Source organism: Mesocricetus auratus, unplaced genomic scaffold (genome assembly GCF_017639785.1).
Source record: "Mesocricetus auratus isolate SY011 unplaced genomic scaffold, BCM_Maur_2.0 Super-Scaffold_6723, whole genome shotgun sequence".
NCBI classification, from domain to species: Eukaryota; Metazoa; Chordata; class Mammalia; order Rodentia; family Cricetidae; genus Mesocricetus; species Mesocricetus auratus.
The window spans coordinates 2,294,433-2,365,059 of record NW_024429183.1 but is presented as its reverse complement, the minus strand read 5'-3'; the positions used below and the strand labels follow the sequence as shown (position 1 = coordinate 2,365,059).

Sequence of the window (70,627 nt, the reverse complement as noted above, 5' to 3'; positions counted from 1 at the left end):
CACCTAGGAAAAAAGAAACTGAGGGTCACAATCAGCTTACTCTACAGAAAGGAATGTTCTCATTGCCCCACATCTGCACTGCACATTTAGCCTGGATGGATGTTTGCACCTCTGGGTTTCACCTTGGTAAGGCCCTGAGCAGCTCAGCTGGCAAGTCCACCAGGAAACAATCTGTAGCCCACCCCCTTGACATCCCACTGGAAGCAAGAGCCTTAAGTCTTATGCTCAAATCCTAGGCAGAGGCACTCCCACAGTGCACAAGGAATATTTAAATGCATATCAGATGATGGAGACATCCATTTTTCTGCTTTGCTTGACACTATGTGTCCTGGCTCATAGGAACTTCTGTGTCCAAGAGGACAGTGGGAAGCCAAGGACATGGAGTGCAGCAAGAGGGAGTCAGAGGGTCACTGTATGACCATCATGGCAGAGAGTATGGCAGCAGGCAGGTACACAGCATTGGAGCAGTAGCTGAGAGTTTACATCTGTTCCACGAGCATGACATAGAGAGTTTAATGGGAATGGTATGAATTTAAAGCCAATCCCCAATGACACACATCCTCCAACAAGACCATGCCTCCTAATCCTTTCCAAACAGTTCTACCAACTGTGGGTCAAGCATACAAATATTTGAGCCTTTGGGGACTATTCTCATTCATATCAGATGTATGTATGGAGGATGGATGGATAGATGGATGGATGGATGGATGGATGGATGGATGGATGGATGAATGGTATGGGGGTTTGAATCAGAATTGCCCCCATAGATTCATATATTTGAATGTTTGTTTGCTATATGATGAACTATTTAGGAAGGATTAGAAGGTGTGGCCTTGTGAGTGAAAATGTGTCACTGAGGGATGAGCTTTGAAATTTCAAAAGCTCACACCACACTCAGAACCACACTCTCTGCCTCCTGCTTGTGGATCAGATGTAAGCCTTCAGCTACTGCTCTGGCACCATGCCTGGTCTGCCTCCTGTCATGCTTCCTGCTATGATGGCCATGGACTCATCCTCTGAAGCTGTAAGCAAGCCCTAAATTGAATAAGTTCCCTTGGTAATGATGTCTCTTCACGGCAATAGAACAGTAATAAAGGCAGATGATGGATGGATGGATGGATGGATGGATTAGATATAGGTGCCAGGCGGGCCTTTAATCCCAGCACTCGGGAGGCAGAGGCAGGCAGATCTCTGTGAGTTCGAGGTTGGGCTGGACTGACAGCCTCCAAAACAATACAGAGAAACCCTGTCTCTGTAAATACCAAAAAAAAAAAAAAAGATTAGATATAGGCAAGCCTAAGGGGCATTTTCTTAATTAGCGATTGATGAGGGAGTGTCCAGCCCATTGTGGGTGAGGCCCCTCTTGGGCTGGTGGTCCTGGGTTCTATAAGAAAGCAGGCTGAGCAAGCCATTTTAAGCAAGACAGTAAGCGGCGTTTCTCCATGGTCTCTGTGTCAGTTCCTGCCTCCAAGATCCTGCCCTGTTTAAGTTACTGTCCTGACTTCATTCAATGATTAACAGCAGTGTAGAAGTGTACAGCAATAAACCCTTTCCTCTGCAACTTCCTTTTGGCCATAGTGTTTCATCACAGCAATAGCAACCCTAACAAGAACAAAAATTGGTACCAGGAATGGGGTATTGTTTGACATACCTGACCATGTTGTTTTGGGAATACTGGGGAAAGACTTTGGTACTTAAGGTGAGAAAATCCATTGAATATTCAAATCTTGGTGAGCTGTTCTGTGGAAGCTTGTGAGAAAAGACTGTTGAGAGGAATGAAGATGATGGAGGTCTTGCTCATAAAGCTCCAGAGGGAAGTGTGAGATTTACTTGAAGACTATCAGGACTGTTGCACATTGGCTATTTTGAATTAAGAGTCTGTGGTTCTGGACAGATGGGGCTGAAGAGTCAGCTGTGGCCAATAAGAGACCAGCACCACCGAAATGAAGCCTTTGTGTTACTGGGACGATTGATGCTAGTTAGCTGGAGCTGAGGAATTAGTGGTGACTAAGACTCTTCCAGAAGACCTAGTTCAATTCCCAGTACCCACATAGCATCTCACAACTGTCTCTAACTCCAGTTCACAGAGACATACATGCAGGTAAAAGACCAATGAACATAAAATAAAAATAAATCATTTAAAAAAGAAAACTTTTTAAAAGAAGACCCGAAGCCGGGCGTTGGTGGCGCACACCTTTAATCCCAGCACCTGGGAGGCAGAGGCAGGCGGATCTCTGTGAGTTCGAGGCCAGCCTGGTCTACAGAGCGAGTCCCAGGACAGCCTCCAAAGCAATACAGAGAAACCCTGTCTTAAAAAACCAAAAAGCAAAAACAAAAGAAGACCCGAATCATCGATGTCCCCATACCTCAGAGAGAAGCCAGGGATGGCACCACACACTGCTGTCCCATAGCCTGCAGCCACAGAAGAATGATGGCTGGCACAGGGATTGCTAAGCAAGCAACTCAACAGTGCAACACCCAAGTTACCAATTCACAATCAAAACCCACATGCTAGGAGGTACATTGTGTATGTGTGTGTGTGTTCCTGCAGAGTGTGCAACACTCACCACAATGTGCTCAGTACCTCTCCCTGGAGAAACACTGAAACCATCCCCACACATAGGTAGCACTCTTACATGTGCCTTTAGGAAATTGGGCAGTGGTGGTTCATACCTTTAATCCCAGCACTCAGGAGGCAGAGGCAAGCAGATCCCTGTGAATTCAAGGCCAACTTGGTTTACAGATCAAGTTCCAGGATAGCAAGGGCTATTATATGAAGAAACTATCTCAAAAAAAAGGTGTCTTTAGGGTATATGTTGCCCTCTCTTTTTATTTTTTAAGGCAGGGTCTCACGTATCCCAGGATGACCTCAAACTCACCAGGTAGCTAAGGATGAACTTGGATTCTTGATTCTCCTACCTCCACCTCCTGAGAACTGAGATTGTAGGCATGGCTACCATGCCCAATCTCCAGAATGTGCCTTCCCACAAGTGCAGACAGAAGGTACATGTGTGACCACATGCTATTCCCATAGCCAGGGGTCCGTGGAGCCTATGTAGCAGGAGCTGAGCCCAGAAACCATCAATCAAAAGAGATGCTGAGATGCAGCTGGGAGACAGCAGCAATAGCAGGGAAGAAGCAGAATAGACTGGCCACACTAGCAAGCCCAGAATTTGGGAGACTGAGGCAGGAGGACTGTGAATTTGAGTCCAGCCTGAATTACATAGTGAGACCTGTCTCAAAAAAAAAAAAAAAGGAAAGGAAAGGGAGGGACAGACAAACACAGACAGAGAAAAAATAGAAAGAAGGGAGGGAGGAGAGGGAAGATGGTGAGGGGAAATCAGGTCCTAGGACATTTTCTGGCCTTCTGAGACCCCAGAGGACCCCAGGTGGCTCTACAAATCTAAGTAAGTTCTCAGCTTCTGGTCTGCAGGCACAGGAGTGCAAGGGTTAAGACTTCTATTTTGTAGACCTGGCAAATATTAGATCAAATCCACGATCACAAGAGATACTAACTCATTGGTGGAGGTTTAAATGGTCAGGCTGACCCTCAGAACCTACTAGCTGGACACAGTGTCTGAAGATTCGGACTGCCAGTTTCAGAGACCTTCTAGAATAATACAAGTGTGACACCAGGAAGCCACCTTGCAAAACGCCTTGGCCATGATCTATCAAGTTTCTAGGTCTATGGTGAGTGTCTAGGAAACACAGAATGGAAGTTACCATTTGAAAATATCTTTTGGTCAGAGCTTCAGGCCTGGAGCAGCATCAAGGAAGCCACAAGCCTCAAACCCCAGAGCAGTGTCAGAGGTAGGCCTGAACTTCAGGCCCAGAGCAGCAGCGTCAGAGGAAGGTTCAAGCTTCAGGCCCTGAGCAGCATCCCATGAGTCCCAGACCTGGAAGCAGTGTCAGAGGGAGGCCCCAGCCTCAGGCCTAGGAGCAAGGAGTGATTGCAGGGTGAAATGACAACAGTGGTGTCCAGCAGTAGCTTCCAGAAACTATCGAAAAAAAAGTCCCTCTAGGAAAGAGTGCTTATGTCCCAGCCAGCATCCACTGCCATTTCTCGGTTGGAGAGACCCTGCTACTACATCAACCGCTGGATCCTCAGCCCCACCTGTACCTCCAATGACAGGAGCGTCCAGCGGAGCTGTAGTCCCACCTGCACCTCAAGGTGTGGCCACCTGAGCATTGAGCCCACTTTCACCAGGAGCAGCATTCACCTGAAGCTCTGCTCTACTTGTGCCTGAGGGAGCGGTCAAGGGAATCACATCCCCCAATTATACCAATTGGAGAGACACCCCTGAAGCACAAGCTCCAGCTATACTGATCAGAGGAAGAGATGTGTAGTCAGCAAGGTGAGAACACACTCAACAATATAAAGAGCGATACAGCACCACTAGACACTAGTGCTGCTACAACAGCAAGACCTGAGCATCCCAACAGAAATGCAGTAGAAGAAAACGACCTACAAAATAACTTTATGAGGATAATTAAGGCCATTAAAGAGGAAACGAAAAATCCCCTTAGAGAAATGGAGGAAAAGACAAACAAAAATTGGAAAATATCAACAATTCCTTAAAGAAAACCAAGGAAAAGCGATGAAGCAAGTGAAGGAAATGACTCAAGACATGAAATCTGAAATAGAGACAATAAAAAAAAAGACACAAACCAAGGGAATTCTGGAAGTGGAAAATCTGGATAAACCATCAGGAACCACAAATGCAAGCATAAACAACAGAATACAAGAGGTGGAAGAGAGAATTTTAGGCATTGAAGATACAGCAGAAGAAATAGATTCATCGGTCAAAAAAATTTTAAATACAACAAATCCTTAACACAAAACATGCAGGAAATCTTGGACACCATAAAAAGACTGAACCTAAGAATAATAGGGATAGAAGAAGGAGAAGTCCAACTCAAAGGCACAAAAAATATATTCAACAAAATCATAGAAAACTTTCCCAACCTAAAAAAGAACATGCCTATGAAAATACAAGAGGATTACAGAACATCAAATAGACTGAACCAAAAAAAGTCCCCTTAGCACATAATAATCAAAACAATAAACATACAGAATAAAGAAAAGCTATTAAGAGCTGCAAAGGAGAAAGGCCAGGTAACATATAAAGGCAGACCTATTAGAATTACACCTGACTTCTCAACAGAAACAATGAAAGCCTGAGGGTCCTGGTCAGATGTTATGCAGACACTAAGTGACCATGGATGCCAGCACAGACTACTCTATTCAGCAAAGCTTTCAATAACCATAGATGCAGAAAACAAGATATTCTATGATAAAACCAAATTTTAAAATATCTATCCACAAACCCAGCCCTACAGAAAGTAATAGAAAGAAAACGCCAACCCAAGGAAATCACCTATGTCCACAAGAACACAGGAAATGGATGAACTTACAGCAGCAAATCCCAAAGAAGAGATGCCATCACCAACAACAAAAACAAAAATAACAGGAACTAGCAATCACTAGTAATTAATATCCATTAATATAAATGGTCTCAATTCACCTATAAAAAGACACAGGCTAGCTGGGCATTGGTGGCACACGCCTTTAATCACAGCACTCACTTGGAAGGCAGAGGCAGGCAGATCTCTGTGAGTTCAAGGCCAGCCTGGTCTAGTTTCCAGGAGCGAGTTCCAGGACAGCCTCCAAAACAATACAGATAAACCAAAAAAAAAAAAAAAAAAAAAAAAAGACACAAGCTAACAAAATGGATACAAAAACAGAATTCATCCTTCTACTGCATACAAGAAATACACCTAAACCTCACAGACAGACATTACCTCAGAGTAAAGGGTTGGGAAAAAATTTCCAATCAAATGGACCTGACAAGCAAGCTGGTGTAGCTATCCTAATATCTAACAAAATAGACTTCAAACTAAAATCAATCAAAAAAGATAGAAAGGCATTTCATATTCATCATAGGAAAAAAATCCATCAAGAAGAAATCTCAATTCTGAACATCTATGCCCCAAACACAAGGGTTCCTGCATTTGTAAAAGAGATATTATTGAGCCAGGAGGTGTTGGCAACACACCCTTAGTCCCAGCTCTCAGGAGGCAGAGGCAGGGAAATCTCTGTGAGTTCGAAGTTACACAGAGAAACCCTGTCTCAAGAAACAAAAAACAAAAAAAGGAAGAAAGGGAGGAAGGAAGGAAGGAAGGAAGGAAGGAAGGAAGGGAGGGAGGGAGGGAGGGAGGGAGGGAGGGAGGGAGGGAGGGAGGGAGGGAGGGAGGGAGGGAGGGAGGGAGGAAGGAAGGAAGGAAGGAAGGAAGGAAGGAAGGAAGGAAGGAAGGAAGAAAGAAAGAAGGAAGATCACTAAAGCTTAAATCACAAATCAAGCCCCATACACTAATAGTGGGAGACTTCAACACCCCACTCTCATCACTGGACAAAGCTACCAGACAGAAGCTTAACAGAGAAATAAGGGAACAAACAGATGTTATGACTCAAATGAACTTAACAGACATCTATAGAACATTCCAACCAAACACAAAAGAATATACTTTCTTTTCAGCACCTCATGGAACCATCTCAAAAATCGACCACATACTCAGTAATAAAGCGAACATCAACAGATACAAAAATATTTGGAATACACCCCTTTACCCTATCAGATCACCACAGCTTAAAGTTAGAATTCAACAGCAACATTAATTTCAGAAAGCCCACAACACATGGAAATTGAACAATGATAACTGAACCACCACTGAGACAAGGAAAAAATAAAGAAAGAAATAAAACCTAAAATGTAATGAAAATGACGATACAACACACCCAAACTTATTGGACACAATGAAAGCAGTGCTGAGAGGAAAGTTCATAGCACTCAATGACCATATAAAGAAATTGTAAAAATCCCACACTAGTGAATTATCAGAACAACTGACAGCACTAGAAGAAAAAGAAGCAAACTCACCCAGAAGGAGTAGATGGCAATAAATAGTCAAATTGGGAGCTGAAATAAAAAATAGAAACAAAGAAAACATAGCAGAGAATCAATGAGACAAAGAGTTGGCTCTTTGAGAAATTAAACAAAATAGACAAACCTTTATCCAAACTAACCAAAAGACAGAGAGAGAATATCCAAATTTTTTAAAAATCAGAAACAAAACAGCAGATGCTGAGGAAATCCAGAGAATCAACAAGCCACACTTCAAAACCCTGTATTCAACAAAACTGGAAAACTTTTGAAGATGAACAATTTTCTAGAAAAGTACCACATACCAAAATTAAATCAAGAACAGATAAACAACGTAAATATACTTGTAACTCCTAAGGAAATAGCAACAGTAGTTATCAATAGTCTCTCCCCCCCCTGGAAAAAAAACAAGCCCAGATGAATTAGTGCAGAATTCTACCAGATTTTCAAAGATGATCTAATACCAATACTCCTCAAATTATTTCATACAATAGAAACAGAAGGAACATTGCCAAGCTCTTTTTATGAGGCTACAGTTACCCTGATACCCAAGATACCCAAACCACACAAAGACACAACTAAGAAAGAGAATTACAGACCAGTTTCACTCATGAACATAGAGGCAAAAATACTCAATAAAATACTGGCAAACCAAATCCAAGAACACATCAGAAAAATCATTCACCGTGATCAACTAGGCTTCAGCCCAGAGATGCAAGGATGGCTCAACATATGAAAATTCATCAATGTAATCCACCATAAAAACAAACTGAAAGAAAAAAACCACCTGATCATCTCACTAAATCTGAAAAAGCCTTTGGAAAAAATCCAACACCCCTTCATCTAAAGGTCTTGGAGAGAGCAGGGATACAAGGAACATCCCTAAACATAAAGACAATATACAACAAACCAACAGTCAACATCAAACTAAATGGAGAGAAACTCAAAGCAATCCCACAGAAATCAGGAACAAGACAAGGCTGTCCACTCTCTTCATATCTATTCAACATAGTACTCAAAGTTCTAGCTATAGCAATAAGACAACAAAAAGAGATCAAAAGGATCAAATTAGAAAAGAAGAAGTCTAACTCTTGCTATTTGCTGATGACATGGTAGTTCACATAAGTGACCCCAAAAATTCTACCAGAGAATTCCTACAACTGATAAACACCTTCAGTAATGTAGCAGGATACAAGATTAACTCAAAAAAATCAGTAGCCCTCCTATATACAGATGGCAAGTGTGCTGATAAGGAAATAAGAGAAACATCACCCTACAATAGCCACAAATAACATAAAATATCTTGGGGTAACTCTAACCAAACAAGCAAAAGACCTATATGACAAGAACTTCAAGACTTTAAAGAGACAAATTAAAGAAGATATCAGAAAATGGAAAGACCTCCCATGCCCTTGGATAGGTAGGATCAACATAGTAAAAATAGCAATCCTACCAAAAGTAATCTACAGATTCAATGCAATTCCCATCAAAATCCTAACACGGTTCTTCACAGATCTTGAAAGAACAATACTCAACTTCATATGGAAAAAATCCCAGGATAACCAAAATAATCCTATACAATAAAGGAACCTCTGGGAGCATCACCGACCCTAACTTCAAGCTCTACTATAGAGTTATAGTAATGAAAACAGCTTGGTGTTGACATAAAAACAGACAGGTGGACTGAAGAAATCAAATTGAAGACCCTGATATCAACCCACACACCTATGAACACCTAATTTTTGACAAAGAAGCTAAAATTATAAAATGGAAAAAAGAAAGCATCTTCAACAAACGGTGCTGGTATAACTGAATGTCAACATGTAGAAGAATCCATATCTATCACCATGCACAAAACTCAAGTCCAAATGTATCAAAGACCTCAATATAAATCCATCCACACTGAACCTCACAGAAGAGAAAGTGGGAAATACACTTGAATGCATAGTCACAGGAGACAAATTCCTAAATATAACACCAGTAGCACAGACTCAGAGAGCAACCATTAATAAATGGGACCTCCTGAAACTGAGAAGCTTCTGTAAAGGAAAGAACATGGTCAACAAGACAAAACAGCTCCCTACAGAATAGGAAAAGATCTTCACCAACCCCATATCTGACAGAGGGCTGATCTCCAAAATATACAAAGAACTCAAGAAACTAGACATCAAATTACCAAATAATCCAATTTAAAAATGGAATACAAATATAAACAGAGAATTCTCAACAGAGCAATCTCAAATTGTGGAGAGATGCTTAAGGAAAAGCTCAACATCCTCAGTCATCCAGGAAATGCAAATCAAAACCACTCTGAGATTCATCTTACACTGATCAGAATGGCTAAGATCAAAAACATTAAGGACAGCTTATGCTGGAGAGGATGTGGAGAAGGGGGAACACTCCTCCATTACTGGTGGGAGTGCAAACTTGCATAGCTGCTGTGGCAATCAGTATAGCGATTTCTCAGAAAATTGGAGATCAACCCACTTCAAGACCCTGCAGCAATACTACTGTAGGGCATATACCCAAAGGAGGCACATTCATACCACAAGGACATTTGCTCAACTATGTTCATAGCAACATTATTTGTAGTAGCTTGGAAACAACCTAGATGCCCCTCAACTAAAGAATGGATAAAGAAAATCTGGTATATTTACACAATGGAGTACTACTTAGCAGTAAGAAACAATGACATACTAAAGTTTGCAGGCAAGTGAACAAAACTAGAAAAAAACCATCCTGAGTGAAGTAACCCAGACTCAGAAAGACAAATATAGTGTATACTCACTCATAGGTGGATACCAGACATAAAGCAAAAGATACCCAGCCTGCAATTCATAAACCCAGAGAAGCTAGAACCCTCATCCAGAAATGGAAGCAGGTGCAGAAATCCACAACTAACCATTGGGCTAAGTTCCTGGAGCACTTGAAGTGAGGGAGGAGTGATAATATGAACAAAGGAGTCAAGACTATCTTGGGAAAAACCACAGAATCAACTGTCCTGAGCTAGTGAGAGATCACTGACTCAGGTCTGACAAATAGAGAACCTGAATAAGACTAAACTAGACTCCCTTAATATAGGTGACAATGGTGAGGCTGGAACAATATATGAGGCCACTGGCAGTGGGTCCAAGATCTAACTCTAATGTACAAACTGACTTAGTGGAGCACATTCTAGCCTAAACATGGGTGTGGGGGTGGAGAGATGCCTTGGTCCTGCCTCAATGAGATGATGGGACAGACTTAGTAGACTTCCTTGGGAAGGTCTTACCCTCTCCATGAAGTAGATGGGAGGTGGGGGGTGGGGGAGAGAAGGGATGGGGAACTGAGATTGGAATACAAAAATAAATTAATAAAAAATTGTAAAGAAAATATCTTTTGCCAGGTAGTGGTGGTGCATGCCTTTAATCTCAGCACTCAGGAAGCAGGAGCAGATGGATCTCTGTAAGTTTGAGACCAGCCTGGTCTACAAAGCAAGTTCCAGGATATCTGGGACTGTTAAACAGAGAAATCCAGTCTTGAAAAAAAACAAAAGAGCCGGGCGGTGGTGGCACACACTTTTAATCCCAGCACTCGGGAGGCAGAGGCAGGCGGATTTCTGTGAGTTCGAGGCTGGGCTGGACTGACAGCCTCCAAAACAATACAGAGAAACCCTGTCTCGTAAAAAAAAAAAAAAGAAAGAAAGAAAAGAAAATATTTTGTCCCTTTCCAAATGGCAGATTCACAAACCTGATTCTATGTGTAGAATGGTTTCTTGGTGCAATAATGGCAAGAACATTATGGCAGTAGCCAACCACTTTCTGCCTGGATTTAAAGGCCATCTGACAAAACAGATTTCATTCCTGGTACTGAGCCAAGAACACATTGCTGGCTAGGTTATAAGCCATAGGGGAGCATCTAATGCTGTTATTCTGCTAAATGGACATAATGATAAACTGCCCCATAAATTCTTATCTTTGTCCTCATAAATTAGTGACCTGGAGCAGTAGCTCACTCTTTAGTGGTGGGTTACTGAGAGAAAGGACCAGGAGATGAAAAAAGAAAGAAGACAGGAAAGTTTGGGATCAGAAGTCTTGCATAAGCTGATGGCTCAAGTTTATTAAATACAGCATCTTATATACATTTTGCAGGGGGTGGGGATGGGACAGAATCAGCAGAAAACTATCATACAAGGGGGAAAAACAGAATGTAATGTTTCACGAAGAGAGCACAGGATATCTCAAGTGTATTACACACAGACCAAGGACTCAGTGACCTTGGGACTGTCAACCATAGCCCTTCAAGGAGTGGGGGTAAAGTTAAGTCCTCAGGATCTGAAATGCCAAGGCCCTGGCCTTGGTCTTGCCAAGCACTTGGCTGGTTTTAGAAAAGGAAAAAGGTTTCTTTTCCATATATTAAGGCCTCAGGGAAAGTACTGGACCAGCCTGGCCCTCAACAAATCAGTGCATCATCTCTCAACACTCTTCAGAGAGGCTTCTTTTTTGTAGTACATGGTGATTAATGCAGAGACCCACAGTTGGTCAAGGTGCAGAGAATTAGAACCAAGGAATGCTTGACTACAAATGAGACATCTATATCACACATGCATACATCTCAGGGTTTGAGGATCATAGTGGAAGAGGGGGCAGAAAGACTATAAGAGCCAGAGGGTCCAGACACATGGGGGAGGGCCTAGGCCCTGTCCCAAATGATGAGACAGACTTTGATGATCCCCCATGGAAGACCTCACCCTCCCTGGGGAGCAGAAAGGGGATGGGATGGGGGTTGGTGGGGGGCACGTGAGGATGGGAGGGAGAGAGAACTGGGCTTGATATGTAAAATAAGATTATTTCTAATCTAAATAAAAAATAATTTTTAAAAAGCCAGAGGGAGTGGACACCTGCAGCAAAACTCACATATGAACTTACACTGGCTGTGGCTGTGTGCCCAAGGCCTGTGCCAGATCAGCCGTATCCCAGCATGGATGTGGAAGGGGGTCATGAATTCCCACCCTTATCTAAGGAGCTATTGGCAACTGGTAGCTGCTAAGGGAAGACTAGTTGTTGTTGTTGTTGTTGTTGCTGTTGTTGTTTTCAGGGATGCAGCCCCTGAGAGACTACTCATGATTCAGTAGATAGTCCTATGCCCATGCACACAGGCAGTACTAAGTGTACTCAATAGATCTGGAGTGTAAAAGAGTGCACATTTTAGAGTGGGAAGTGATAGAGAAATGAGGAAATTGAATGGCTAGAAACGAGGTCAGATTTAATAAAAGTATATGTAATTTAAAAATAAAACATTCATAAACAATAAAAATATTTTCTGGACTTCAAAGAAAGGCTAATACCAACACTTCTCAAATTGTTCCATAGGATAGAAACAGAGGAACATTGCCAAACTCTTTTCATGAGGCTACAGTTACCATGATACCCAAACCAGACAAAGACACAACTAAGAAATAGAATTACAGACCAATTTCCCTCATGAACATAGATGCAAAAATACTGGCAAACCGAATCCAAGAACACATCAGAAAAATAATTCACCATGACCAAGTAGGCTTCATCCCAGAGATGCAGGGATGGTTCAACATATGAAAATTCATCAACGTGATCCACCATATAAACAAACTGAAAGAAAAAAACACATGATAATCTCATTAGATGCTGAAACAGCCTTTGACAAAATCCAACACCCCTTCACATAAAGGTCTTGGAGAGAGCAGGGATACAAGGAACATATCTAAACATGATAAAGACAATATACAACAAACCAACAGCCAACATCAAACCAAATGTAGAGAAACTCAAAGCAATCCCACTGAAATCAGGAACAAGACAAGGCTGTCCACTCCCCATATTTATTCAATATAGTACTCAAAGTTCTAGCTAGAGCAATAAGATAACAAAAGGAGATCAAAGGGATACAAACTGAAAAAAGAAGTTAAACTCTCCCTATTTGCTGATGATATATGATATTTTACATAAGTGACCCCAACAATTCTACCAGGCAACTACTACAACTGATAAATACCTTCAGTAATGTAGCAGGATACAAGCTTAACAACAACAAAAGTAGCCCTCCTATATATAGATGATAAATGGGTTGAGAAAGAAATCAGAGAAATAGAGAAACAACACCCTTCACAATAGTCAAAAATAACATAAAATATCTTGAGGTAACTCTAATCAAATAAGTAAAAGACCCATATGACAGAACTTAAAGTCTTTGAAGAAAGAAATTGAAGAAGACATCAGGAAAGGGAAAGACCACCCATGCTCTTGGATAGGTAGGATTAACATATTAAAAATGACAGTCTTACCAAAAACAATCTACAGAATTATTGCAATCCCCAGCAAAATTTTTCACAGTCCTTGAAAGGACAATACTCAACTTCATATGGAAAAACAAAAAACCCAGGATAGCCAAAACAATCTTGTACAATAAAGGAACCTCTGGAGGCATCACCATCCTTGACTTCAAACTCTACTATAGAGCTATAGTAATAAAAACAGCTTGGTGTTGGCATAAAAATAGACAGGTGAACCAATGGAATCAAATAAGAGACCCTGATATTAATATGCACACCTATGAACATATGATTTTTGACAAAGAAGCTAGAATTGGAAAATGGAAAAAAACACATCCAACAAATGGTGTTGGTGAAACTGGATGTCAACATGTAGAGGGATGCAAACAGATCCATATCTATCACCATGCACAAAACTCAAGTCCAAATGGATCAAAGACCTCAATATAAATCCATCCACACTGAATCTCACAGAAGAGAAAGTGGGAAATACACTTGAATGCATAGGCACAGGAGACAAATTCCTGAACATAACACCAGTAGGACAGACACTGAATGAATAAACAGGACCTCCTGAAACTGAGGAGCTTCTGTAAAGCAAAAAACATAGTTAACAAGACAAAACGGCTCCCTACAGAATGGGAAAAGATCTTCACTAACCCCACATCTAACAGAGAGCTGATCTCCAAAATATACAAAGAACTCAAGAAACTAGACATCAAAAGACCAAATAATCCAATAAAAAATAGGGTACAGATCTAAAAAGAGAACTCTCAACAGAGGAATCTCAAGTGGACAAAAGACACTTAAGGAAATGCTCAACATCCTCAGTCATCTGGGAAATGCAAATCAAAACCACTCTGAGATTCCATCTTACACGTGTCAGAATGGCTGAGATCAAAAACTCTGATATCAGTCTATGCTGGAGAACATGTGGAGAAAGGGAAACTCTCCTCCATTGCTGGTGGTAGTGCAAACTTATACAGCCATTTTGGAAATCAGTATGGCGGTTTCTCAGAAAATTGGGAACCAATTTACCTCAAGATTGAGCAATGCCACTCTTGGGCACATACCCAAAGGATGCACATTCACACCGCAAGGACATTTGTTCAGTTATGTTCATAGCAGCATTGTGATAACCAAAACCTGAAATCAACCTAGATACCCTTCAACTGAAGAATGTATAAAGAAAATGTGGTACCTTTACACAATGGAGTACTGCTCAGTGGTTAAAAAAATGACATCTTGAAATTTGCAGGCAAATGGACATAACTAGAAAAAAACATTCTGAGTGAGGTAACAGCAAACCCAGAAAGACAAATATAGTATGTACTCACTCATAAGTGGTGATAGACATAAAGCAAAGGATCAGCCGCCTACAGACCACAACCCCAGAGAACCTAGGTAACAAAGAGGACCCTAAGCAAGACATACATGGATCTGCCTAGGAAGGGGAAAAAGACAAGATCTCCTGAGTAAACTGGGAGTGTGGGGGGCAAGAGGGAGGGTAGAAGAGGAGAAGGGATGAGGGAATGGAGAAAATGTATAGCTCAATAAAAAAATGTCAAAAATTAAAATATTTTCTGGAAGAACTGGGGAGTGGATATATTGGAGGGAACAGAAGGGAAAGACATTGTGGGACAAAAGAGGTTTTAAGGGGCAAGAGGGAGGGTCAGCATTGTGGGACAAAATGGGGGCTGTCAAGAGATTGGTAGAGGCCAGGGCTATAACACAGGCAAGAGGTCTCACTTCACAATCACCTCTCATGGACAATTCGGCCTGGCTCTGGCAAGGTACCCCAAGCTCAGAGAACTCCCCACCCCATGCAAAGCCTGTGCCTTTGTCCAAACACAAGGGCAAACCCACCAGCTGAGCCCACTCACCCGCTCTGTAATAACCTCCTGCTCCTCAACCCTGAGCTGGAGGGCTGTGCTGGCTGTAACGGCTGCCATTTCCTCCTTCCATGCGGATGCCTGGAAAGGACATGCTTACTTGGCAATGCTGAGACACTCAGGAATGCCAGTGTTGGACTTCTCCAGAATTCTAGCACCTTCCACGGCTCCTGGATCAGCCTGGGGTTTGCCGTTTCAACACAAAAATGGTGTCTTCTAACAGGGCTTCCTCTTAGAAACGGCAAAGGAGAAAACAGGAAGCTCCCATTGCTCTGGGGAGGGGGCCTCTCAGATACCCCCCAGCTCAGTGAGACACACTGGACAGCACTGAAAATGCCAGGACACTCCCACCCCCTCAGGTCCTGCCTGGGCTTGAAGCAGACATCATCAATTAATTGAAGAGCTTCCGTTTCCCCACCAAGCCCGGCTCCCTAAAAAAGCTCACCTGCCATTCCTTTGGCAGGGAGTGTGGAAAGTCTCCTCACAGAGGAGGTGCAGGGAGGAGGAGACCCCTGGAAGCAGCCTGGACAGGAAGAAGCCGCCGTCAAGCCTTGCAGCTACCAGCAGCAGTGTGACTGTGAGTGGGACATTACACTCTCTGTACCTAGCATCCTTGTTTGTGAGCAGGGATGTCCCCAGCGAGCCCTTCCAGCTCATAGCGACTGGTTACCCTAGTCAGACATAGGGAACCAGAAAATTCTGGGAACTAGCCAGGGGGAGAGAGGAGCAAAGGCACCCACAGCAATAGAGTTACAACGGAAGTGGACAGACAGACAATATGTCAGGCCTGGCAGAGTCACTGGAGCTGTGATAACACTGCATTGGAGCTGAGGCACACTGGGGGCTGTGTGAGGGAAGCCTATGAGCCACGGGAGGCCAGACAGGAGGCCCCAGCTGGAATAAACGGATAGAGAGAGGAAGGCAAGTTAAAAGGCTCCTACCAGATCATGGTCCGACCCTTCACATGCCAACTGACTCCCCAAGCCCACTCCTGGACATGTGGCCACCTCTATGAGCAGAGTGTGCTGTTTTCTGGCAGGGGTTGGCTCCAGAACTCATTCCTTCTTTGAGGGAAGTTGTCACTGAATGCTATTGTGTGTTCTATGCCGGGGCTTGGGGAAGGACAACTCGGCCTCAGCAGACAAGGTCATCAAGGGCACCATTTCTGTGACTCAGACACCATAGGTCCTAAGCTGGCAGCATGTGGGCACGGAGCCCTGCGGTGTCACCCCAACCACAGATGGGATGTTGTAGTCAGACACTCCCATGAGTCTACTAGCACGTTTTTGGTTTTGATTTGGTTTGGTTTGGGGTTTTTGTTTGTTTTTTACAGAACGTTGGAACCTGGTCCTGGGCAGTCACATTTGGGGAGCTGGAACTGGGAAACCACTTACCAGCTGTCAGACTCCAGCCGTGTGCTCCTTCTTCCTGCAGCTTCCCCAGAGGAGACCAGGAGTAAGCACTCCGGGGCCAGGGTCCTAGGCTGCTCTGTCCTCCCCAGCACCGCACTCTCGCCTCCTCACTAAGGGCAACCAGAGGCTTTTAGAATCCTCTGGAAGATGCTTGCTATGAATGCATTGTTCAGAGCTTTGAATATGGGCATCTAGGAGGGAGTATGCCCAAAAGAATGAGGACTACCACCCCGCAAAGCTGAGGGTGTGGTGACCGCTGAGACCCAGGGAAGACAGACACAGGACAACTCTTGAGAAAAGGAGTGGATGAGTGTCAAGTTCTGGGGGTGTGGGGGGAGATTCCTCCAAGGCGGAGCCTGTGGTTGTACTGCTTGCCTTTGAGCGGCAACTCTGCTGCACTGGGAGCGAGGCACCATTGTGCAGTCTAGCACAGTTGGCTAGCATCTGGAGCCTGCTGGAGCCTAGCAGCCGCAGACTCGGCAGCCCTTGACTGGCCCTCTGCCGGGAGGATGGCCTCACTCACAGGCTCCTTCAGCTCTTGGCCCAGAGCATGCTGTTGCCTTCAAGCACAAAGGCTGCCATTGACCTCTGCTCTGCTGTCTCAGCAAACAAGTGTCACAGCTGCTGTGCACCTTACAGGCTAGGCTTTGGGGAAGGAGCTGCTACTCTTCCCCAGCTGCCGCCTGCCAAGAGGGAAGGCAGGTCCCTGTACACCCATGGGTCGGTTGTGTGAGGCCAAGAGGATGCTGGCAGAGTGTGGACATCTTATCCCACGGAAGCCTGGGCATCAGAGGGCTAAAGCGCTAAAGTCGAAGCAGACTGGTTTCCCAGCTGTGCAGACTGGCTGGAAGGGGGCCTCAGGGTGTGCAGATGCTGACAGTCTCTTGCAGAATCCTTTGGAGCAGCGCCTGAGAGATGGCTCTGTGGGTAAAGTGCTCACATGCAAGCATTAGGACCTGAGTTCACATTCCCAGCACTTCCACAAAAATAAATCGGTGCAGCAGCGCACACCAGTAACCCCAGCCCTGGAATGGAGACAGGTGGATCCCAGGAGCCAAATCCTGAGCTCCAGGCTCAGCGAATGAATGAACTTCAAGGTGGTAACTTTTACATCATGCAAATGATGTCCCCATTCACATATTAGTTTATGCCAGCTGTGGTGTCACACACCTAGAAATCCAGGACTTGGAAGGGGGAGGCAGGAGAATCAGGGATTTGAGGTGAGCCTGGTCTACATGAGAACCCTGTCTCAAAACAAAACAAAAATAAACTCAAGATGCTGGAGAGGCACAATAGAGCACTGCACAGTTCTTACACACATTTTTCAAAATGTAAATAAATGTAAATTTTTCAATTCAAATACAATTTTAAATGCTATTTGGCATAAAAATGAGACACCCTGGATGATGTCTTAAATAAAACCCTTTCAGACCAGGTTCACTGACACACATCTTTAATTCCAGCACTCAGGAGGCAAAGGAAGGTGGGTCTCTGTGAGATTAAGGCCAGCCTGGTCTACAGAGTAGAACCCCAGAACAGACAGGGCTATGTAGAGAAACCCTGTCTCAAAACAACAGCCACAACACAGAGATACACACACACACACACACACACACACACACACACACACTAAATAAAATCCTGCCAATCCTTGACAGGAAAGAGATGTAGAAATGAATCCCCTCCAGAGACAGAGAGGACAAAGGAAAACCAAGGATTACCCCTAAATGTGGCTGGCTTGAGGACAAGAGAGATTGCTCAGTAGTTAAAAGCACTGGCTTTTCTTCCAGCAGACCCAGGTCCAAATTCCCAGTACCCACACGATGGCTTATCATCATCTGTAACTCCAGTTCCAGGGATCTGATGCCCTCTTCTGGCTTCCATGTGTACCCAGGTATACATTCGGTACACAGACATACATGCAGGCAAAGCACAGAGCATAAAAATAATTTTTAAGTGGCTGCTTTAGAGTTTCACAAATAACATTTATTGGCTGCATTCATAACAGACTCGTTCGGACATTCACACCAGCCCCCCTTCAACTAACAGTCACATGGTGGCTTCTACTTCAGATTGGATCATGGATGCAGATCTTGTCATGTATGGAGACTGCAAGTGTCACAGATCCTCCTGATCTGAGGACCTCCCCTGAGGACCGTGATTGTGACTGCCATTCTTGCTGAGGATCTTGACAGTAGCTGAAGTCTCCACCTCAGTCCCAGAACAAATGGCTAGAAAGCCAAGAGAAAGGCAGGGGCTGGGAACTGTCCCCCAGGCTGACTGCTCACTGTCCTGGGCATGGGTTTGCCAGGAACCTTCACAGAGAGGATGGTGCGGGCATCCCCTCAGCCACTGGGTCCCCCACTACACTCAGGAACTGGGGAACTAGGCTGGGGTCAGTGCAGGATCTCTGATTCCCAGCTGGGGGACTCAGTGAGCCACTGACCTTCAGCACCCACTCAGGAAGGAAGGAAACACCTAGTTTTGTAGAGCCGGGGGCTTGGGGGATTCCTAGCACCCTTGCTCCTTTAAGGCTCTGGGCTGGACTCCCTGCTATTGGGTGTCTGCCAAGCCACAGGGGCAGCAGGTATGTGGTGTGAGAGTTTACAGGGCTTCCCACATCCCAGCTGGACAAGGGGAGCTGGGCCAACACCCCTACCCCAGAGCCAGGCCTGTGAAGCCTGGGGCACCTCTTGGAAGAGTCTTACAAGTGCTGTCACCATGTCATCCAAGGGCTCAATGGTTTTTCAGTAAACAGCCTAAAGCAAGTCTGGGGCAGGATGCTGGTGGCAGGGTCTCTAGATTCCAAAGGGAGTGATGAGTCCAGGCCCACCCTTTCTCAACTCCCCAGCAGCTCACCGAATGGCCAGGATGGCCCTCAGGACAGCCTGCAGCAGGGTAAAAAGATTAAAGCTCATGGGGAGGAAGAGGCCTAAGCGGCCAGCATGTGGCTTATCCTCCTGAGAGCCTGGCAGCTCATCTTGATGAAGGGCCTGGAGCTGCTGCCACTTGAGGAGGAGATGCTGGTCCCCGCAGACCCGCCAACAGCCATGCCAGCTGCTTGACTCCAGGGAGCACTCTAGGAGCAAAAGAAGCACTGTTGAAGGCGGCATGACACCTTCTGGGGCCCCCAGGAGTGAGGACTGTGGATCTGTGGGGAACTGGCCCCACCCAGCCAAGGTGCCGGGTGGTGACTCAACAGTTTCTGCTTTTGTTCGTTTGTTTTTGTTGTTTTAAGACAGGGTTTCTCTGTGTAGCCCTGGCTATCCTGGAACTCACTCTGTAGACCAGGCTGGCCTCCACCTTCCTTGGTGTATTGATAGACATCTAAGCCTTAATCGTATCAGTGCAAAAATACTCCTAATATGATAATGCAATATGGCGAATACATTTTCCTTCTGAAAAATCCCACCACAGTACAGAGCAGAATATCATGGAGCCTTCTTTGTCAAAGGGGCTCAAAGATCAAAACTGTGTCTGGGGATGGAGTTCAGCATGCAAAAGGCCCTGACTGTGATTCCAGCACACATACATACACACACACACACACACACACACACACACACACACACACACACACACACACACACACACATCTTCAAATGTAAACCCATTGGATTTGAAACCAAATGATGAAATACACCACGCTGGAAGAGGGGACAGAAGCATGGACACTCTGTCCTGATCCTGCCTCCAAGGTCTCCTGACATGAGCAGGTGAGAGTCTTGACAAGCACACTCTGTAGGGCCCCTGAGCTGAGGGACACAGTGGAGCACTGCAGTCCCCACCATGGGGAGGCTGAGGATGGAGCACAGCTTGAGCCCAGGAGTTCACATACAGGAAGATCTCATCTTGAAAACAAAACAAATAAATCACCTCAACTAAAAAGCATGATTGGAGCTTCTGGAGAGACAGCTCAGAGGCTAGAGCACTGTCCCCTCTTGCAGAGGACCAGGGTTCAATTCCCAGCAGCCACATGATGGCCCACAACAATCCATAACTCCAGGTCTAGGGCTGATACCCTTTTCTGGCCTCCATGGGCACTGCATGTATGAAAGCACTCATACACATAAAATAAAGGTAAGTGGGTCCTAAAAACAAAAAAAGTGAAAACAAGACTGGAGTAAAACTCAACACTGGTTTTGAAAGTCTATCAGCTAATCCTATAATTTGACAACAAATTCACTTTTCCTGATAATGTAAGTACTCTAAGTGAAAGCAATGAAAACAGGCCTCAAGGAGCCACCACTGGGTCTGTGGACAGTACCGTTTCTCTCACACTCCTGGGAGAAGGTTCTGGTATGGGTTTCTTGCTTTGTCAGACCCTGCTCTGCTCTTGGAAGCCTCCCTGGGGTCAAAGTCTAGTCTCTCTTCACTTTACCCTCTGCCCCTCCAGGCACAACTCAGCCCTCCGTCTGAACCCTACAGGGTTTCAACTTTGAACACTTCTAAGGACACCTTCCTAGGGCCGGATTTTCCCAGAGCCTTGTGTCCTGGGGATGTGTCCATTGTGTGGCTACATAGTAAGTGCTGCATTCATGTACAGCCCACTGCTTATCTATTTTACTGAGACAACAAGCTCAAGTCACTCCAAGGTTTTGCTGTGACATTTCCCAACACTGATAAGAGTGCTGAGTGCCCTCAGGCTGTCCCCAACAATGTCTCCATTCAAATCCTTATGCCTTCAAGTTGTGCCTGCAGGGCTGGAAGAAGCTGAACTCTGGGATTGTTGCTTCTGGGGTTGGGAACAGGACGTTTTTACACTTTTAAGAACAGGTTGGCCGGGTTTTGGTGGCACACACCTTTAATCCCAACACACGGGAGGCAGAGGGAAGCGGATCTCTGTGAGTCTGAGGCTAGTCTGGTCTACAGAGCGAGTTCCAGGAAACCCTGTCTCGAGAAATGGTGGCTATCCATTTCCTGAGAGCTTCTTTCTCATCCTTTCCCTCTGAAAGCTCCTCGCACCTGCCTCTTTAGAATGCCATTCCCAACCCAGATCCTGCACGCAGGATTTCCTGTGCAGAGCTGGCATCATGCACCAAGGCACCTGACATCAGACCAAAGCCTGGTAGTGCCTTCCAAATCAAGTCCAGGACACTAAGTTCAAAAACCATGAGTAATATGGAGAAGGGTCTGTCTCTTCCAGGGATCTGAGCCATGGGGGTGTGTTTGAAGGCCATATCACCAATGTGTGAGTGTGCTGCCAAGCATGTATGAACATATGCTGAACACATGAATATGAGCATACATTATTAATCATGAATGCAGGAATGCATGCATGCCAAGTCACATGCATGAGCATATGAATACACTGTGCAGCACACACACACTCTGTTGTGATTGTGTAAGGCATGCACACATGTGAGTGTTTGTATGATAAGAGCTGTCACATCAGAAATGCACACCAGTTCAAAAATGAACATATGCATACACTACATACCACAAGTCACAGAAGTTCTTGTAGCCCAGGCTGGCCTCAAACTCTATCACAAAAGTTTATAGCTTAAATAAAACCATCTTAGACGTCATCAGCCCCAGCTTGTCACTGCTAAGACTGATGGTCTACCTGTGTCATTTGTAAAAAGGCAGCTGCTGACACCTGGCAAGGGTTGGAGATGGTTGAGTCACCTATGTGTCCTTGCCCGCCTGCTTCCCAGAGCAGGATGAGTTGACACATGGTGTGGAGTTACCTGGAGTGTCTTTAACATTCTCCAGCCTCTTCACCACCTGAGAGATGAGAAAATGTGTCAGTTTGTCCATCTAGTGACCCACAGTGTGTTGGGGAGTGATCAGGACTTGAGACCTCAGGGCAGGGGTGTTGTGGCTCCCAGTTTAGGGCCAAGTTCTTTGCTGCTCAGTGATGAAGAACCCAAAAGTGGAAAGGCAAGAGAAGAGGAAAAAAAGACTTCTAAGTAGCCCCAAAAGCTGGGAAGGCCCTCCAGGCTACAGGAAGGCTGATGTGGACAATGTGGGCATCACGGCCTAGAACCGCAGCTGTGGGGGTGCAGGTGGCTGCAGAGGGAGGAAGCCCAGAGCCACGGTCCCTACCGGCCACCCCTGCAGGACTCTGCACAGACACAGAGAGATGGGGCTGGACACAGGGCGTGGTGGGGAGAAAGAGGGAGGAGGAAACAGCAAAAAGGGAAAGGTGTGGTAGCCTGGATACCAGATGGCTCTTCACTGTGTTCAGAGGATGAGGCCTGCACTTCCCAGCAGCGTCCTCAGGATGTGACCTTCTGCCCTCAGCTGCCCTCACCATGGGCTCTTCCCCTTCCCACTCCTCATTCATCCCTGTATCGCAAGCCCCCTTCTTACCTTCTTCTGTGACCTCAGCCCCTGGGGCACCCAATAGGGCATAACAGCCCTATCCTTGGGCATTGGAAGGCAGCCCCCAAAGGAGTGGCAGGGGCAACGACATGACCTTATGGCTCTGGGGATATAACGTCGAATCATCTTTGAGACCTACCAGTGGACAGTAAGAAAGGTTCAAAGGGGTGAGGGAGGCACCAAATACGGTGACACATGCCTTTAATTACAGCATTCAGAAAGCAGGTGGATCTTTGTGAGTTCAAAGCTAGCCTGGTCTACATAGGGGAGGCTGTAGCACAGCTAGCAGAGTACTTGCCTAGCATGCACAGAGACCTGGATTCCATTTCCAGCACCACCAGGCAGAGGCCAGCAAAATGGCTCAGCAGACAAGGGAACCCACTGCCTAACTTGTACACCTGTATCTCTGGGACTCACAGTGGAAGAAGAGAACTAACTCCTATAAATTGTCCTCTGACGTTCTACATAAGCCCCTTGGCACATATGCATACCCCACACACATACATACACAACACACTAAATAAATAAATAAAAATATTTCAAAACAGGCATGGTATTTGTGGTAGCTGGAATGAGAGCAGCCCTTATAGGAGCCCGTGTTTGACTCCTGGGTCTGCACTTGCTGGGACTGTTTGGGAAGAATTAGGGACTGTGTGGTCCCTTTTCTTTCTTTATTTATTTTTCGAGACAGGGTTTCTCTGTGGCTTTGGAGGCTGTCCTGGAACTCGCTCTGTAGACCAGGCTGGCCTCGAACTCACAGAGATCCGCCTGCCTCTGCCTCCCGAGTACTGGGATTAAAGGTGTGTGCCACCAACGCCCGGCTTTTTCTTTATTTTTTTAAATTAACTTACTTATTGGCATTTTTTTTGAGGCAGGGTCTTTCTATGTAGCCCTGACTGGCCTGAAATTCACTATGTAGACTAGGCTGACTTTGACCTCACAGGCCAAAGAACTTCTTGGCACATTGTGGGTGGTACATTAACTGTCTAGAAGCCTGTGGCAGGGACAAGTGGTAACCACCCTTCTACCTCTCTGCACAAGTCCAAGTAGTTATTTCTGAGGTCCTTTGGCCCTGGAGGATGAGGGCATGCGCCAATCCATGGGTGTCAATGCCATGACACTCAGTGAACAGCTATCAGTGGACATGGTACCCACAGGAGAGAAGCAGGTACAAGGGTGACCTAATACACACATCACATGAATGAATCTCAAAAGAGCTATGCAAGCCAAAGAAATGGTTTAGCAGGCAAGGGTGCATGGCCACAAAGCCTGACATGAGTTTGATCCATGGAATCCACATGGTTGAAGGAGAGAATCAACCCACAAATATAGTCTTCTGATCTCCACAGTGTACCATGACACCACACACACACACACACACACACACAAACAAAAGGGGTAGTAGATAGGAAAGAGGAGGAATGTGGGCAGGGACTGTCACTCAGTGGAGAGTACTCACAGCTAAAACCAAAACTGTGTCCCAGAAACTTCAGTCATAGAATACCTGTGATTCTGATGGGCTTTGGACCTGGACATGTGTCCTGGCCCTAAGCGATGACCTGCCAAGTCACTTAGTTACCTGCTTTCGTGGTCTCAGGGACAGGGGGACCCAGTAGGGTAGCAGTGCATCGGCCCGGGGCACAGGCAAGTGACCCCCAAACCTGGAATAGCACTGGCAACACATGTACTCCTGGAGGACAGTGCGGAGGCTGGGAGACACCTGAGCGAGACACACAGAGGTCAGGACTAACCAGGTAGCACCTGAGCAAGGCACAGGGGACGAAACTAAGTGTGACAGGAGTGGAGGACAGCCCCCAGGGAAGGGACAGGGGGCTCAGGATGAGGCTGGTACATGTTTACCAGCTTGGGTCTACAAGCCAGGTTGGGGGGAATCCTGACCACTCAGCACTGCCTCACTGAGCCCAAGTCTGTCTATGGAAGATTTGAGCAACTGGAGCCAGGAGGAGGTGACTACTCCCTGATATACCTGTGGCTTTCTGCATGGTGCTAACCATGTGTTGCGGCCACCACCCCCTCTATGGGGCAGATGAAGAAGCCAGGACAAGACACTAAAAGGACTTCTGGATTTCTTGGGGTGCCTGGGCTCAGGGGGAGACTAGAAGGGAGGAGGTGACACTACACGGAGATATGGGGACACAGAGATGACCCATACAACCACATGCTTCTATGCAGGACCCAGCTCTAGACTCTCATCTGCCCTCCCTGCCCCCCGTCACCCATAGGAGGGACAAGAGGCTGAGGGCATGTCCTCACCGAGTGACCCGTGATGCAAACTTCCTTTCCAAAGGTCTGAAATGAACCCTTCCTAGAAAAGAAGAACACACAGCTGAGTGTTCTGGCTCTGTGCAAACTGTAGACTGGGCACTGGTGACCCTTGGCACTAAGCTCAGTGTGGAGAAGTCTTCCTTCTGAGCCCAGGAGGTGCTTCCTGGTGACAGAAGGGCAGGCTCACTCACGTGGCAACTTCCCCCACTGGTGTGGTACCCTGTGTTCTCAAGCCAACTTGCTTCAGCTAAGGCCGGGATTATTTCTCAGGAGGGTCCCAGGGCTCCATTGAGGCTTTGTTGGGTATACACAGGCTTAGGAGAGCCTGTCAAAACTGCAACAAAACCAGTAGACCTGGTGACTTTGCCTCAAGGAAAACATGACAAGACATAGAGGAACAGAGGACAGAACAGGGGACAGGGCAGAGAGAAGAAGGGGACAGAAAAGGATAGAGGACACAGAAGGACAGAATTCTTGGAGTAACAGTTACTCTTCCCCGATCCCAGCCTCACACTCAGGGTGTTCGCCATGAGAATCTCTGGTGTGTAGACACTGAGTGCCAAGCAAAACTGATCTTCCATAGCAGATGTCAGCTTGCTTCCTGTCAGAAAGCACACACTATCCGAGTGTTTTTGTGTTTCATTATAATCATTACAATCATTATTGTTTGGTTGAGGCAGGATTTTGCTATATAACTCAGGCTTGCCTCGAACCCACAGCAATCCTCTTGCTTCAGTCTCCCAAGTGCTGGGATCGCAAGAGTGTCTGGGTGTGCTTCAGGCCTTTGGACTCCATTTCCTAGCTGATGACGGAAAACAAGACACGGGGAATGACCTGCTCAGCATCCAGCCTACCCACATCGGCCCAGCCTGGAGGCAAGATCCAGCTGGTCTCAGAGACTGGTCACTACAGCGTCATAACCCTTGAAACTAAGTTTGGAACTGCCTGCTGGAACTAGTAGGAGCAGCTAGCTAGCCTCCTTCTTTGATGAAGGAGCTACCCTAATAACAAGGAAATATATGTGTCTGGGTGGTCCCCCGGCCTGGGAAGGAAGCCAGCAGAAGGGAAAGTTGAGGGCTAAGGAGAAACCATGCGGGGCCACAGTCTTTGCACACCTGGATACAGCCATGCTTGAAGGCCTGCTCCTGACATTTCCAGGGATGGAAAGAGTTAAGTCGCCTTTCCGTTTCCTTGGCACTGCGCTACCGCTGGACCAGGCAGCCCCGGGGCTCCAGGCACTCACAGGTGAGCTCCAAGGTCACCTGTGTAGGCTCTGGGCTGACCTGATCTGTCATGATGCACTGTGCTGGGCATGCGCTACACAGTCGTGTCAGACCAGGTCCAGGCGAGGTCCACAGTCCTCGTAAGGGCTGGAGAGTCAGGGTGCTTCGCAACAGCTTCCCGCTGGACCCACTGATTGGCCTTCAATCAGCCAATCAGGAGTTGCCGTATTGGTCGTGCACTGAGCTGACAGCTGATTGGCTACTCGCAGCTGCGGATGATGGGAACCATGGGATAGAGTGGCCTCTGAACACTTGGCTCTCGCTCCCTTGACTCTCGTCGCCCAAGCTGACGTGGAACCCGCCCGAGACCACTCACCATTTCCTGTGGATGGTCCTGTGCACGCGCGAGGCACCCCGGTCCCGATCCCTGCCCCGATTCCCTGAAAAGAGACAGAGGAGGTAGGACCAGAATGGTCCCACTTCTATCCAAAGCCATTTGTTATCAAATGGGGTGGCAGCTTCGTGACCCTGAACTTCACACACCCGTCAGATAGCGCAAATTGTAACTTTAAAAGAAATGTTTCCATCCAGGGCTTTGGTGCTCTTGGCCAGTGAGATAGATAGCTCGGCAGACTAGGGTGCCTGCTGCCTGAGTCCGATCCCAGACTCACATGGCGAAAGGCGAGTACTCCCGCAAGCTGTCCTCCAACAACCATCCGCGTGCCACACACATCTCACTCACCTACCCCGAAACAGCCCACAGAGTGGGAGAAAATCTTATCCAGCCGTACTTCAGGCCGGGGTTAAAATACAAAATTGACAAAGAACTGCAGAAGTTAAGCACCAAGGAAACTAAGCTGCCGATTAGCAAATGGGTAGCTGAAGGGAACAGACTTCTGCTAGGTGGCTCCTTCCAGCCCCATCCCGGGGCTGCCCTTAGCAAAAGAGTAGAATGTGGACACCTGCTGTCACTCTAGAATACGTCCCTACAGTCACCCTGGATCTCTGTCCCTGGGCCTTCCTTCTCATCTGTTTACTGAGTCACCTTCCCATGAGAAGGGTCTGCCACTAGAGGATCCCAGATTGAAGCAAGCTCTTCCCAGCAACCCTCTGACAGCCACATCCACCAAGAAGAGGGCGCTTGTCCCACGGCCCCTAGGCCTCAGACTGCTGCAGCTGTGCCACAGACCAGTGGCAGCCCATAGCTGGCAAACTGCTCAATCAGAGACATGGTGGGCTGGGGTGGCCACACCAGCTTCCCTGCATTCAGGTGTGTTGACTGATGCAGCTGCGTGCTGGACCTCAGCTAATAAACAACGGGAAGCAACTCAACAAAAAGAAAACTCTGAGGATGCGAGAAAGGAGAATAGTTCCACAGCCACACTGGATGGTAGAGCAAGCTCACAGCTAGATGTCCAAGCTGCAGGAGAGATGTCACCCTGACTGCTCAGGAGGTTGAGCACAGAAACTACTTGAGAGTATGAGGATTGCCAAGAATTCCAGGTCTGTCTCAAAAGAATGATGGGGGGAGGAAGGAAGGAAGGAAAGAAGGAAGGAAGGAAGGAAGGAAGGAAGGAAGGAAGGAAGGCAGAAAAATGAAAACAAAATGCTAAGAACACATTCCCCTGCTGGGGAGGGACACTTTCCAGGTCTTTCAAGCTGGACTTTGGAAGGTTCTAGGGCAAGTTCACCCCAGTGTCTCTGACCAGTGTCAGTTTACATTTCTTTTTTTTAATTTAAGGTGGATTTTTTGTTTTTGTTTGGTTTTGGTGGTGGTGTTTTGGTTTTTCAAGACAGGGGTTTTCTGTGTAGCCTTGACTGTCCTAGAACTAGCTATGTAGACCAGGCTGGGCTTGAACTTACAGAGATTCACCTGCCTCTGCCTCCTGAGTGCTGAGTTTACATTTCTTGCCTGGTGCCCTTGCTATGAGGGGGTCTTAGCTTCTTTCTCTGACTGTGGTATTGTGACCATCCCAAGGGCAGACACTTTCAGCTCTGCTGTCTTGGCTCTTACCTTTTCCTCTTGGGGTCACTGGTATCATCACCACCCTTTCCTCCCTGTCTCCAGTGGCGGCACGTTCTTTCAGTGGCTATGGCTGGTCTTCCTTCACTCCATCCTCCCCCAATATGCTGTGGGATATGGTGTCACCATCATCTTCCTCACTGTCATCAGAGCAGGAAAGGGAAGAGGCCCACACAGGCTCTAATAACTTGCTACTTCCCAAATGCCTGTCACCCTGCCCCCCATGGCCCTAGGGCTCCCTGTGAAATATCTGGGAGAAGTGGCCACCTACTTGCCTGTGCACCCTCTGCGTCCCCCACAACCATGATGCTCTGTGGGAGCCAGACTTCCAATGGAACTGTGGAATGCTGGGAACAGAAGCTCCACGGTGATGATAGGCCAGGCCGTCCCTCTCAGGCAGCCCTTGTCCTCTGCTGACTCCAGAAGGGCAGCACAGGCCCAAGGACTGCAGAAATGGACGGGAATGAGGTCTGAGGTGCTAGGCTCGGGGTGCGGAGAGCTCTGTGGAGACTTCTGAGTGGTCGCCTTCAAAAGGTCCACCCATCACAGGGCTCCAGTGGATGCTTGTTGAGCCGGCAGCAGCTGTCCTGACCTGGTGTCAGCTGAGCGACCCAGCAGCTCCATGCAGCAGGCTCCAGAGTTTAGCCACGGACTGGGGGACCCAGGCAGCAGCCTTCATAGCCCACTGATGCACAGGCAAGTGAATCAGCCTAACGGTCAACTCTTCCCTCAGCTCTGCTCCACAGCCAGCCCTCCCTAGCTCCTCACCCATACCTTGACACTTAGGAACCCATACCTCCAGGCCTCACAGCAGCTGCTTCGGTGCCCGTCACACCCGTAGACCATTCTCTGCAGGATGGCAGGGCCATGACCCAGCTCAGGTCAGCTTCTGGCCCACATGGTTTTGTCCCTAGTCTGCAGCCCCAGGGTTCCCTACCCAGCTGGCTCCTGTGTCCTCTCCCTCCCTCCCACCCTTCTCACCTGGTGTTTTCTGCAGGGACAGTGCAGAGGCCTTGAACAAACATCTTATTATGCATGGCCATTATTCAGGTGTGCATACCTTGGCCATTAATGAGTGGGCACCGCTGCAGCCTGTAAAGATAACTGAGGTAAAAATGCCCAGGAGCAATGAGAGGCTGCAAGGCTAGGGGAAAGCACACTCTCTCCTGTGCTGGTGTAAAGCAAGACGGTGCAGCCACTATCAGACCTAGGCGGGATTTGGTTTTTTACATATTTATTGTATGTGTCTGTTTGCTTACATGTATGTATGTGCACCACATGCATACGGTGCCCATGGTGCCAGAAGAGGGCATTAGAACCCCTGAAACTGGAGTTATAGATGGCTGCCAGCTGCCATGTGGGTGCTGGGAACAAAACTTAGGTCCTCTGCAAGAACCACCCGTCCTCGTAACCAGTGAGTCATCTCTTCAGCCCTGGGCAGGTTCTTAAGGCTGTGACCCCACAGTGCCTCTCCCACTCTGAAGACCCTATTCACGTAAAAGATATGCCTGGGAATATATGACTACTCATAAAACATTAAACTGCTCCCTGGGAACTCACCTCCCCACTCGGGGAGGACCCAGCACTCGGGAGGCAGAGGCAGGCGGATCTCTGTGAGTTTGAGGCCAGCCCGGTCTACAGAGCGAGTGCCAGGATAGGCTCCAAAGCCACAGAGAAACCCTGTCTCAAAAAACAAAACAAACAACAACAACAACAAAAAAAATCCAACTGCAAACAACCCAAGGTCCACTAGCAGGAGAAAGACAACCTATGAGTTACACACCAGAGTACTCAGCCATGAACCTGAGTGACAGGTGCATCAGGGTGAGGAAACCCCAACACAGGCAGGTATATAGTCTCAACAGGGAAATGACTTCCATAGAAAGATGGCTGTAAGTGAACAGCCCAGTCTCCCCCTTCTAAATATAAAGCACAGACAGATAACAGCTTGTACTATTATCTGTTATCCCGGAACTGGAGAGACTGAAGAAGCAAGAGCATGCGTTTCAAGCCAGCCTCATCTGTTTAGAGACATGCTATCATATTCATGCTCCCCATGGAAGCACTTGTTAAAACATGTCTAAAATGGCTCCTTAGAAGGGATAATAATGGAAACAAGTTGAGAAATGGCTCTGAGAAGTGGACTGAACTCCCTGTGAGTGCATGCACTGGACACTCCGGAAGAGGGAAAGTGGGGAACTATAGGTCAGTTTAGATCTAGAAGTTGACAACATTCTTTCCCCACTGTAGGCCTTTTGTGGCCCTCAACTCAAAAAATAAGTAAATAAATTCCATGCAGTCCCTGGAGACAGTAGCTCAGTAAGTGGTACAGCATTTGTCCAGCTTATGCAAGGCCTTGGATTTAATCCCCAGTGTTTGGCCTATAAATAAGACATTTTCTAACTGGACAGGAGTAGTTTGCACATGCCTGCACTCGGAAGGCAGAGGCAAGAAAGTAAAGAGTTCAAGGTCACCCTGGGCTACATGAGGGGAACACACAGACAGTCTTACTATCCAGAGGTCTCTGATAAGGCTCGTCTATTTGAAAAGGTTACTAGCTCTGTAGCCTTGAACAAAAGATCCGTCCCTGAGTTTCTGCTTCCTCTCCCACCTATATCCACGCCCCCACACTGTGAGACGGGACTCCTCCACCAGCATTTGGAGCTGCAGGGGAGGTTCTCCCTGGCCAGCACCCCGCCAGGGAACTGCAAGGAGCACACTGCCTGGAGGGATGCAGACAGACAGACACCCTGGGTTACCAGGTAGGAGGTGGCGGAGGCACCTTCCTTTCCAGATAAAGGTGAAGCAGGACAAGGGGTCAGACATCTTCCCTGTTTGGAAGAGGACGGGGAATGTCCTCACCACATAGCAGCTTCCTCTGAGGACATAGGACACTACTTTGTACCGCCTGTGGACTTGAAAGCCACAGTCAGGGCTGTAAAAGCTCTCCAAGTGTCATCTTTGCTCAGGTATGTGGGCTGCAGTGACCCTGAGTCCCCGCTAGAGGTCACACCACAACCTCCTTGAAAGGAATGGTTGAGGCATCATATTGACAAAAATTCTGTGACTTGGAGATTGGAGAGCTACTTAGACACCCAAAACAGGAAGTAGGCTACATCAGTGCGAAGTGACAGATCATGACCCCTCCATGAGCCCCATCTGCAGTCTCAGTTCCCGGAAGAATCCAGCCCTGCACTCATGGCTGACTGCTGTTTCTCATGAGACAAAAGGCCCAAGTTCAGACTCAGGAAAGAGAAGAGGTAGGGCCACCGGATACTCTGCTTTGAGGTATTTCAGACCTGGGGCTGCACCTCAAAGGTAGACAACTTGCCTAGTGTCACCCCACTCCTGTGGGAACTATTTCAGAGAGCTGTGTGGAGACACCAGTCTGCCATCACCAGACACACTTCCCCAGGTGGACACCAGTGTCTTGCTCTGACAGGAGGCCACAGATGGCTTCTGCTTCTCTGGTACACCTGCAACAGCAGCTCCGCCCCTGTGGGGCAGAGACCCCACAGTGCCCACAAAGCAGCAGTAACGTTTTAAATATTGTGTTCCATCTGTGTGTGTACCTGTTGTGTGTGCGTGGCCGCACATGTTTGTGGAGGCCAGAGGCTGACATTATGAGTGTCTTCCTCTAGTGCTCTCCACTATTAATAATAGTTAAAACATTTTAATCATAAAGCCAACTCAGACTTATAACGTGAATAAATGTTTTTAAATTTCATTGATTCTTTGCAGATTACACATCGTGCATCCTGTTCCCACCCGTCTCCCCACCCTCCTGCATCTGCCCTCCATCCTTGCAAACCCCCCCAAAACAAAAGAAAGTTCACAAAACAAAACGGAAGAACCCGGCTGTGGAAGCTGCCGCGGGGCCTGTTAAGACAGGCGGCTTACTCTTTAGTTCTTTCATCTTCACTTGCAAGTGCTTGGTTCCCATGAGCCACTGGCCGGGCTTGAGACCTCTAGCTACTGCTGCGCCGTCGATAATGGGCTCTTACTGGAGCCTCTCTTGGATACCCTGCTGTGCTGTTGTCCTGTGTCAGAGGTCCTGCAGCTTTGGTCCTGCAGGGCTGTCCCCTTCACCTGCTCCGACAGGTCCTAGATGAGGTGGGTGTTGGGGTGGGCCATCCCACAGCCCTGGGCCTGGGCAGTAGCTGGGCTGGTCAGCCTGCCAGCTTTCCCTGGTCTTCACTACCCAGGTGAGCGCTCTGGCACTGCCTTGGCTAGCCCACCCAGAGCAGCCAGCCTGCAGCAGGAAGTGGGTGGAGCCATTCTTTTGCTCTGGGGCCTCAGGTCCAGCTCACCCACAAGCATACCACCAGGGCCAGCTCCACTGTCTTGCCCAGGCGAGGGTGCAGGGCTCTCTCTCTTGATTGCCGGGGCATGTGGGGGGGGTTTGCTCTCATGCCCCCTCAGGGCCAGGTCACCTGAGCCACTAACAACAGGGTGAGCTCCAGTGTGCTGCCCTGTCAGGGTGCAGGGTCTGCGCTCCTGTGTGGGGCAGCTGACAAGGGGCAGGGCCAGTTCTCTCACTCTGTGACCCCAGAGTCAGCTTCTTTCCTTCCTCAGGCGGTGGGGGGGGCATCTTTCCCTCAAACATATGCCACCACATGTCAGGTAAGGGTGGGGGCGGGGTCAGCTCACCTGCATCTCCAACAACAGGGTCAGCTCTACTGAGCTGCCCAGGTGAGGTGCACATGCATGGTTAAAGGTGGGACCATTTTTCCTAATTGCAGGGGGGCGCTATTCCAGGACCAGTGAGGGATGGGACCAGCTCAGCAGGGCCCTTGGATTTCAACACTCTTGGGTTCTGTGACCACCCCCACCCCGCCATGGTAACAGGAGCCATGGTTATCAACACAGACCCCAGGCACAGCAGGACCACAGACCCATACATGGCTCGCAGCAGCAGCACAGGCCGCTCAGATCAGCACAGCCCTGGTGGCAGCATGGGCCCTGGACACCTACATTACCCACAAGACCATAGGTTGCAGCCTAGACCCCGGGCATCCATGTGGCCTTTGGTGGCAATATGAGTCACAGACATCAATGCAGACCCTGGTTGTGGTGGGACCCTGGACTCAGACATGGCCTGAAACCACAGCCCGGGCTCAGATGTCACCATGGCGGCAATGCAGGCCACTCAAATCGGCATGTCCCTGGTGGCAGCACAGCCCTCAGACACCAACATGGTCACAGATTGTAACCTAGACCCTGGGCATCCATGTGGCCTTTGGTGGTAACATGGGCCACCAGACATAACACAGACCCCAGCTGTGGTAGAACCATGGACCCAGACATGGTCCTTGGCAGCAGCCCTGGCCTAGATGTCACCATAGCCCCAGTGCAGGCCTCTCAGATCGGCATGGCCCCTGTGGCAACATGGCTCTTGGACACCAACCTGGCCCCAGGTGGCAGCACAGACTATAGGCCTCTGCACAGCCCTCAGTGATGACAGGAGCCACAGATATCAGCTCATGCCTCTTCAGATGTTTCAGGGCCTCAGACCAACACTGGCCATTAGCAAAAGCCCAGGCCCAGACATCACCTTGGACTCAGGTGGCAAGCAGGCCACTCACATTAGCCTGTTTCTCACCACACTCACCTCTTCAGGCCTGCCTCCCCCAGCCCATGGACCATCCCACGTCTCTCTTCCACCTCCCCACCTTGTACTCGCCCACCATAATGATGTCTGCCTGCCCAGTGCCAAAGGCACCAGGTGGCTCCTAGTTGAGTCCTGTCCCCGCCAGCCGCATGGCATGGCGCTCTGCTCTCTACTTCATGTGGTTGGTCAGAGTAGCTTTGCTGAGTTGGCTCTTCACTTCTGCAGCATACATGAACTTCCAGCCGATTCTCCTGCCTTCACCTGTCCTCCGATGGAATGCTGGCATTAGACCCCAACCATGGCATCTGGGTTTTGTTTATTATGGATCCCAGGGATCAACACTCAAGTCCCTGATAGCTCAAGCACCTTTATTCACTAAGCCGCTTGACTGACCCCTCCACCTTACTTTATAAGTCAGGTTATGTCATTGAGCCCAGAGCTCACTCATTAGTCAGAGACCCCCATGGGGTCCTGTTACTGCCTCCCAAGGACTGGGATTACAGGGTGTTGGAGATCTGAACTCAGATTCTCATGCTTGTGAAGCCGAAGCTTATGTGTCAATCAGTCCAATAAAGCTGTTTTGTTCTTACGTTTTACATAAACATAATACTGTACCTCTTCCAACATCCCATAATGCAACAGTAATCTATGCACATTGGCCCTAGACCCTGCCTGCCATGCCTTCAAGGTGGCATCAGAGTTCTCAAAGCTGCCACCTAGCTGTAGATGCCTAGCACAATACTGACAGTCTGAACATCAAGGGCATAACTGTCCTTCACCCTGATGCAGGGGCGCTGGGCAGAGACAAGGACACAAGTCAATATTTTCTTGAACTCCAAGGAATCACCTTGATTCTTCATCCTCATTTGCAAAAGCTGAAGCTTTGCTTTAGATCAGTGTAGGGGGTTGGAGAGATGGCTCAGCAGCAAAGAGCACTGCTGCTCTTGCAGAGGGCTGGAGCTTGGGTCTTAACACCCACATGGCAGTTCAAAACCATCTGTAAATCCAGTGTTAGGGAATCTGACATCTGAATTCTTCGGACACCAGACGTGTGTGATGCAAAACACATAGATAAAAATTTTAAGTGTGTGTGCGTGTGTGATTATGCACAGTCCCAAACACCCCTCCTGGGGGCCCCCATCTCCATCTTTGTTTGTTTTGTTTTGTTTTTCAAGACAGGGTTTCTCTGTATTGTTTTGGAGGCTGTCCTGGAACTCACTCTGTAGACCAGGCTGGCCTCGAACTCACAGAGATCCACCTGCCTCTGCCTCCCGAGTGCTGGGATTAAAGGCGTGTGCCACCAAGGCCCAGCCCCCATCTCCATCTTAATAACCCCCCAGAGAAACAAATCACAAGGCCCACAACAAGGCTTCAAAAACAGGTTTACTGAAAACTGAAAGGAGAAACAACCGCACGTCCTAGGTGAGCGTGACAGGTGTGTCACAGGTGACATCAGACACCAGGCACACAGCAGCTACTTTTTTAGGGCCCTTCCCTGACTTTAAGCCAAGCTAAGCTGACCTGAGAAGGCTTTTAAGAGCCACCCTCTGCCCGGAGCTTGGAGGCGTTCCAGACAAACCACAGTTTCCAAACAGGCTTGTGAGCACAAGTAATGGGGTCAGTAAAGCACATTATGCCGGTTTTGTTGGTCTCCATGCAAACACAAAGGATCCAGCCAAGGACACTGTCCTGCAGGTGCCTTCAGTGTCACTGCCCACCACCAAGCCCCTCTTTGGAGGTTGGCCATACAGGCCAAGGGGCTGTGAATGATGCCAGGGTCTCATACACAAGTTCTAAACCATGCCCTCCTGTTTACAGCTTCTCCGAGGAGACATCTATCCCACTCTTCCCCAGAACCACAGACTTGGTCTATAACAGCAAATGGCTGATGGATGACCTGAGGATGAGGAGGTGAACTCTTCCCAATCAGGACAGAAAGGTGGGGAGCAGAAGGGGCTCAGCACACCCAGATGGGCTGGCCAGCATCAAATTACAGGTCAGCTGCATGATGGCATCACTAGGAAAGGAGCCCCAAATAGGGACGAAGGGGTCCTGACAGCCGGGGAGGGTGGATCTCTCCACTAGTGCCCATAAGTACTAAAAAGTGAACATACGATGAGTGGTGTGTTGTTCCCAGCAAGCCTGGCAACCAGAGAGAGCCGCTGGAGGGCTGGGATAGACAGCCAGCAGCTGGGGCGGAGCCCTGGCTGCCTAGCCACAGCAGTGCTCAGCTCCCAAGTTGGTGAAGTCTAACAAGCAAGTGCCTCCGAGCTCACTGCATGATGTGAGGAAGGACTGGCCGGCACAGCATCTGGCCAGAAGCCACTGCCAAACACCCACTCTACTGGTAGACATGCAGCGACAGGGAGGACCCAAGAGGAGGTACAGGGATGCTGCAGAGCTGACAGCCCAGAGCAGAGAGGCCCAGGGTCTGAACACATGCCCCAAACAGCCAGGCAGCTGATGCCAGAGGGACACAAGGTGAGTCAGGACCACAGCAAGGAGTCTAGAACTCCCAGACTGCAGATGTTAGACATCTGAGAAATGGCAGCCAATGTCCTGACACTGCATCAGGGCCGAACACATCAGGTCCTAAACAGATACCAGCAACATCCTCATGCAAAAGAGCTGTCCCTACTAGAAAAACTTCCTAAGGTTGTGCCTGGCCTCAACTGCACACAGCAGAGCAGGCCAAGTGTGCAAACCCACAGGAGGCCTTCTCTCTGACTTCCACCAACTACACAGCCTGAGCAGCAAAATGACAAGGCCAGCCAACAGTGCTCATATGGGAGGCCCAGAGACAAAGGTATCTGCTGCCTGTAGAGAACCTGGGCCCGGCTGTTCCCTACACTAGACAGTACCGTCTCACCTACATCCTACAGTAATCTTAGCCCATATCAACACTCGCCTGCAGTAAATGGGGCATGTGTTTAGGAAAGCCAGTGTGTAGCTGGCTAATATGTGTGATTGTCCCTCCTTAACTGGAAGTGGCTGAGGACACAATAAAATTCTGGTACAGCACCCTCACAGCAAGCCTCGGGGCCTGGGTAAAATGTATTCTTGATTTTCTCCAAACACAGTAAACCAGAGGAGCAGCCATTGGCATGCCCAACTGTCCAACTGTCCCCAGTGTGCCTGCAGCTTCGTAGTCACAGTCCTCAGTCCAGAGCCTGCCTCATTTGACACAACGGAAACACTCATGACTAACAAAGGAAGTAACAAAAGGCTGGAACTCAATCCTGCAAAAGCTGCTAAGGGTCAGGACACAGCCCCGGCAGCTCACTGCAGGTTGTTACTGCACTCAACAGAAAGCCAGCATCCCAAAACCAGTTCACAAGGGTCGTTTGCTACACTGCCCCCCAAGTCTTCAGGCCCTTCTGGCAGGAAGGACCTGCCATTGTAGGGGAAGATATGGCCATCCTCGTGTGACTGCACCCTTCTAAGGTCTCTCGCCAGTAGGATGAGTTCTGAACACTGAGTATGAGGGCTTACAGCAACCCTCAGGGATGAGCGGCCAAGGGGGAAGAGGCAGCCTACAAGTCTGCTCAACACTGGAAGTGCTGCTCTGAGCTCCTGGTCTCTGCCCTTTAGGAGACACTAATGTTGGCCTCAAAAAGGGTTCCCAAATACAGATGCCAGCATGTCCCAGCACTCAGGGTCTCTGACCAGGTGAGTCCTCAATTAGCAACGCTCCCCGCAGAAGTATGACTGTCTAAGGAGCTGTCCTCTCCCTTTGGCCGATGAAGGCCGTCACAAGCATCTCTGCTGATGCCATCAGCACTGTGAGAGGCACCTGCACAGTCAAAAAATGAAAACAACAGGGACGTGGCGTCCAGCCAGGGCAGGCCCTACTGGCAGATAGGCAGTGCCAGCTCTCCACTGTATGTGTGGAGGACCAGGGAAGTGTGCGTGGCTGCTGGGGACAAGCGGCTGGCCTGACAGCTTAGTTCACACTGGAGCGGGTGTGACACAAAGGACAGCAAGGGGCCAGGATGGAGACTGCGGTGACACTCCTTGGTGGATCCTATCAACCAGGACAGGAAAACAGGTCATGGGAGAATGCCCTTGTCTAAGCAAGTTAGTGAGGGAATGGAAACCATCTGGGTTCCTGTGCCTGATACTCCAACAATTCCGCTGAGGCTGCCTCTCAGCTGCAACTGTTTAGGTCATTCAAGGGAATGGGTGCAGCACAGCGCCCTCCCATGATCCATGGAGGCTGTGTCATAGCCCTCTCTGGCTGGCATCTCCCGACTCCAGCCTTCCTCATTCACTTTCTCTAAGAGAACCTGTAGGCATCCATTTGATTCTCTGTGCCACAGCCAGTAGCTTGTCAGATTCACGCAGGCTCCACTATCTTTCCCACCATACTTAATGCTCTCCTTCATAGCTACCGACAAATCAAATATACAAGAGTATGTTACACACTATACAAGAAGTGTCTCGGGGCAACCAGGACCCTAGTGAGGAGGTGTGCGTTCATTTCCCAAGTGCATGCTTCCCCCACCCCGGGCCCCAGGGCAGCCTCTCTGCCCACGTGGAGGTCAGGAGGTGAGAGACTGGATGTTCCTGAGCATCTCGTCAAAGGCCTGTGGCGACGGTGCATCGGCATTCTGGAAGGTGGCCTGGACTCGGCTGTACAAGCTGAAGGACTTCAGTTCCAGCCAGAGAAACCCAAAGCGGTCCTCATCAAACAGGACAAAGACACCAGGAGTGCGCTCAGGACTGGTAAAGCCATGGCCAGCAATGAGGCCTGTGCCGTAGAAACTAGAGAGACAAGAAAACAAGCCATCAGCAAGTGCCCCGAGAGCAGGAGCCCACACCACATGGGACACACACAGTGCACACTGTGCTAGGCATTTCCACAGCCCCACAGCCACACCACAACAACCAACAGGTAATGCCCGAGCAAGGAGAGCCATGTCTTACAGGGTCGGGCTCAGGTCCCTGACTGAACTCTGCTAAGAACATGGTGCTCTGAGAGCTCTGAGCCACTTAGGTAGTCTGTGTGCAAGAGACCAAGATCTGCCTATTTGTGGCCCATATTACATTGTAGCAACTGAAGTAGGAGTGCCAGACAGGCCACCAGGAGCCCTCCCATGCCTCTCCCTGCACCCAGGCACATTTACTGACTGAGGCTGCTCAGGAGAGCAGAGAGAACAGCGCTATGCATCAGAGGCTTCTGAGACAAGGAAGAGCAAGTCCTTCTCCAGGGCGGTAAATCAATGGCCATCGTGCCTAGACAGGGCCACAAAGGCTTCCTGCCTCAGAGTGCAGGTGCCTGGCCTTTATTCATCTTTGCAGAATGGCCTGACTGACGAGGGTGGGCCCAACATGAGCTGACGACAGTGGTTAGGGCTAAAGTCTAAGAGCAGAAGTCAATGAGGTGTGAGCTGGCTGAGTTACAGGTCAGTGGCCCACCACCTGCAGGGGTGGGCAGGGAAGACAGGGATGACCCCTCACCAGTTCTGGCACATATGACAAAAACCACCAAGGGACCAAAGGCAGCATAGACAGGCAGTAGTGAGGGGAGAGACAAGAAAGAAATCAAAGAGCCTCATGAACTGCACTCACCAAGCAATGTTAGATGCATATGGCAGCACCACCTATAGGATACCCTGGCACACTGCAGGACAACTCTCCCCTGCTCTCTACCCACTTGCCAAATCTGTGGGGCATTTTCTTTGTTTCTTTTTTACCTGGCTAACCAAGTAAGTCATCCTTTGAGCCTGAAGTGGCCCCATGTCCTGAAGGCTCTTGGAAATCCCACCTTATGCCCTTCTAGAAAGGGTGTTTGTTTGATCTACAGTGTTGGTTTGAATGCTGCTGTTCTGGAAGACTGTGGAGCCCTCGGTGGGTAGGGCCTAGCTGTAGGAAGGAGTTTCCTGGGGACAGCCTGATCCCCATTTCTGGCCTATATTCTGCTCCCTGGTCTACATGTGAGCTGCTTTTGCCATACACGCCCCTCCCCTATCACCACCACAGGAGCTGAATCCAAGAGCCAAAAACAGACCTTGAACCAGCAAAATGGCTCCATGGGTAAAGGCTATGAGGCCTGACAACCCGAGTGCAGTCCCTGGATCCCACATAAAGGTAGCAGAGAACTGACTCCACACTTGTCCTCTGACCATGACATGCACCCCTCCACCCCCACATAACAAGACATCTAAAGACAGACTTCTACACCGTGAGGCAGGGGTCCCCCACCCTCCCAGAAGCTCCGGAAGCTGTGCTGGCTGAGCGCCGGGCCCTTGGGCCTCACCAGAGCCGGCAAGTGCGGGGATAGTCCTCATTCCTCGAGCTGACGCCCACGGGCAACACAAATGGCTGCCCTTGTCCAGATGAGGCCGACTGCTCGGCTGCCTCAGCTCCACTGCCGGGTTCTCTGCTGTCACCAGCATGTGGCCCATCGGGGCCCTTGGCTGAAGGCTCCCGGGGTGGGGCAGGGTCCTCGCCAGCCTCCTGCTGCTCCTGCCGCACCTGCTCTCGGACCTCCAGGACAATCCTGGAGAGCTCGTTGAAGTTACGGAGGTTCTCCACATCCGGCAGCTGGATGCGGCGATGTAGGTCAATCTCCACAGTCTGCTGCCCCGCAGGGATGTTGGGGTCGCCCTGCGGAGAGGACAGGTGGCAGTAAGCAGGGCTGGGAGAGCCACTGGAAGCATGCTCAAGCTCTGCAGGTTTTGCGGCAGCACCTACAAGGTTCGGAGGCTGAGGCTTCCTTAATAAGTCAGTTCCCAAACGGCCATGGCAGGAATGAGTGACGTGGGATGCCCACTGGGGGTGCAGGCCCACACATGTGACCCTGTGCCTAGAGATTCCACTTGTGAGGCATGTGGACCCTCCCAGGGTCTAGCGGGCCAGACGCTCAGCTCGAGCTAGTCTGCCTGCAATAGTTCCTGAGCCTGACTGGGGGAAGCTCCCACCTCCTCCACCCAGCCATTCTGGTGGTGGGATGTTAAAACCCCAGGGGAGGACTCTGATATCAGCAAAGATTCTGGTTCTGGATCCCATCCTGATTTGTGTGGAGTTTCTCCCACAGAAGGGCCTGACGGAGGCTTTGCTGCTCAGGACACAGTAAGACCACCTAAAACCCACCCCCCAGAACTCAGTGACAGGTGGTGGCAAAGAGGCCCTGGCAAGGAGCAGCCGCATGTGCAGACAGCTCTTCAGAGCTCGGGAAGAAGGGCTTATCTGAGGCTCAGAGCCCAGCCCAGAACACAACGTGACCAAACTACATGAGCTGTGAGGCTGCCTGCTTAGGCTGCACAAGGATGTTAGCTAGGCAGCCTGGGGTCCCTTTTCCAGGTAGAACCTAGGAAGTCTGGGTCACCAGTGCTGGAGAGGGTCTGAAAATCAGCATGCCCAGCGCTGGCAGGGTCCTGTTCACTGACTCCTGCGTCTCTAGAGCATGGTGGACCCATGCCTGCCCACCACTGCTCACAGTGGCTGTGAAGCAATAGTACACCCACCGTGATCTTGGTGCCCCTGGCACGTGACCCGTGGAAGCTGAGCATTACAATTTCCAGGCCATGGCTGCCATAGGTGCCCTTAAAGAGGCCTGGCTTGATGAGGTCATCGGGATGGCTGGGTGGGAGGTAGATCCGGCGGTAGGTCAGGCAGTTGCTGCAGAGGCATGGATAGAAGAAACAAGGGATTCAGCTTGACTGGACAGGTGTCCTCCATGCCTAGGCAGCCCCTTGGCTAAGCCATTAGCCGCCGGCCCTTGGGCACAGCACTCCTGGTACCAAGGTGCACCCTCAGGGCCTATGTAGCAGGGCAAGCCCACGAGTACAGCCAGCTCACCATTACCCTCAGGAAAGGAGCCTATGCCCATAACACTATGAGGGGTCCTGGCCAGGCATGGAGCCAGAGGCCAGGGGGAGGCTAAGATTAGGCTTCCTAGGGCCACCTGGATTTGACACACACTGGCCATTTGATGCCTATACTGGGGATCATACCAGTAGGAGTGAAGGACAGGGGTGTGCTCACAGCACCCACAGAGAGAGGGGACCTGCAATACCCATACTTTCAGGAAGGGGGACTAAGTCCACAGTACCCACACAGAAAAGGGAGAACTGAATTCACGGTATCAAAGAAGGGAAACAACTGTGTTCACAGTACCCAGAGAGGGGGGACTGCCTTCATGGTACCCACAGAATGGGAGCAGGCCACACTCATGCAGAGAGAGGGCTGAACTCACACCTACAGTGAGGTGCACCACTTTCACAGTACCAAGAGACTGCACTCACAGCACCACAGAGGCCCTGACTCACTCATACTGACTGGTGTAGATGAACTTCATCAGAATCAGCTCCTGCATGTGCTCATGGAAGATGTCTTCCAGCGTGCGGCCCCACTCCTCCCTCAGCCACGTCCGAAACTCCTTCAGAGAACAAGGGCATTGGAGTCACCAAAATGGAAGGAGATTGCTGTAGGATGCTGACTGAATGACTACTTCCGAGCCGAAGGGGCTTCCTGGTATGAGCAGGAACTGGTGAGCACCTGGGACAGAGGTCTGAGGACAGCCCACCCGTGAAAAGCACAGGGTTCTCACCTTCCCAGGACACATAGCCTCGGATTCCCAAGATGGCAGCCAGGTCACAGGGTTCCCTCAGGCACGGCTGGAGCCAGAGCCCCTGTCCTGGGCAACAGCCCCTTACTGTGCCCATAGTGAGAGACTGATCCAGCTCTACCCTGCACAGCCCAAGAGACCTCAAGCACCTGAAGAGCACAGGTACAGCAGGGCTCCATCCTAAACCCACCAATGAGAAATAGCCCTGCTCTGCTCAGGACAGGTCACCCAAGACAGGTCACCCAGGACAACCCCTGCTCAGGACAAGTCACCCAGGACAGGTCACTCAGGCAGCCCCTGCTCAGCCAGGACAGGTCAGACCCTGCTCAGGACAACCTGCTCAAAGGTTTGATTCTTCCCAATTAACATAGGCTTCCAAAGCTGACCTGGCATTTCCAGTGACTAGCATGAGCTCCACAGATGGAGGCAAAAGTAATTTATAAAATTAAGAAAAGCTACAATCAGCCAGGCAGTGATGGCAAACGCCTTTAATCTCAGCACTCGGGAGGCAGAGGCAGGCGGATCTCTCTTGAGTTCAAGACCAGCCTGGTCTACAGAGCAAGTTCCAGGACAGGCTCCAAAGCTACAGAGAAACCCTGCCTTAAAAAAACAAAACAAAACAAAACAGAGAGAGAGAGAGAGAGAGAGAGAGAGAGACAGAGACAGAGACAGAGAGACAGAGACAGAGAGACAGAGACAGAGAGAGAGACAGAAAGAGAGAGAGAGAGAGAGAGAGAGAGAGAGAGAGAGAGAGAGAGAGAGAGAGAGAGAGAGAGAGAGAGAGAGAGAGAAGCTACAATCTTAGATGGGTTTCTTTAACATGTCACTACAGGAACCCAGGAGCCATTGCAGGGTCCAAAGAAGCCAGAGGTCCTGCACAAAATCTTACAAATCTCTATCTCGCACATCCTCACAAAGGAGGGCTTGTAAACACAGCGTGTATAGGGTTGCTACTGTGTAGGCCACAGAACAAAACTGACCAGAGGCAAGGCCTGAAGGGAAAGTCAGGCATGCTGTCTACAGCCACCTGACACTGCCCTGTCGAGACTGCAAACTGACCTGTAGGTCCGTCACCTCACACCACACCAAGAACCTGGAGAGCTCATGCTGGAACCATACAGAAATGCAAAGAATCCAGACACATGGACAAAATGGGAAAACACCAAGGGCTCTCAACACCACCCAGCCACAGACATGAGTGTTCTATGACAGAAGGACCAGCAGGTGGGTCCCTGGAGTCAAAAGACAAGACAGGAACACCATTTCAACTAGGGTATCCAAGCTCTGACTGGGGAAAGTCTTCAGCCAACAGAGCCGCCCCTTACTGACACAACACACTCAAGAGGCAACAGACATGACCACAAAGCAAAACCTTTCTACCCCAATACTGAGGCGAGGGGTCAAGACACTAACAGGCCTCCATGTCTCTGCTTAAAAAGAAGGGAAGACTTTGGACTCCAATAGAACAATGTGAGGCGCACTCTCACCCTGAACTCTTGGGAAAGGGTCTAGGCCCTGCCCTATATGAAATGACACACTATGGACACCCCCATGGAGGGCCTCACCCTCCCTGGAGAAATGAGGGGATAACGGGGGGGGGGAGGGGGGGGGAGGGCACGGGAGGAAGGGAGGGAATGGGAGAGGGACCTGGAACTGACTTGTGAAGCAACCTTGATTCTTATCTAAATTTAAACTGGAAAATAAAATTTAAAAAAAAAAAAAAGAAGGGAAGATTGTCTGCAAACAGGTCAGGCTTTTTTTTTTTTTTTTTTTTTTTGGTTTTTCAAGACAGGGTTTCTCTGTAGCTTTGGAGGCTGTCCTGGAACTCACTTTGTAGACCAGGCTGGCCTCGAACTCACAGAGATCCGCCTGCCTCTGCCTCCCGAGTGCTGGGATTAAAGGCGTGCGCCACCAACGCCCGGCGGGGTAAGGCTTTTTAAACTCCCCCAAAAAATGTTTTCAAATTAGCCCCTTCATGCTGAAGAGATGCTCAGTGGTTAAGAGCTTTTCCTGCTCTTCCAGAGGACCAGAGTTCAGTTCCCAGCACCCACACCTAGCAGCCCACAATGACCTATATAACTGCAGATCCAGGTGATTTGACACTCTCTCTTGGACTTCACAAAGCACGCATGCACACATGCATCCACACACACACACACACACACACACACACACACACACACACACACACGAATGAATGAATGAATGAATGAATAAATTTGAGAGGCAGAGACAGGCCAATCTCTGTGTGCTCTAGGACAGCCAGGCTGACTTAGCAAAACCTGTCCTAACCTCCAAATTAAACCTTTCATCACAGTGGCCGTTCTTGTTTTTCACAAAAAGCAAATAGGTAACAGACAAAATAAAAGCAACTGAATGGGAGCAACAAAGACTTCATCAGCATGATACTGAGCTGACAGGGCTGACCATCACAGGGCCGACCTAGGAGGGGTCACAAGGAAGCCCCAGCCCAGTGCTCAAAGCAAGGTCTGATGCAGGGTGACCACCAGTCAACCCACCAAGGCAAGCCCCAGCTCCACAAGGACAGCCGGAACACAGCTCAGGAGTGACTTTCATGTCCCTCCAAGGGACACACTGTGCCCGGCACTCAGCAATCACCATCACATGCTCCCGACAGCCCTGGGAGATGGCCAAGGGTGACGACATGGCCATGCCCCCCCCCCCACGCTGCCTTCCCAGTGCTCTCACATTTCCAAAGGCCTCTGTCTTCAGGAAAGGGGGGTTGGCTAGGTAAGAGAGGGAAAGGAAGCTGGCTTAGCTGCTATAAAGAAAAGCTCAGTCAGTGCCTGTGGACATCTGGGATGGGCATGCTGGGATGTGGCATTTGTTACCAGAGCTCAGAGCCAAGGAAACCCAGAACTTACAAACACAGGACGTCTTTGGCCTCAATTCTAAGGAGACACCCCACTCCCAGTAAAGCTCTTGGTCATTTCAGCCAGGAGCGTACTGCATTTGTAATCAGGAAAAATCCTTCTTTCAAAGCCAGGGAGCCTGCAGAATCCCTCACATTCCATCACACATTTCCAGAAACTGAACCAACGACCTCTAAGGACTTAACAGCTGATGGCCACATAAATGAGAACTCTATCAATCTCACAGGGGCAGCAAGTCATGACTGTAGGAAACCAGACTGAAGGCAGTGTTAGGGCAGGGACTCCACCACATTCACTGGAACTCTATGAGTCTCTGGCCACCGGGAACCCTGGAACCTAGAAGCTGGCTACAGATGTATAGCCATTATAAACAGCTCCAACAGACACCCACACTCAAAAATCCCAAGTTATTCTTAATGGGGGTATGACTTAACTGCTCAAAATTCAAAATTCAAACCTCAAAAGCAACGTAAACTCACTTGTGCAAGTGGCAGGAAGCCAAGCACATATGGAGATCCACTGTGCTGCCATGACCTAGAAACCCAGGCCACCAGGTTCCCAGTGGAGGAAACAGCCCTGAAGAGCCCTGGCTGGGGGGAAGGGGGCTGAATTACATATCCAGACATAGCTTCTAGCAGTCTGAGTGGGTGGGTTCCCACCAGAGTGTTCAGGAGAGTGCAGGGGGTGATCCAGACTGCTCGGAGAACATGGCTGCGCTCATGCACATGTCCACGCAGATGTTTCTGTAAGGTGGACCACAGGCGCACTCTGCAGACCGCTGCACTGCAATGGCGCTGGTTATAAGATGGTAATTCCAACTGATGGATCCTCACATGCCTCCACTTTAACCAACAGGAGGTCAGGTCAGTGCCCACCAGAAAAGACAGCCATGCATGCAAACATCTTTCCATAGCCTCCCTCCTAGACTCCAGGACTCACCTCCTGCCTCCCACCGGACATCCTGTGGTGGTCTGTCTGGTTGCACTTGGTGGAGAACTCATCTCTCTTCACGATCTTCAGTGTGACCACAGAAGGAAAAGGACCAGGAGGAACGATGAGTCCCAGTGTCCACCACCCTCCCCACCAAACCCACTGAGACCGAACTATGTCAAGTCTGGTGGCGCAGGCCGTAATTCCATCTACTTGGGAGGCTGAGGTAAGGAATTTCAGGTTCTGTCTGAGGGTGAACTCCAAGCCGGGCTGGCAACTCAGTGCAACTGCCTCAAAAGGAGGGCTGGAGGCCAGGCAGTGGTGGCGCACACCTTTAATCCCAGCACTCGGGAGGCAGAGGCAGGCGAATCTCTGTGAGTTTCCGGGACCAGCCTGGTTTACAGAGCGAGTTTCAGGACAGCCAAGGCTACACAGAGAAACCCTGTCTTGAAAAAACAAACAAGCAATAAAAACATTTCCCAGCATGCACTCTTCCAGAGGCAGGCATAGCCCTTCCCCACCAGGCTCGTGGGAGCCAGCAACAGAGTAGAGCATGTGACTGCACAATGACCACCAGCCGACAGAAGGGAAAAAGCTAGCCTGCAGGGAAAGCAGCAAAGCTCTAAGAAAAAGAAAGTTCTAGTGGGCTCCAGTGACATTCATCTTCAGGGACACACACAGCATGGGGAGACCCTTCCTCAACTCCACTGAGTTGGACAAGCCCCAGCCCAGAGCTAGAGGTCATGGAAACTGACAGGCCATGGCACCCACCAGGGTGGCAGGGGGCTGTGACAACCAAAGAAGCAAGACCCTTCACGGCACATGCCTGTCACGTCCCAAGGGGTCTCGCTCTCCTCTACCTGGATGTGGCCGTTGTGGGGCCCTTTGTGGCCGTACATACACTCCACCGTGGCTGACTTCCTCTCCATCAGGTGAATTCTAAACAGTGGCTTGAATCGCATGGGGTCACCAACGTGGGGGTCATGAGGAGGCAGGTACATCCAGCCGATGATGAACAGGCCATCCACCTGCAACAAGGAGACAGTGGGCACACCAGGCAGGGCTGTTCTCGCCTTCAGTCAACAATGGCACAGCAGAGCCTGTGGCTGCAGACCTGAGCCTGCAACCTCCACATCCAGGAGCTGAGGGCCCTGTGGCTGCCTGAGCGTCTTAAACAGTCCAGGAGCACAGCCAGATGGCTAATGGACCTCTTACAACAAATCTTTGTTCACTTGGAAAGAAACATCTGGTCCTGAAAGGAAACCCTAGGGGTGGTTTTTCCAGTCTCCTCTACTGAGCCAAAAAATGGCACTGCCGCTCTCCAGTGTGGGCACCTCCTACACACAAGAACCACGAGGCTCCCACTCACCACCACGTTCAGGAGTCCTCCATACGGCCCGATGTCTGGCTGCCACAACCCCAAAATGTGTCTGTATCGGTGAAGCACTGTGGGGACAGAAGGGGCACTATTAGTCAGCATGTTCCACTCGCCCAGTATTGCTTCTGGGGTACAGGAAATACCTCCACCATGAGCCACTACAGATGACAGTCCAACCTGTGCCTGTCACCACGACCACTGTTTCTGCGCAACTGCTCCTAGGAGTGACTAATGGATGAATCAGGGTGCCCCTGAAGGTCCTGACCGTCCAGTGTAGGGGTATGGAGTCTCTGAAGGCACAGCTCACACTCAGGCCAACCAGGCAGGACCACAAAGGGATAGGCATCAGAGACCTTGGCCTGGGGTGCAGGGAGAGGGACAGCCCAGCCTTTGGACACTCCTGAAGAATTGCTACCTCCTCCAGGTCCAGCCCAAGACCATTACAGGGGGTTCACAGGTGTGGGTCACCTGCCCAGGATCAGGCTCAGGCTCTCTGACTTTTGGAAACAGTGAAGCAGCCATAACTGATGCTCACTCCTGAGCTACTGACAAACAGCTCAGAGACACATGTAGAACTCGACACGGGGAAGAGCCCAGGGAGGAACCAGGCACAGGGCACACTAACGTAGACATCTTAGACATCACCAGTCACATCCTCAGCAACTCTAACAAGTGTGAGGCTGGCTAGTTAGCCTGGGATACCACAAGCCATTTCCAAAGAGCTACAAGGACACACAGGCTGCAGGCACACTGACCCACAGGGATCACAAGCCCAGCAGACAGCGTTGGAGCCTAGAGTGCAGGGTGATGGGGGCACACTCCAAAGAGTGGCCGCTGTGTCATCCTGATTAAAGGGCAGGCATAAGAAGAAAAAAAGTAACAATTTGTTATCATTTATAGTTGAAAAACAGAAACACTGGGGAAATCATCCATTTTAAAATTATTTTAGAAAACACTGCAACTCACAAACATTACTGGCTGTGTACTGAGGGGACAGGAGGACATGTCATGGATGATTCCATCTGGTGGTGCATTCACAGACACACAAACCCTGAGAAGAAACTAGCCTCCTCCCTTTGCTCATGCCAGCAAGAGAGCTGGACACCCAGAGAAAAAACAAACTGCTTCTCCCGGCAGCCAGTCTACAGGTGCTTACAGAATCAACTGAAGCACTAACCCTGCCTCCGAGGGTGAGTACTGGGCTATCCCAACTGATAGCCTAGGATTGCCCAGAACCAAGTCAGTTCAGCAGCATTCAGAAAAACAGCCTAAACATGGCTTCCATCTACAGGGAAAAGAACTTAGTGTGTTTATGTCTTCAGGTCTGTCTGCAGACAGAGGGTGAGCCTGAGTGGCCCCACACTCCCCTCTTGCCCAAAAGGAAAAATGTAACCAATAGGCCTCTCGTCCTAGTCACTGGGTCAAAGCCAGGAGTGCCATGGTGCACAATACAAATGAGAAGATGAGTCTGCCATGAGCATCTGCTTTTAGACCTTCTTGTGTGCTACCCATTCCTCTGGGAGCATCAGTGTTAGTGGCTCCTTGCAGACGGAAGGTCTGGAGCGCCGTAGGAGGCCTCCCACCATGCTCCAATGTGGGAGCCTTTCACATCCTGTTACCACAGGCAGGGCCATGTCCTCAGTCCTGCACCTGCCTCAGAACTCTGGAGTATCTATCACCCAGAGGCCTGGCAGCCACAGTCACTCCAAATGACTTGTCAGTTCAGAACACGCTGCAGTCACCCTCAACCCACACAAGGAAGGGCAGACAACAGCACCGACCAAGGACACAACTGTCCCTAAATGCTCTACTGAGACCGATTATTGGCACTCCACACATCTGTGGCACAGATGTATGTCTGTCCGGGACAGTCCTACACTGAGGACACTTCTCATCACCTTTCTCGTCCTATCCACCTCAGGAGTCTGGGGTCCAAGGGATTTTACATGTAAGTTCCAATTCAGGCCCTGTGGGTGACGAAAACCCAGGTAGGGCCAGGCGCCAAAGCCTTCGTGTGCAAGGTGTCACAGCAAGCTGGTGAGAAAACACACTTAGGGCCCAGCTGACACTTGCTAAGTGCCTGGAAGCTAGCGGTATGAGGGCTCCAGGTCAGATGGTGAGGCTCAGAGGCCATGGGCTACCCGGGGCTCACCACCAGCGATATTCCTTGTACTGTTCAGACTTTCCAAGCCCCCACCAAGTGTTGTATGACTCAAATACACTCGCAAGACAGCAATCCCCATTCTGCCACTCTGAAGCAGGACCACCAAACAGGAGGCTGAAAATCCCAGGCATTCAAAAGTATCTCCCAGGAGTGAGGGAGAAGGCTCTATGCTCTCAGACCTCCTGGGAGGGCTAGGTTTCCACACTGTTCCAGAAGAATCCCACGGATGTGGCAGGGCAGAGGGTGGAGAAGATCCTTGGCCCTGCACAGGGTCAGCTGTTCCCATGGCTTCCCAGAGTCATCCCCTCCCTGTGGGGCTGGCAGGACCTGCTGCTCTGCTCAGCAGGGAGGGCTGGCTGGCTCAGGACACAGTGTTCTGGAAACACTGTCTCTACTCTGCAACTGCCAGCCCCTCCCAAGCTCAGCCTTGCCCAGGTCCCGTGCCCTCCCATGCCCAGGGCTTCCCATACCCCCAGTCATGACCTTAGCAGTTAGTTCACCTCTGTGCCAGCCAATACAGCAAAGGTGTTTGTTAGCGGCTATTCAAAGGGTCCACACACCACCCAGGAGCACACTAGACAAAGGCAAGCATCTCACAAAGCTGGGACTATCCCCACAGGAAATAAGAACCTTGTACCCAGCTGTAGCTATGGGCCAGCCCTTGACAGCATGTTGGGAAACAGTCACAAGCTTGCTTATTCATTATACTGCTTTTGTTAGAGGGGAAATGGCTATTCAGAACTTTCGTTTGGGGTTTTATTGGAGATAGGACTGACTTCATGCTTACTATATAGCCTAAGCTGGCTTTAAACTCCTAATCCTCCTGCCACCACCAAGAGCTGGGGTAGCAGGCATGGCCACCACTCCCAGCTCTGATCTCTTATGTATAAGTGCTCTGTCTATATGTACACCTGCAGGCCAGAAGAGAGCATCAGATCCCACTACGGATGGTTGTGAGCCACCGTGTGGATGTTGAGAATTGAACCCAGGTCCTCTGGAAGAGCAGCCAGTGCTCTTAACCTCTAAGCCATCTCTCCAGTCCTGCTGATCTCTTTCTAAACAACTGAAATTGGCTTTCACTGTGTTGAAGAAAACTTGCAGCACTCAGTGAGAAAGGAAGTCAGGTGTCCACATGTCACAGTCGGAACCTGAAGCTGAGCTCAGGTAACCAGGCTTACAAGGCAAGCACATTTTGCTAACCCGAGAATCTAGTTCTAAAGAAGCAGCATCAGTGGCTCCCTGCATCTGATTGGGGGGGAAATTACTTTTTCTGTAAGCTCATATAATTAATTGACAACCTTAAGGGTGGTTTACATTCCATTTGTTTTTGTTTTTCTTTATTTTGTTTTTTGAAAGTTGTCCTACTCTGTAGCTCAGGATGTCCCAGAACTCACAGCAATCCTGCTTCAGTTTCATGAGTGCTAGGCTCACAGGTATGTGGCACTGAGCCCAGTTTCATGTTATTTTAGGATGGAGAAGCTTTAAAGGCCTCTCCACTGTCTTCGGCTCTCCTGTTATTTTTCTGTCACTACCTTAAAAAGTATAGGTGAGATATGCCTGCCCAAACCACTATGACTGGTGCTGCCCAGGACCCTAGAGGCTGCTGTGGAAACCCATCCCATGCATACAGAGCCTAGGCTGCCACTCAGCATGACCCACCACAGCAAACCACAGCTGCAGCAGAGCACAGGAGAAAAGGTCAGGGGGTCAGCATCTCCCCAGGGCCAGGAAGTGAGCCTGTGGTCAACCATGCAGCAACAGCAGCAGCCACAGTGCAGGATGAGGAGTACGTACGGCAGGTGTACACATCTCTGTACTCCATGTGCTCGTAATCGGGGAGGATTTTCATGAAGCGTCCTGACTTCACCCGAGGATTTATACCTGAACGGACACAGCAGGAAAGGCTGAGGGCCCCTCTCACGTGCCAGCAGCTGCCATGTGACTCTCACCTACTTCCTCCTGCCTCTCCTACTGCTGGGGTCAAGCTGCTACAGAGCACACTATGTGACAGGTTACCCTGTTTACTACAACTCCCTCAGCCATATACTCAGTGGCCCCTGTGACTCCCTTGTCACAATTCTTTGGGAGAGCAGGTGTGGCTGACAGGTCCCTGGAGGCTGTGCCGGTTCTTTCCCTACAAAGACACTGGCTCACAGCCACCCTCATGATCTTGTCCTCATGCTGTGTGTTTTAAGGCAGCATCACACCTGTCATTGCTGAGCCACCTCTTCAGGGACTCAGGTTGACTCCAGCCATCAGTCCCAGAGTTTAGGAGTGTTCACAGACTTTTGAAATCTCAGCTCCCACACTGTAGAATTACCATTGAAGTATGTTCCGGCCAATGCAGACCAAACCCCTGGGGGCGCTGGGAAGCAGGCAGAGAGGATGGGCTTAGCACATTCACAGAGCCCAACAGCAGAACTCTACGGTCCTCACCTGCCTGCTTCCACCACGCACCAGTGACACTGTCTCCAGGCCCTGTACCCAGGTGGTTTCTCCCACAGCACTGAGGAACCCCATCCATGTGTGCTCCTTGGCTGCCACAGGACACTGACACCTGGGCAGTGTTCACAGCTGCAGAGACGGCTGGAGCTCATAACTCCCAAAGAGCAAGCTGCGTCTGCTGGCTTGTAATGATAAGGGTCAGGTAGCCACACTCAGAGCAGTCAGAAGGGGATGGTATCACCCAAACACAAATGACACCCACCTGGCCACAGTGTGGACCGTATGAGCACCACAGGCCCTGGAGAGAGGCTAACTGGGGACAGGGAATGCTGAGCACTTGGAGGAGGAGATTTTAGACAGTGAAGGAGCTGGAGAAATGAGAAACAAGCCCTGGGGCTAACAGGCTTACAGGGAAGGGAGTGCAGAGCTACAGAAGGATGGGCACAGGAAGTCGCTCTCAACACTGAAGAAGCTGATGGAAAGCATGGCTCCGCTTCTCAATTCCTTTATGCTGTCTACATCTCACCAGGCTGCAGGCTCAACTCCAGAAAACCAGAGTGTTCCTACCCAGCTACTGCTCAGCCCTGGTCTCTGGTAACAGGTGCAAGCTGTACTGGACAGGAGGCAGAAGCAGTGTACTACAGCAGGGCAGACAACTCTGAGAGACAGACCCACGAGTGCTCCCCATACAGCGATAAATGTTTGAGTAACGGATATGCCATTAACCCTGGCCTGACCAGTATATGCTGTGTATGTGTAGTGAGGTCACTGTATCCCACGAATAGACATAATTATCATGTATGTTAATAACAGAACATATGAACTGGGATGTGGGTCACAAGAGAGCATTTGCCTAGCACTGATCCCCCAACACCATCAAAAGTAAGATGTAGATTATAAACACAAACATAGCCCCGATGTCTTGGTTAAGATGTCTTTAGGCACTATGAATTAAGAGTGATGTGTCCAGGACATGAGAAAGCAGCAACCCCACTGTCAGTCACAGTTGCCACCTATCTACTGCACTCTGCTACAGAGGAACCGGTGGTGGATAAGACAAAGGGACTGACTCACGCTTTGCATAGACGTCCCGGCAAGACACGCCTGTAATCTCCAGCTTCCGCAGGTTTTCACAGACGCCATACTCTGCAACAAGAAACACACTAGAAGTAAAATCAAGAGCTCACAAAGCAGCAGAGACGGGGGCTGTGACAGGCAGGCAAGGACAGGCAGACACTCCTTTACTAGTAAGAATCTGCCCTTCACTGGGGTGACCTCTATGCTTGTCCACAAATGAAGGCTCTGCTCCGCTGCAGTCAGGACCCCCAATGCACACCTGCGCTGTCTGCTCCGCTGCAGTCAGGACCCCCAATGCACACCTGCGCTGTCTGCTCCACTGCAGTCAGGGCCTCTCAATGCACACCTGCGCTGTCTGCTCCACTGCAGTCAGGGCCCCTCAATGCACACCTGCGCTGTCTGCTCCACTGCGGTCAGGACCCCCTCAATGCACACCTGCGCTGTCTGCTCCAATACAGTCAGAGCCCCTCAATGCACACCTGCGCTGTCTGCTCCACTGCAGTCAGGGCCTCTCAATGCACACCTGCGCTGTCTGCTCCACTGCGGTCAGAGCCCCCTCAATGCACACCTGCGCTGACTGCTCCACTGCAGTCAGGGCCCCTCAATGCACACCTGCGCTGTCTGCTCCACTGCGGTCAGGACCCCCTCAATGCACACCTGCGCTGTCTGCTCCGATACAGTCAGAGCCCCTCAATGCACACCTGCGCTGTCTGCTCCACTGAAGTCAGAGCCCCTCAATGCACACCTGCGCTGACTGCTCCACTGCAGTCAGAGCCCCTCAATGCACACCTGTGCTGTCTGCTCCGATGCAGTCAGGACCCCCAATGCACACCTGCGCTGTCTGCTCCGCTGCAGTCAGGGTCCCTCAATGCACACCTGCGCTGTCTGCTCCACTGCAGTCAGAACCCCCAATGCACACCTGCGCTGTCTGCTCCACTGCGGTCAGGACTCCCTCAATGAACATCTGCGCTGTCTGCTCTGCTGTGGTCCAAAAGCCTAACAGTTCAATGAGCCGAGGTACTCGGGAGCCTGGAAACAAACGGTGACTGTTCACACCTGCATGAAGTCTACATGGTGTTAGGTCCCAGGTGCACAGTGTGGCTCACCTCAGCCCTGGGTGTGTCCTCACTACACATGCTGGAGAGCAGTGGGGCACCCGGTATCGCTTTGGTCAAACTGCCCTAGTCCCCCTAAGGGAAATGCAAATGGTCCTCTCTGTCAAGGGTTAAATGGGACTCCGGACATTCCATCTTCAGAGAAATCTGCAAAGAGGCATTCAACAGGAGACTCCCGAGTCTGCACTTCTCTAAGATCAGAGGGTGCACTTTGCTAATAACTCTCCCTTTAAGTTACCCAGCAGCAGAAGAGGGTGAGGATGAGCTCTGACTATTCAGAATGAGACATGGGATCTTTCTTTGCCTTAGAAATGAAAGCAAAGTGGGACCCCCCCACACACTGGGTGTGGCTGACTGCTTAATTTGGGAGAGCCACACACAAACCCTTCTGCAGAAGTAAGTCTTCTTCCTTTTCAAAATACTCTGGATGATGATGTTATTTTCTTGACAGCCCAGACCCATGTCCAACACCACACCAGCGGAAAGGTCCTTAGCACCCTCCCAACTCCTCCCCCTCACCACAGCTCCACCCCACACCCAACTCACCTCGACCAATGCCAGCCCTTCGCCTCAGGTCTCAAGTGTGGGCGGGGGCTGCCAGGACAGTTAACTGAGCCAGTCCTCACCACCGGAGAGCTGTCTGCCGCTGAGCAGCCCACACCCACAGTGCCATCCCTCACCAGTGTACCCCGTAAGGGCTAGCAGGAGCCACCATATTCAAACATGCCAGCAGGCACAGGGAAGGCCATTTCGTCCCCAGTGGCACCCAGGCAGGAGGCACAGAGGTGACGTGATTTGAACAAAGGTCATGTCCACAGTGTGACCCTGGACTAAAGCCAGGTCAGCACCCCTTAGTAGTGAGCACATGGCATGAGAAGGGACCCTGAACCCAAAGACGGCTTCAGCTCACACTCCCAGTATCACACCCCGTGGAGCGTCAGGCTGGGCTTCATAGCACAACCTTACCAGATGTTCAGTGACCTCCCATGTCAGGACTCCAGCCCTGCACGGGGTGGGATAGCAGCTGCCTGGAACGGGACACGGTGCAGTCTGGTGGAGTGGGGGTCAGCACTTCAGTTCTGACGGTCCCCAGAGACTGGTCTTTTCCCCTTCAGTAACAGATGCCACCAGCCCTGGATGGATGGGGTCCTGCCAGTACTCATGGGCTGTCAGCTGCAGGCATCGAGGAGGCTCTCTGATTGGCTTTGGTGGGGCCTGAGGATCCAGCTTCTTTCAAGTTCCCTCCCTCCGCCCCAGGTCCCAAAGAGCAGTGGTCCCACAGAGCATTCTCCTTCCAGTTGTGCCTGGCTGTCCCCTCCGGAGAGAAGACCCAGGCAGGGTCCCAGCAGTTTACTGGTGTGTGTGCGTGTAAATGGATGTTACTGATGATTAAACTCGGAGACTGAGTCACACAGCGGTCATGGCCTGGCTCCAAGGCTGCATTCTTGGCACCTCCCACTGGTGAGCTCATCTTCCAGCACATCACAGGGATCAGGTCAGCTGTCTGTAAGGACCGGCCGCCTACTCACAGCAATGCTACCTGGAGGGATGGATGCTCATCAACAAATGCAGGAGAGACAAGAAGTGGAGAGACCACGGGCCAGCTGGACCAGGATGTGGGCATCTGAGCTGTGTATCTCTGGCTCACCTTCCAAAAAGCCACGATACCTCACAGCCCAATTACAACTTCAAATATGCTGACCCAGTACAATCTATCCTTGCAATTGATTACTGGAGCTAAGTGGTTCCTATAAAGTCAGCTGGGAAGAAGGGGCTCAGACAAGGGCAGCAATATGGCCCAAACCCAGCACCTTGGGCCTGACCTCCATGGAAGTGTCCTTGCCAAGAAGAACCAGAACTGACTACCAAGTACCAAGCACAGCTGCACTGGGCCACACTGCACACTACACAATGGGGGGACACCAGGTCTTAATACTGTCTAATCGGAGTCCCCAAAAGCTGCCTCTACTCAGGTCCTCAGGCCTACAATCTATCTGTGTGAATTGCCTTCCAAAGCCAGGAGCTCCAATGCCCAAGCCAACTCTTTTGGGGTAACCATAGGGTAGGGAACACTGAAATGCCCGCCTGATTGATTATCATAAGGGAATGCTTTGTAAGGCCTCAGCTCTTTGTAACGAAGCACCAACAGACTTGACCCAGGAACCAGGCTAACCTCAGAGAGGAAATCAGATCACTAACATGATTTAAGTCTGCAAATTAAACACAGGAAATTCTTATCATGGGCTGGGAGTGTAGTTCCGTGGAAGAACACGTGTCTCCCTTGCACAAGGCCCTAGGTTCCATCCCCAGCACCAGGGACCGGGGGATTCCACAGGCACACTACCCAGTCACTTCAGCCATCATAAGGCTTCCACCAATGGCTGGCATAGGACAGTGACCTAGGTGTGTGGTGGCTTGCAATAGCGGCACTCCATGGTACAGGGGTTCGGTGGCAGGACTGTCCCATGGGATTGTGACGGTCTCTGCAATATTGAAATGTCTCTGAGAAAACAATGCTAAAAACCTTTCTGTCAATCACCACTAAGCCAGGGCCTCAGGACACCCTAACACTGTGACAGCTGTTTTACTTAGTCCTTTATTTCTGTGAGGTAGTCTCATTCGGTAGACCAGGCTGGCCTGGAACTGACTACACAGCCCAGGGTGGCCCCAAACACCTGGATGTGGCTCTTTACTGGAGCTTTCTTTACTCTCAAAAAAGCACAATTTGTGCTAAGGATGTAGCTCTTGCCTGCCTAGCATGTCCAGGGTCCAGTTCCCAGCACTGTAAAAGTCAGCCTGGTGCTATCCCAGCACTTGGGAGGATCAGGAATTCAGGGGTACCCTCAGTTGCACAGTGAACCTGAGGCCAGTCTGGGCTATAGAGTGAATTCCAAGCTAGTCTGGGTCACAGTGTAAGACAATCTCTTTTTTAAAAAAGTGGGGGGCTAGGTTAGAACTAGTGAGAAGCTGTCCCTAAGTCAGCAAAAGCTATTAGGATAAATATAACTGCTCTCACACCCCCCTGAACCTGTGGCAGGTGGGGGAGGGGGGAGGGGCGTGGCTGACCAATGGCAGTGGCCGCTGAGACTGGGTCAAAAGAATCTCACAACCAAGAGTGAGTTCTGGGGCACAGTGGCTTCCCCTGGTGCAGAGCAGAGCCGGGACTCACTAAATCAGAGAGGCATTTAACAGGATACCAGGCCAGTTGGAGCAGATCTAGACAGTGGGCAGCTCCCAACACCTCCTGCTGCCCACCAGTGTTGCCTCGGTGATGTGATCTTGCAAATTCTAGCACACTCTGAGCATGAACAGCTATCTCTCAGCAACAATGACTCTCAGACTGTGCCGAGTGTGGTCAGGCCCAGGTGAAGGCTACAAACAGGCCTATCCACCCGTGGCCAGAGGACTGCCCACCCAGTGCTACTGAGGATTTCCCCACCCACCACCGGACCACCTTCAGGGACCCCAGCTCTGCCCCAGAGAGCAGCCAGCAGGCTCTGCTTTCTCCACCCTGCGCCCATCTGGCAGGCGCTTCTACGCGGTCCCTACTCACTCAGCTCTTCACACCACTGAAGACCAGTGACTCAGTGTGAGTCTTCCGAGCCTAACCTGGCAGAAACCGCACTGGAACTGAGAGAAGCCGGTCCATGCTGCAATACGGATGAAGGCGGCAGGCCGCAAGGGTTGTTCCTTCTCATGGACTCTGAACAACCAGGGAAAAGTGGGAGTCATTCTGACCTCACAACCCACCCTGTCTCCACAAGGCTAAGAACAACCCCACATCCTGGCATTGTTCTGTGACCTTCCCACAAGTCGACAAAAGAAACTGCCCTTAGCTTAGCCCCCACACTGGGCCCTGGCGAGCAGCTAGGTGGTGCCTTCCCTTCCAGGAAAGCTAATGCCATCATTCTGCACTAAGCTTGGCCAAGAGGTCTGAAGTTACCATACCAGCCTGGTTTGTTCCCTGGTTTGTTCTTTTGCATGGTGCTAAGGATGGAACCCTGGGCCATCCCTAGCCCAGTGCACATGCTCCTTAAGCAATGGAATTAATTAATGCTGCAGGTTGGCAGCCTCTCTTACTCTAGTGCAGTGGCATCAGTGATTCTCTTTGAGAAGCATCTACCCCACAAACGGCAGCACAGCCAGAGACAAAACCTGGGAGTGTGTGTGCGCATGAGCAGAGTGTAGGCAAGCTACAACCTGCAGTGTCACAGCCCCACAGAAAATTCAACTCAGACTCACCATGGGCCAGCCTGTCTGCTGCCAGGCCCAAGGAACTGAAAGTAGGGTCTCCAGAGACGTCGCACTCTTCACGCACACACCCTTCACGGCAGCTGAACATCGGAGGGCCGTGAACGGGTCTGCAAATTCTGGCACAAACACTCGATGAGACACTTCTCTGATCCACACTACAACAGGGATGATCCCTGCAGACCCGATACTGTGTAAACCGACCACACACAAACACCATGAGATTCTGCTCTAAATCCCTAGAGCATCCCTTTCACAGACATGAGAAGGGGGGTTGCAAGGGGCAGCACTGAACCCCAACAGCGCCTCAGTCTGGAGAGAGCGTTCTGGAGAGGGCAGGTGGGCACTGTACTTCAAGAGAGAGCTGGCCATCCCTGGACTGAGGGGACACTGGATTTAACGGCAAATGTTGGTTGCGTTTTTTAGAGGCAGAGCATTACTGTGTAACACAGACCAACCTCAAACTTGTGATCTTCCTGCCTCAGTCTCCTGATCACAGGCATGCACCTCCATATCCAGCTGCTACATATTTGTTTTTCACTCCAGTAAAAAATAAAAATGAATAAAAAAAACCATAATATCTGTCACCTCACTTCAAATACTACAGAAAAGTTTAGTGATAAAAAAGGAAAGCAGGCCAGGTGTGATGGTGATCACCTTTCATCCCAGCACCTGGGGGGCAGAGGCAGAGGCAGGAAAACCGATCTGTGAGTTTGAAGCCAGTTGGTCTAAAGAGCAAGTGCCAGGACAGCCTCCAAAACAATACAGAGAAACCCTGTCTCGAAAAGCCAAGGAAAAAAGGAATGATGCCCCTTGTAGTCGTGGCAGTGGCTGAGTTCAGCGTCTGTGGCTGGACAGACAGACTTCTATGTCGAAAGCTGGAACCGTGGGTGGAGGGGTGATGAGTGTCCGTCCAGTCACAGGTGAGCTCATCTGTCACCACCTAGCTCATGGCCTGGTCCTGTGACTTGACTAGGAATCTGCCTCCAAGGCCTTGTGGGAGTCCAGTATCACTGGCTGGCTGGCCCCTCGTCCATACCCTGAGCCACCCATGCTGCTTTTCTTCCTGAACTTTGAGCCATCTGTATTGGACTCCCTCTGGGACACATGTCAGGGTTCCTGGAAAAGACATTTGAGGACAATGACACTAAGTCCCCAGTGATTGAAAGATGGACCATCTGTAGGGAGCAGCTGTGTTGCAGAGTTGGCCTTGCTCGGCGGAAGTCCATGTCCAGAGGCTGCAGCCCTGTACTAGAGCCCAGTGATTTGACCAGGCTGGGCTCGAACTCACAGAGATTCGCCTGTCTCTGCCTCCTGAGTGCTGGGATTAAAGGCGTGCGCCACCAACGCCCGGCTAGGATTTATTTATTTTAATGTGTGTGTGTCTGCGTACCATGAGTGTGCCTGGTGCTTGAGGAGGTCAGAAGAACATGTCAAATCCCCTGGGCCTGGAGCCACAGAAGGTTCTGAGCCATTATGTGGGTGCTGGGAATCAAGCCTGGGCCCTCTGCAAGGGCAACCAATGCTCTTAACTGCTGAATCAGCTCTCCAGCCTGCATTTTTTTTTACATTTATTCATTTGTTTTTATCTCATGCGCATAAGAGTTTTACCTGCATGAATGTATGTGTATCATAAGCACGCATTGCATGTGGAGGCCAGAAGAGGACGATGACTCCCTGAAACTGGAGTTAGAGTTGTGCAGGACCATATGGAAGCTGAGAACTGAACCCAGATCCTCTCGAGGAGAGCACCAGTGCTCTAACTACAGAGCCACCTTATCATCCTGAACACTCAATCTTTTTTTTTTTAATAATCTTTTTTTTAGTATTTTATTTATTGTGTATACAGTCTTCTGCCTGTATGCCAGCAGAAGGCACCGGATCTCATTCAAGGTGGTTGTGAGCCACCATGTGGTTGCCGGGAATTGAACTCAGGACCTCTGGAAGAACAGTCAGTGCTCTTAACCGCTGAGCCATCTCTCCAGCCCCCCTGAACACTCAATCTTAAATGAAGCAAATTTAGAAAACCACCCCTGCAGTATTGCCCACACTGCCCATGAGCACTTGAACATTCAGGGGTTATCAAACAGACCAGCTGAAATGCACACCGGCCCAGTGCGGCCTCTCAAAGCAGCTGGCCGAAGCCGGGCAATCTTCCGGTCCCCAGGAGACAGCCTTGAGAAGCCCGTTCTGCTCTCATGACAGGCACCACTGACCACCACATCATCCCCAAGACTCCTACACAGCAGGGGCCTGTTGTGGGCAAAGGCCCTAGGCATCCACGGTCTGAATTTGGAGTAGGCTGTCTGGATCCTTCAGAGTTTTGGGACATGGTAATGCCAGGCTTATGAGTCCTGGCCAGCCCTTCCATCTTCGCTGGGAACAGTTGGGCATCTGCCAGAGGACGATGACTCACAATGCCCAGGCCCAGATCATCTCTGAAGGGAGAGGGAAGGTGTGCGGACTTCAGGAGGTGACTCCCCTCGGCACTGCCCCACATGCTGTGTTTACACTCTGCCCACAAGGAAGACACACCCAGTTCCTTGGATGCCCTGTGGCCATCTCAGAGAGTCAGTACACCCAAACGCACCCACTCACTGTGGCCAGGCCAACCTTCCCCTAGGCCTGCAGAAACAGATTCACACACCCTGCCTGTTCCTATGGCAACGCAGCCCTAAAGACCTCCCAGGCACACATGTTCTTCCTGCCTCTGCTGCCAAGAGAAAGACCACACAAGTTGTGTATGGAAATTAACTTTGAGCACCTTAGAACTGTCGTACATTCCTGTCACCCCAGTTCCAGAGGCTGAGGCAGGAGGGGACAGTTCAAAGCCAGGCCAGACTCTCAAGTGAGAGCTTGTCTCACAAAAAGTAAAACAGGTTGAAACCTGATTGGTGGTGCATGCCTGTAACACCAGCACTGTAGAGGATGGGGCCATCTTTAAAAAAAAAAATCAAAAACAAGCAGACACAGAGAGCTGGAGTCAAGCCTAACGACCGATAGCTCACCTACCAGGTACAAGGCCTGGGTTTGATCCTCACCCCCTCCCCAGAACCCCTGAGTCCAGGCATGGTGACTCTGCCATCCCAGCACTCAGAGTACAACCTTTCCGCACAAGAAATAAGCCACCAACCTAAACAAAAGCCTCACAACAACCCACGAGCTTAGCTGCTTCCTCAAGCAGCGGTGTGGGATTGGGGTGGAGGGCTCTCAACTCTGGGCCTGTTTCCTGGACAGTCTATTTTCTCTGCTAGGTCCCCTCCACAGAATGGGTGAGCTCAACATATCCAGTGGACTTCAAATGTTCCTAAGCCAATTTTAGACTTCCTCCTAAGACAGCACCTCCAAGCTCAGCTACTTAACAAAGCCACGGAGCTCATACTGCCAATCAAGCTGGGAATGGAGGGGGAGCTGGTGTCCCCTCTCCACCCCCCAACTCCCCCCCCCCCCGTCATGCAGGGAGGGGCATGATGTGCAAGCCCATGGAGGACTCCCAGTCACAACACTGACCAGGAGCTGCAGGTGTTGCTACAGTGAGGATCAGGTGGGCATGCCCTACAGCAAGGTGCCAAAGGGGAAAGAGACTTGTGACTGTTTCCTTGTTTTGAATTCCATCTTTTTTAAAAACTATGACATTTACTTTATTTGTCACATTTTCTTATATTTGTGTGCTCGGGAGCCTCTGTGGAGATAGGGATCACCTGCAAACGTCAGTTTTCTCCTTCCATCAGATGGGATCCAGGGATTGAACTAAGGGCATCAGGCTTGGCAGCAGATGGTTTCCTGACAGTCATCTTGCCAGCCTGCCTCTGAATGAATACTTTGTCTAAACTCAATAGTCCTGGGCTGGCTTCAGGAGGCACATGCAGCCGTGACGTATCACCACTGGCCAGCAGCAGGTTTAGATGAAGCATTAACCACGGAGGCCTGTCAGGCAAGGGCAGGCAGGGACTGAGGCTCCTGCCCTTGGTGCTCTGGAGACCAGGACTTATCTACAGCCCTTCCCACATGGCATAACTGCAGGTGGCCCTTGGCCAAGGGAGTGACGCATCAAAAACAATGTCTATGCCCAGGTGGCTGGGTCCTGGGTTCTGTCCTTGTCCTCTGGGAACAGCATCGCCACTCATGGCATGAACCCTGGAGGCAGGACAGAACTGGCTAACAGGAGGCACTCTTTGACCTGCCCAGAAAGGCCTCCAAAAATGATTCCAGCTTGCTCAACTGACCCAAGTCACTCTACAACCTTACATGTGTGTCACCACAACACAGGAACCAATGCAGCCCCTGTGCATGTCACTAATGGGTGACAGAAGATTCTGAAGCGCTCACTGTGTTAGCAACAGTCTAAACACCAATGGCACCATTCCAGGTTTCTAGTGTCTCTAGGCCCAGACCCTACCCTTGTAGAAAGAGGTAGTTTGGCTTTTTGTTTTGTTTGCTTTAATTTTCAACAGTTACAAGAATGGAATCCAGAGACTCCTACGTGTTGGGCCAGTGTTCATCCTCTGAGTTCCACCCCCAGGCTCTTTTCCCCTTTTATTCTGAGACAAGAGCTAGCCTTGAACTCACTCTGTAGCCCAAGCAGGCCTTGAGTGATTGATCCCTCCGCCTTAGCCTCCTGACAGCTGGGATTGCAAGCCTGGCCACCGAGCCCCACTTACAAACTTCCTAAAGCAAATGTTCTGCCCATACCTTGACTGTCAGTCATGGCTGAGGCTCAAAAACAATAAATCCCAGCAGTAAACACTCAGACCAGTCTCACCCTCTTCCCTGGGCCAACAGCACAGCCTTGTCAGGCAATGGCAGGGGCTGGATGGATCCAGGCTGCACCAGGGGAGGGGCCAGGGGCGGTTCTTCACCAAAATCGACTTGATTTTGGAATCCAGGAAAGAAGATATTCAGGGGCCCAGAGAAGTAAGGGCAGGACTGTCACACACATAGCAGTTCCCCCAGGAAGTTACACACAAAGGGCCTGCCTCAGAGATCCACAAATCTAGGCCTGCCAGCCATCTGTCCCTGACCTCACGCGTTAGAGGACACCTGCCTGAATAGCCAGGTGTCCCAACATGCTGTACCCAGTGTGTAGATGACAGAAGCAGGAGAATGGAGAGTTCAAAGCCAGCCTGGTCTGCACTGGGAGCCCTTGTCTCACACAAGACTGCCAGGGACCCAAACAGCACTGCCGCAGGCCAAGCTCAGCACTAAGAATGCCAGAGACTGCCTGAAACAGAAATCCTTCCTGGTTAACTGACTAAAACTCACAAATGGAATTAAAAAATGCTGGGTGTAGGGCTGGAGAGACTGCACAGTGAAGAGCACACACTGCTCGCGTAGGGGACCTGAGTCTGATTCCTAGCATCTACGTGAAGTGGTCACAAGCACTTGTAACTCCAGTTCCAGGGGATCTTATACCCTCCTTCTGGAGCACGTAGGTACCTGCAGCTACGTCCACATGCCCACATACACAGCACACACATATACAAAAATAAAAATCTTTTAAAATTTTTTAATGCTAGGTGTGGTAGCTCACAACCATAACACTAATTGGGGACTTTTAGTTCTCATGACTTTCTCAAAATTGGAATTTTGCACCAGGTGGTGGTGCACACCTTTAATTCCAGCACCCAGGAGGCAGAGGCAGGTGGATTTCTGTGAACTTGAGGCCAGCCTGGTCTACAGAGTGAGTTCCAGGACAGTCAGGGTGACACAGAGAAGCCCTATTTCGAAAAACAAAACAAAACAAAAATTGTCATTTTGATGTTGGTGAGGCTTATGCTCTAGTCATGGCTCTAGAGTTCTATGAAGATGCCCAAGAGTCGTAGCAGTGGGGGGTGGGGAAACTAGAAGAGATCCCCCAAGTTGCCACTACGCTCCCTACTGATATGGGATACCATACATTTTTGTTCACAACTCTCAGTGTGTCCCAAGCTCCATTTCAGTTAGCATGACTAGGGCACCCCTTTGAAATTTCTAGTTTAACAAAAAGTCTATGATCCTGTTCTTAGCAAGGACCTACCCATACCTCCTACAGTTCCCCCAAAGACCACCACTGGCTCAGCTGGCGGATGGAGAGCACTTTGGAGGGAGCTGAGTGTCACAGGGGTACACACTAAACATCGGGTGAGAGACCAGTCAAGTCAGCACTTGCTGCTCATGCCAACAACCCGAGTTCCACCCCCTGAGCCCATAGAGCAACGGTTCTCAACCTTTGGGTCGAGACCTCCCCAGGAGCTGGGCACAGGGGTCACCTAAGACCATCGGAGAACACGGATATTTACATTACGATTCACAACAGTAGCAAAATTAGTTATGAAGTGGCAGCAAAAATAATGTTATGGTTGGGGTCGCCACAGCATGAGGAACTCTATTAAAGGATCGCAACATTAGGAAGACTGAAAACAAACATGCATGGCCCACTCACAAACTCATCTCACGCACAATAATAATAATAATAATAAACACAAACGAAAGAAGCAATCTGTAAAAAAAAAAAAAAAGGTAGAAAGTGACTTCACTTGTCCTGTGTGACTAAAGGTAACAACTGAGGAGTCTCACAAATTTTCCAGGCAAAAACAGACATCCTAAGAGAAAATAAGACAAAAGATAAATAGGACATTACACACATGCCAAACAGCCACGTTCAGGACGGAGGGCTTTGCATGCCTCTTATAAAACCATCAAAGTCACCCCTCACGAGAGGAGGTACCTGCCCCCAAATGCTCCCACTCACACTTGGGTAATCTGCCCAACATCCTACAGAGGATGAGTGGAGCCAAGGTCAGAACTCTGGTGCCAACCATGAAATTACACGGCAAAGGTATGGCGAGGACCTAGGGAAATTGCTTTGCTCACACAGCCTGCCATCCCACAATTCCACTTTAAGAAGTGCAAGCCCACGGAGATCACCTCAGGGGTTCCGGAAGATAAATGTAAATCCTCTGAATGTCTACAAAATGAACAAAGCAGTCTTCAGAGTGCTGTCGCCAGAAGACAGAAAATGATGAAGCAAACAGTCAGGGGACTAGCCTATGTGGCATGTAGGCAGCAGAATCCCTGAAGCTCTCTTCACCAGGAAGGCTCTAGGACATATACTAACCTGCACCCTGCTGTATGCACAAGGAAGGAAGGCCTTCCAAATGAGACTCTAACAGCTTTTCCGTCCTCTTTCTCACAGTAAAGCACTGGACGTGTGGCCTGACTGGTGTTTGCTGGGGGTGGGGGTCGGATTTTAAAGACAGGTCTCAAGCTGCAGCCCAGGCCTCTTGGCTATCTGGTTTTCTAAGTCTGAGTCTCGCTCTGAAGCCAGGCCTGGTGTGGCACTCTGCACCATGCTGCTACCTCGGCCGAATGCCCGAGATATGGGATGTCCCTGCTCACCCTCGCGGCAGCGCCGTCTCCAGATAGTGTCGGTGTGCAGGATGCGGCGGAACCTGCTGCAGACCTGAGCTAGGCTGGGCAGGTCGGTGCCGGGCAGCGAGGCGAAGATCTCCACCAGCAGCTCAGGCGGGAGCTCCAGCAGGGAGCAGCGCGCCGGCCCCGCCTCGATACGCTCCTCCTCGGGGTCCGTGTCCGCCTCACTGTCCGCCGCCGCTGTCTCGGCCGGGCCGCGGCGCTGCTGGCGGCGGCGGCACCCACGCGCGGGGCCCACGCCGCAGAGCCGAGCGCACACCGCCATGCCCGCCACCACTGTGGACGCGCGCACGCGAGCGCGCACGCACAGCGATCTGCGTAGGCAAGGCCGCCCTAGTCCGGCCGGCCAGAGTCTCAAGCTCCACCCCAAACATGGTCACGCCCTCCGACAAAGACCCACCCGCAGGGTTTCGCCCCGCGAGGGAGAAAGAATCGTCCCCCAGAAGTGGGCTCGCCCTCCCCCCATGGCCGCGCTGGAGCAGATAGACCCCGCCCCTACATGTAGTCCCACCCTCTCTACGGCTCTCGCCCATGGATGTTGCTACGACCTATTCCCCAGGCTCCTGCACCTATGATGGCCAGCTGCTTACTAAAAGAGGGTCGCGGGGTTCAGGTCCTGAAAGCCACGCCCCCAGAAATTGCCACACTTCTACCACCACTGACCGCGCTTGCTACCAAAGATCCAGACGGGGAGTCCGTGCCCCAAGCAAAATGATGCAGGATGCCCCGTGTGAGGATCGAACTCACGACCTTCAGATTATGAGACTGACGCGCTACCTACTGCGCTAACGAGGCTCCCTAGCAAACGTCCCTGAGCCAGGGCCTTTGCACAGGCGATCTCGCCGGGAGCAAACTCGGACAAAGGAAACCAAAGCTACCGTCGCCTAGCAGCGCCTCGTCTAAACTGACTTACCCAGGTTGCGCCTCGATAGCAAAGGGAAGGTCTGGTGAGATGGGAAGTCCTGATGTCCGCAACCTGCAGTCCTGTTTCCAAACACAACACAAAGCACCTAGAAACTTCCCTCTCTGGAAAGGAGTGGTCAGTTGTATCCTCTGCAGCTCTCTCCATTTTATGACTATATCACCTTTTTATATATAACTAAAATCAGCCATTGCATGATTGTCTCTAATCTCAACTTTAGTTTGGGAGATCCAGGCAGGAGGATCAGAAGTTTAAGGTCATTCTTGACTACTTAGTGATTTTGAGGCTAGCCTGGGCTACATGATACCCTGTCTCATAAAAAGCCAATGTAACTCCAAAACTACAGAGAAACCCTGTCTCGAAGGAAAAAAAAAGCCAATGTAAGGCTCTAGTTATTACTGACCTGTGTGCTCCCTTGTAGTTCACTCAGTAAACTATCCCCCCCCAAACAAGCAAACAAATGTCGCCCAATTTATTGACTGATTATACTGGTTAATAATAACAGCAACCGCCGGGCGTTGGTGGCACACGCCTTTAATCCCAGCACTCAGGAGGCACAGGCGGTTCGAGACCAGCCTGGTCTACAAGAGCTAGTTCCAGGACAGCCTCCAAAGTCACAGAGAAACCCTGTCTAGAAAAAAACAATAATAATAATAATAATAATAATAATAAAAATAACATCAACCAAAGGCTCCACTTGGTGACCTATAACCCCAGTGTCGAGGAAGCTGAGGCAGGAGGACATATTGAACTACACAGCAAGATTTCATGTCAAAAAAATAAACTTGAGCCAGGCGTTGGCGCACGTCTTTAATTCCAGCACTGGGGAGGCAGAGGCAGGAGAATCTCTGTGAGTTCAAGGCCAGTCTGGTCTACAGATGCCAGTCTGGTCTACAGAGAGAGTTCCAGGACAGCCTCCAAAACAATACAGAGAAGCCCTATCTCGCAAAACCAAATAATAAATAAATAAACTTATGTTATATAATAATATATACATCGTGCAAGGGTGTAGCTGAGCACACACTACCTCTTGTTCTGGTGTGTTAAGGCCCATGGGGAGGGTAAGCTCCATGTTAGTGTTTGACCAAGGTCCTGGACTGTCCACTCCATACTAACCCTCCTCAGGTCCAACGTTTCATGGACTTCATGTCCATGAGCCTTCACTAAGATAAAGCAACAGTGAGGTTAGAACCCAGCCTCTGCACCCACAATTCAGTGCCTCAAGGGTGTCACTTCTCAGAGACCGGATTCATCCTGCCTGCATGCTTCCTAGATGCTGTCACTTTATGTGGTGACATATATTTTTTTGGGGGGGGTTGGTTTTTCGAGACAGGGTTTCTCTGCATTGCTTTGAGGCTGTCCTGGAACTCGCTCTGTAGACCAGACCAGGCTGGCCTTGAACTCACAGAGATCCACCTTCCTCTGACTCCGGAGTGCTGGGATTAAAGCCGGCTGGGTGGTAACACGTAAACAAACGCCAGAGTGTTGCTGTGTTGCTCAATTACTGGAGGCATCCACTGGCCTCACTGACTCCTCATTAAGTCACACATTTCCTTTCATTCGAGCCCTAGCTAGCTTCTGTCTCATCTCCATTCTGCCCCTCTCTGCATTGGCGGCCCCGGAGGGAGGGAGCTGCAGTGTCTCCTGGAAAATGCAGTTCCCAATCTGCCTGGACCTCACATCCTTCTCCCCAGCCTAAACACCACACCTCTCTAGGCAGCATCTTATGTTGTCCCTCAGGGCAAAGGTTCTGGTTTATTATAACACACCGTTTGAATGTGGCAACCAGCACGTGGGGAAATGCATATTTACTCTCTCATGTCATGCCAAGGAATGAGGAACATGAGGCTGTGAGAACCCAAGGTGCTGGGGTTGCCTCAGATTTTGCAGCTGCCTGACTAGACTGGGCACTGTTGCTTCAGTCATCCTTCCATTCTAAAGTGTGACACTTACTCTGTTTACAACTTGGTCTATTCAAAATCAAAAACAGGCCGGGCGTTGGTGGCGCACGCCTTTAATCCCAGCACTTGGGAGGCAGAGGCAGGCGGATCTCTGTGAGTTCGAGGCCAGCCTGGTCTACAAGAGCTAGTTCCAGGACAGCCTCCAAAGCCACAGAAAAACCCTGTCTCGGGAAAAAAAAAAAAAAAAGCAAAATCAAAAACAAAGCTAGCCATGGCAGCAGGCACCTGTTAGCCCAGCACTGTGTAAGTGTAATGGTTACCATTACATTTAAAGTTTAGACTTACTAGGCTTCAAAGACCAAAAAGAAGAAAAAATACTTCTAACATGCAAGCCCCTAGCTTGAACAGGCTGTACCCTAGCAACCCACTTTCCTTTTTTCCCCAGACATTGAAGGCTATTCTTAAATTGACTGATCTTGTAGAATTTGCTGTTCTAGTCATATGACTAACCCACTATTTCTGCTTTTGTAATCAAACTTGCTTGCTCCGCTCCTTGACTAGGACAACTATAAGACATATATGTTAAAACTAGGCCCTGCTTGCAAGTAGACAGAATACATGTAATCTTATGGTTTTTGCCTTTAGATGCCCTGGGCAGATATGGCTAGGTGCTGCAGCTTGAGAACGCTCTCAGATGCAGGCCTGACCCAGATCAGTCCAGGTGCCAGAAATAAAAAGCTTCCTCTTATTACAATGTACTCATTGTCACAGCAGTGGGGCACATGCCATTAATCCCAGCACTCGGGAGGCAGAGGCAGGTGGATCTCTGAGTTCCAGGACAGCCAGGGCTACACAGAGAAACTCTGTGTAGAATGATAATAATAATAATAATCATAATAATAAATAACTAAAGATAAACAATCAACGAAATAAATTAAATAAATATAAATCTAATCATAATAAATTTCAAAACTTTATTCATGCTCATGGCTGAGTGACCCCAGACCCATAACAGAAGATGGGGTAGGCAACTCACTGGGTTACAGGTGACAGTCTGTCTCAAGAAATGCAGACCTCCAAGCCGGGCGTTGGTGGCGCACGCCTTTAATCCCAGCACTCGGGAGGCAGAGGCAGGCGGATCTCTGTGAGTTCGAGACCAGCCTGGACTACCAAGTGAGTTCCAGGACAGTCTCCAAAGCCACAGAGATACCCTATCTCGAAAAACCAAAAAAAAAAAAAAGAAAAAAAGAAAGAAAGAAAGAAAGAAAAAAGAAATGCAGACCTCCAAAAACCAAAAAAAAAGAAAGAAAGAAAGAAAGACAAACAAGAGGCAAGTGGATCTCTGTGAGTTCCAGACCAGCTAGTTCCAGGATAGGCTGCAAAGCCACAGAGAAACCCTGCCTCAAAAAAACAAAAAGAAAAATACAGACAACAAGTCTATCCTCCCACAATGTCAATAACAGAAGCTGGGCAGAAAAGGGTTAGTATAGCACAATCTTCCTTAGAGGAGCTGACAGCTTATTAAAACATAAAATAATCTGGCCAAGTTTTCCTCTTCAGAAGA

The 70,627-nt window shown here is 49.9% G+C and overlaps 2 protein-coding genes and 1 non-coding gene across 9 annotated transcripts; all 3 read right to left on the bottom strand.

Annotated features, from left to right (window-relative positions):
• Nucleotides 1–18,498: 18,498 nt before the first annotated feature.
• CUNH16orf95 (chromosome unknown C16orf95 homolog) lies at nt 18,499–28,733 on the bottom strand. Of its 3 annotated transcripts, XM_040735734.1 has the most exons (9): nt 28,665–28,733; nt 28,385–28,533; nt 26,747–26,810; nt 25,136–25,187; nt 24,441–24,581; nt 22,850–22,996; nt 22,225–22,261; nt 19,394–19,613; nt 18,499–18,765 (listed from the first exon to the last, which is right to left on the bottom strand). In XM_040735734.1, the coding sequence occupies exons 2-9, from the start codon at nt 28,410–28,412 to the stop codon at nt 18,747–18,749; spliced, it is 708 nt and encodes a 235-aa protein (XP_040591668.1). In that variant the 5' UTR covers nt 28,413–28,533; nt 28,665–28,733; the 3' UTR covers nt 18,499–18,746. The 3 variants fall into 3 exon arrangements, with proteins under 3 accessions (XP_040591668.1, XP_040591675.1, XP_040591671.1); XM_040735741.1 differs by lacking the exons at nt 26,747–26,810; nt 28,665–28,733 and having other exon boundaries at nt 28,385–28,496; XM_040735737.1 differs by lacking the exons at nt 26,747–26,810; nt 28,385–28,533; nt 28,665–28,733 and adding an exon at nt 26,263–26,545.
• Nucleotides 28,734–35,369: 6,636 nt separating this feature from the next.
• Nucleotides 35,370–66,526, bottom strand: Fbxo31 (F-box protein 31). Of its 5 annotated transcripts, XM_040735722.1 has the most exons (11): nt 54,571–54,726; nt 54,384–54,493; nt 53,462–53,533; nt 51,737–51,823; nt 47,770–47,846; nt 47,261–47,428; nt 46,410–46,484; nt 42,278–42,387; nt 41,474–41,627; nt 40,264–40,613; nt 35,370–38,768 (listed from the first exon to the last, which is right to left on the bottom strand). In XM_040735722.1, the coding sequence occupies exons 4-11, from the start codon at nt 51,789–51,791 to the stop codon at nt 38,546–38,548; spliced, it is 1,212 nt and encodes a 403-aa protein (XP_040591656.1). In that variant the 5' UTR covers nt 51,792–51,823; nt 53,462–53,533; nt 54,384–54,493; nt 54,571–54,726; the 3' UTR covers nt 35,370–38,545. The 5 variants fall into 5 exon arrangements, with proteins under 5 accessions (XP_040591656.1, XP_021084654.2, XP_040591661.1 ...); XM_021228995.2 differs by lacking the exons at nt 54,384–54,493; nt 54,571–54,726 and adding an exon at nt 66,208–66,526; XM_040735727.1 differs by having other exon boundaries at nt 54,384–55,068.
• Nucleotides 66,527–66,962: 436 nt separating this feature from the next.
• Trnam-cau lies at nt 66,963–67,035 on the bottom strand. Its single transcript has one exon. It is a non-coding gene; the product is annotated as a tRNA-Met (tRNA).
• Nucleotides 67,036–70,627: the final 3,592 nt, after the last annotated feature.

What these genes read in the sequence shown, in the direction of transcription:
- CUNH16orf95 (XM_040735734.1), bottom strand. Translation starts at nt 28,412, where the DNA reads ATGATACCAGTGACCCCAAGAGGAAAAG. An exon ending in TTTGCATCACGGGTCACTCG is followed by an intron (nt 24,582 to 25,135) that starts GTGAGGACATGC and finishes TGTCTCGCTCAG; the next exon opens with GTGTCTCCCAGCCTCCGCAC. An exon ending in CCCTGAGACCACGAAAGCAG is followed by an intron (nt 22,997 to 24,440) that starts GTAACTAAGTGA and finishes GTCCACTGGTAG; the next exon opens with GTCTCAAAGATGATTCGACG.
- Fbxo31 (XM_021228995.2), bottom strand. Translation starts at nt 66,505, where the DNA reads ATGGCGGTGTGCGCTCGGCTCTGCGGCGTGGGCCCCGCGCGTGGGTGC. An exon ending in CCCACAACGGCCACATCCAG is followed by an intron (nt 46,485 to 47,260) that starts GTAGAGGAGAGC and finishes GTCACACTGAAG; the next exon opens with ATCGTGAAGAGAGATGAGTT. An exon ending in CCCCGCACTTGCCGGCTCTG is followed by an intron (nt 38,769 to 40,263) that starts GTGAGGCCCAAG and finishes TTGTCTCTCTAG; the next exon opens with TTTCTACGGCACAGGCCTCA.